General features: G+C 37.6%; 1 protein-coding gene across 4 annotated transcripts; it reads left to right on the top strand.

Annotated features, from left to right (window-relative positions):
- The first annotated feature begins 15,666 nt into the window (after window positions 1-15,666).
- RBBP6 (RB binding protein 6, ubiquitin ligase) lies at window positions 15,667-44,857 on the top strand. Of its 4 annotated transcripts, XM_004477074.5 has the most exons (18): window positions 15,667-16,956; window positions 21,039-21,138; window positions 23,752-23,788; window positions 28,135-28,179; window positions 30,216-30,304; window positions 30,416-30,512; window positions 30,912-31,051; window positions 33,904-34,076; window positions 34,860-34,963; window positions 35,072-35,409; window positions 36,432-36,528; window positions 36,644-36,722; window positions 36,835-36,889; window positions 37,940-38,008; window positions 39,365-39,727; window positions 40,030-40,131; window positions 40,971-42,716; window positions 43,283-44,857. In XM_004477074.5, the coding sequence occupies exons 1-18, from the start codon at window positions 16,791-16,793 to the stop codon at window positions 44,853-44,855; spliced, it is 5,373 nt and encodes a 1,790-aa protein (XP_004477131.1). In that variant the 5' UTR covers window positions 15,667-16,790; the 3' UTR covers window positions 44,856-44,857. The 4 variants fall into 4 exon arrangements, with proteins under 4 accessions (XP_004477131.1, XP_004477132.1, XP_023440008.1 ...); XM_004477075.5 differs by lacking the exon at window positions 40,030-40,131; XM_023584240.3 differs by lacking the exons at window positions 15,667-16,956; window positions 21,039-21,138; window positions 23,752-23,788; ... (2 more) ...; window positions 30,416-30,512; window positions 30,912-31,051 and adding an exon at window positions 32,889-32,997.
- The last annotated feature ends 27,232 nt before the right edge of the window (window positions 44,858-72,089 follow it).

The following is a 72,089-nucleotide window of genomic DNA, read 5'->3' as shown; positions in this document are numbered from 1 at the left end:
CCCTAATTTGCAGACTCCTGATCTAGGATAACAAAATCAATGTGAAATTCCAAAATTGGTACCTTTGGTAGAATTGTATGGGTTAGTTTTTGGCAAATTGATTTTCAGTGAATTGGCATGATTGCAAATGCAAAAATAATTGGCTAACTTTTTGGAGAAAAATTGTTATTGATCCATGAGAAAAACAGACTTTTCAAATGACAGGTGCTAGGACATTTGAGAATATATACGCAGAAAACAAAATGAAATAGGACCCATAACTGACACAATACACATAAATCATTCCCAGCTGTATAAATGAATTAAATGTGAAAGGCAAGCTATAAAGCTTTTAGAAGATAGCTGACTATCTTCATGGCATCTGTTGGGGGAAGAATTTTTAAACGTATTAGCTATAAAGGAAAGCCTGTTTCATTTGACAATGTTACATCTATAAGTTAGTATTTATCCAAGTATAGCTAGACTAACATCTAAAAAATTAGGAAGGGATGATGGACTTAAAAAAACACCATTTTGCAAATGGCAGAATAATACCTGATTTGGGTAAGAATGTCTAAAGGGTGCTAAACCTGGTGGGTGAAAATTTGATGAAAATTTGGGAAAAAAGAAACTTTATAGTGGATAACCAGCAAATACAACCTTACTAAGAAATTAAATGTAATGTCCCCAGTAATGGGTAAGCATCACATACTTCCTGCTAGGATGATGCCTTGAGATGGAAAGTTCATTTCTATGGTTCTCCTGCCAAAAATGCAAACCTGAATCTAGCCCCGAGGAAATATCAAACAAATCCAAACTGGGGAACACTCTATAAACAAATTGTCCCACATTCCTCAAAAAAATGTCAAAGATAAAAAAAAAAAGGCTAAAAATGTTTCAAATTAAAGTATACTAAAGAGACATAACTAGTTATAATGTGTGATACAGAATTGGATCATGGACCAGAAAAAAAGTAGAGATGAATGACATTATTGGATGGCCAAATTTGAATCTGAACTGTGGATTGAATGATAGTACTGCATCATGTTACACATCCTGATTTTGATAAACGTACTATGGTTTGGTAAGAGAAAGCCCTTGTTCTTTTATTTTTTAAGATTTTATTTTTCATTTATTTTCCTACCCCACCCTCCCTGCCGCCATTTGCCTGCTTTCTGTGTGCATTCACTGTGTGTTCTTCTGTGTCCGCTTGTATTCTTGTCAGTGGCATGGGGAATCTGTGTCTCTCTTTTTTGTGTCATCTTGCTATGTCAGCTCTTCATGTGTGTGGCGCCACTCCTGGGCAGGCTGCACTTTTTTCGTGCTGGGCAGCTCTCCTTATGGGGCTCACTCCTTGTATGTGGGGCTCCCCTATGTGGGGGACACGCCTGCATGGCATGGCACTCCTTGCACATATCAGCATTGCGTGTGGGCCAGCTCATCACATGGGTTAGGAGGCCCTGGGTTTGAACCCTGGACCTCCCATGTGGTAGGCAGACACTCCAGCAGTTGAACCAAATCCACTTCCCTAGAAAACCCTTGTTCTTAGGAAACATACATGGATGTTTTTAGGGATAATGGGACATGATGTCTGCAAAATCCTCTCATATGGTTCTGAAAAAATGTATGTATGTGTTTGTGTATATTTATACAGAGAAAGAGAGAGACAAAATAGATAAAGCAAATGATACAAGATATAAATAATTGGCAAATCTGGGTAAAAGTGTAGATGGTAGTTCCTTGTACTATTACAGCTTCTATAGTCTTGCAACTTATCTCTAAGTGTAAAAATTATATCAAAATAAAAACTTTGTTAAAAAGACAATATACTAAAAGAAGTTCCAGGGAACTAGGGAAGACATTTGCAACACATATATTGCCAAAGGACTAATAGCCAGAATATTTAAGATACTTTTCATAATTCAGATGTTAAAAAACCAGCATTTCAATAGAAAAATGGATAGTTAGGCATGAAAAAGGAAATCCAAATGACAAATAGATATATGAAAATATGTTCAACCTCATTAGTAACTAAGGAATTACAAATCAAAATAACGAGAAGCTACTATATACTCATTAGATTGGCAAAAACTAAAAAGTTTTACAACACCAAGTATTGGCAGGGATGTGAAGCAATCAGGAACTTACACATCTGGCAGAAGCATCAGCTGGTACAATCACTTTGGAGCATGGCTTGGCTTGCATTCCCAGGTAAATCCCCAGCAGAATGCATGTACTAATATTCAAGGAACATGTACTAAAACATGCATGAGAACATTACTCATAATAGCAAGATTTGAAGAGCCAAGAACCATAATTATAATGAACTCAAATTCTAAGTAAAATACTATTGATAAATATATTGTGATATATTCCCAAAATGAAAATAAGCAACAATGAAAATTAACAAACTACGATTACTCACAACATGGATGAATCACACAAACATAATGTAAAATGAAAGATATAAGACGTAAGGAAAGACATCCAATATGAATTCATTGATCCTTATAAAGTTTAAAAGCAGGCAAATGAAATGATGCTTTTAAGGATACATATGCACCTGGAAAAATTAAAAATAAAAACAAGGCAAGATTGTTACAAATATCAGGATGGTGGTTTTTTCTAAGGATGTGAGTGGTGGAAGGGTTCACAGGATTTTTGGGGGGATGTTTACAATAGTTTTCCTTTATAAAACATATGTATATTATTCATTAAACCATAATATATATTTTATGCTCTCTTCTTTATGCATATTATATTTCACAATGAAAAGGAGAGATAAAATTATCAAATTATCTTAGCTCTGGGTTACAAATGTGGCTCAAGCAGTTGATCACCTGCTTCCCATAAGAGAAGTCTGAGATTCAGTTCCCAGTGTCTCCTAAAAACAAAAACAAATAAGCAAACCAACAAACAACAAACAACTCAGGGGAGCCGATATGGCCCAGTGGCTGAGTGCTGGCTCCCCACATATGAGGTCCCGGGTTCAGTGCCCAGTCCCAGTACCTTAAAAAGAAAAATCATCTTAGCTCTATATTACATTCCATAAACACAAAAATTCCATTTTAATTTTAAATCATGAAATCATAAGATAAACTAGAAGGAAGTATAAGCAAATAAACATCAAAACTGGACTGAGTTGCTAGGAACTACTTTTCTAAGGATATAATTAAAGGCAGAAAACATAAAGCAAAAAAGATTGATGGATTTTATTACATAAAAATGTAAAAAATTTTGTGGTCCAAAATATAAATAAATAAAATATAAAGACAATCAACCATCTGAGGAAGATACATCAGTAATGTAAGGGCCTATCTCATTTTGTGAATTTGGGCAAAGAACTTGGAGGCCAGACTCAGAATTGATGACATTATCTACTGTTGGGGCACTTGGTCAGCTTAAGTAAGTATATACAATAGCTTTTCTAGGTATATCTAACTTCCTGAGCCTGGAGTTAATGTTAGTGACCTGCAGTGAATAGGCACAGCTTTTCAAGTCTCCCAATGCTGTTCTCTAGAACCGAAATTTGGCCCAAGGAAATAAGGTAGGGGATCTGCTTAGTGTCTGTGCTTGGTGGAGGCATGAGGGTGCAGTGGTTTGGAGAATGACAAAGATTGAAATCCTCGGACAGGGGAGCTCTAGAATTGCTACATTTGAGGAACTTGAGGGATGTGTCATTCATTAGTGACCTTAGGTAAAAACTGGGGGTGGATGGGGAGAAGAGGGAGAAAGAATAACTTCTCACAAAAAGAAATCTCAAACTTGAGATTAGTGAATAAATTCAATGAAATGGACCACATGTTTTATGTGAATTAGTCGAGCAATTCAACATAAATCTCATGAATATATTTAATGTGTATTGGGGGTTGTTGACATGTTTGATATGACAGAAATTGATGTCTCCATTAGTAAGAGTACCTAGGGTGTCCAAAGCTTTGTACAAGACCCTTGGCTGGGTAGAACAGTTGGATAAACTATAACATTGACTACATTCTTTCTAAGCACACATACCCGCACTCTGGCCACCTTCTGATCTGCCTTGGCCTAAGGGTTTGGCCCACTTTAGGAACCATCAGACTGATGAAATGAGGCAAAAGGGGGAAAGGGATTGTGGGATGATGGCAGAGTAGGGATCTCCAGGACTCAGTCCTTCTACTATAACAGCTATTAAACAAGCACGAACTCTCTGAAACAACTACTCTGAAACTCCAGAGGCCAAAAGAACTCTTACAGCATCCAGGGAAGCATGGGAAGGAAAGGCTGATAAATTATGGTAAAGAGCAGTAAATTGCTCCTTGTAGTAGTTCGATATGGTTATGAATTCCAAAAATAGATGTTGGATTGTGTTTGTAATCTGGTCTGTACCTGGGCATGATTACGTTATGATTAGGGTTTTGATTGGGCCATGTAATTAGGGCATTGAGTCCCTGCCCCTTGGTGGGTAGGGACTCACAGATAAAAGGCATGGCAAAGGACAGAGTTGAGGGTTTTTTGATGTTGGAGTTTTGATGTTAGAGTTTGATGCTAAAGCCTTAAGCTGGAGCTCCAGGAAGTAAGCTCACAGAAGAAAGAGAAGCCAGCCCCAGGAAGAGAGGAACCCTGAGCCCAGGAAGAAACAAGCCCTGGGAAGAAAGGAACCTTGAACCCAGAGAGAAGCAAGACCCTGGAAAGGAGGAACCCAGGAAGCCTGAACCCTCGCAGCTGTTAGCAACCATCTTGCTCCAACACATGAAAATAGACTTTAGTAAGAGAAATAACTTATGCTTTATAAGCTGGTATTTGTAAGCTTCTACCCCAAATAAATACCTTTTATAAAAAACAAACCATTTCTGGTATTTTACATCAGCATTCCTTTGACCGACTAATATACTCCTCCATGCATGACATGTCACTCATCCTCTAGCTCACTGGTGACAGAGAAGGACATAAAAATCCTTTCTCCCAGAACCAGGGAGGGTACAGCCAATAACTGATCATGGCTTTTTGATTAATGATTTCAGACCACTGGGAGCCCAGCTCTGAGGGCAGCCATTAATTCAAATCCCCAACCCCCTGGACAAAAGCCATGAAAGAGGATACTTAAAGATGCTACACTTCTTCAGGGCTGGCATGGTACAATTAATTGAAGGGATGCATTTCCTGGCCAGGCCAAGAATGCTTGGCTTTAGGGAGCCATGAAAGAAGCTATTGGTGTCATTCCTGATCCCCTCCACAAGGGAATTTGGAGCTGGTCTGTGTCACTTTCTTGGGGCACTGGCCCTGTTAAAGTTGGGAAAGACAGACTTTGGAAAGTCCGCTTTAGTGTGTCCCTCCACTCAGAATTTACCCTTCAGGCAAAAGCAGCTTGAGACAATGAAAGGAGTGTAAGAAACTATAGAGGGAGACAGTCTGAGGCAAAGGTTTGCCTGCTTCAAATACCTGGAGAGAGGTCTGTCTCTTTGGAAACAGGGGGGACAAGAAAACTTCTGAAAACAGAGAAACTGCAAGATAACTAACAAGCAAAAAAGCCCAGGATAAGACTTAGGCCCAGAAAGACAGGGAACTCCCCCCACAGACACACTGCATTAACCTTGGACAGACCTTCTTTTTTTTTAAAGATTTATTTATTTATTTATTTAATTTCGCCCCCCCTCCCCTGGTTGTCTGTTCTATGTGTCTTTTTGCTGCGTCTTGTTTCTTTGTCCGCTTCTGTTGCCAGCGGCACGGGAAGTGTGGGCGGCGCCATTCCTGGGCAGGCTGCACTTTCTTTTCACGCTGGGCGGCTTTTCCTCACGGGCGCACTCCTTGCGCGTGGGGCTCCCCCACGCGGGGGACACCCTTGCGTGGCACGGCACTCCTTGCGCGCATCAGCACTGCGCATGGCCAGCTCCACACGGGTCAAGGAGGCCCGGGGTTTGAACCGCGGACCTCCCATATGGTAGACGGACGCCCTAACCACTGGGCCAAAGTCCGTTTCCCCTGGACAGACCTTCTTAATAGGAGGGCTGAAACTCAAGAAAATCTGTCTTGTCAGCAGCTTGTTACAAAATCAAGAAAGAGACATCTAGGGAATAAATCCCAGAGTTAATATTCAAAAATACTAAAATGTACAGTGTGCAAAAAAAAGAGTGTAAAAGACAGACAAAGGTACAGGAAATGATACAAACAAAAGCATAAAAATCCAGAAAACACCAATAAAGAAGACCAAAATGTACACATACCAAACAAAGCCTTTAAATAAATGATGTTAAAAATGCTCCAGGAGATGAAGGAAAATACAGAGAAAGAACAATAGTATATCAGGAAAACAATTAATGAGCAATATGAGAATTTTAGTAAAGAGAAAGAAATTTTTAAAAAGAAATCAAACAGAAGTACTGGAATTGAAGACCATAACAACTGAAATGAAAAATTCCCAGGTCGGGTTTCAAGAGAAGATTGGAGCTGGCAAAAGAAAGAATCAATGAACCGTAGACAAGACACTTCAAATGAATCCTATTGAGGAACAGAAAGAAAAAAGAACTGTGCAAAGTGAAAATAGACACCTCTGGGACACAATCAAGTGCACCAATATGTGTGTTATGGGAGTCCCAGAAGGAGAAGAAAGAAAGAAAGGGGCAGAAGGAATATTCAAAGACATAATGGCACAGAACTTCCCAAACTTAGCAAAAGATGTGAATATGCACATCCAAGAAGCCTAGAGAACACCAAAAAAGATAAACATGAAGAAAAATATACCCCATCATATACTGATCACATTATAGAATGCAAAGTACAAGGAGAGAATTTTGAAAGCTGCAAGAGAAAAGCAACATGCTAGGTACAAAGGAGTCCCATTTAGACTGAGCGCTGATTTCTCATCAGAAATCATGGAGACAAGAAGGCAGTCATTGAAATACTTAAGATGCTGAAAGAAAATAATTGCCAACCAAGAATTTTATATCCGGTGAGACTTACAAAATGAGAGAGGGAAGCAGATGTGGCTCAAGCGATTGGGCTCCCATCTACTATATAGGATACCCCAGGTTCAATTCTTGGGGCCTCCTGGTGAAGGCAAACTGGCCCGTGCTGCAGAGAGCTGGTGCCCGTAAGATGACCCAACAAAGGGAGATGCAGAGAAGAAACAGTGAGAGATGCAGCAGACCAGGGAGATGAGATGGCTCAAGCAATTTAGTACCTCTCTCCCACACTAGAGGTCCCAGGATCAGATCCCTGTGCCTTCTAAAGAGAAAGATGAAAAGAAAAAGACAAGCAGACATGGAAAAGAACACACAGTGAATGGACATAAAGAGCAGAAAGTGAGCACAAACAATAGCAATTGGGGAGGATTAAAAAGAAGAGGGAGATGGGAGAAAATATGGCTTAAGCAGTTGAGTGCCTGCTTCCCACATGTTAGGTCCCAGGTTCAGTTCCCAGTGTCTCCTAAAAACAAAAACAAACAAGCAAACGAATGAAAGAAATAACTCAGGGAAGCTGATGTGGCTTATTGATTGAGCACTGCTTCTCACTTTATGAGGTCCCAGGTTCAATCCCGGTCCCAGTACCTCAAAAAAAAGAAAAGAAAAAAAAAATGAGGGAAAGATTAAGACATTCCCAGATAAACAAAAGCTGAGGAAGTTCATTACCACTAGTCATGCAATACAATCAACACTAAAGAGGATTCTTCAGACTAAAAGGAAAGGACATAAAGAAATAAAGACCTCCAGTAAAGGTAACCATTTGTGTAATTATAAATGCCAGTATTGTTTTAGTGTATTGTTTGATATGTAACTCCACTTCTTACTTCCTACAGGTGTTAAAATGCAAATGCATAAAAAGTAATGATAAATCTTGGTTTAAAAATGGTTTTAGACATACAATATACAAAGATATAAATGATAACAAGCATAAAAATAAGGTAGGTGGACAGAGAGGTATAGGAAAATTTTATGTGTATGCTATTGAAGTTAAGTTGGTATCAAACCAAATATGATATATACCTAGGATGTTAAATCTTAACCTCATGGTAATGACAAGGAAAATGAAAAAATGTATCCAGATTGAAAAGAGAAGGCACTCAATATGGTACAGCACAAAAAATCAAATAAATGTGAAACAAAAAGTAGGCACTAATGGAAGAATTGAGGGGCAAAAAATGTATAAGACATAAAAAGCTAAACAGCAAAATGGCAGAAGAAAGTTCTGCATTATTAATAGCAACTTTAAATGTAAATGAATTAAACTCTCCAATCAAAAGAAAGAGATTGACGGAATGGATTGTTTTTTAAAGCATGATCCAGCTATATGCTGTCAGCAAAAGACTTCCCTTAAATTCAAAGAAAGAATAGTAGATTAAAAGTGAAAGGATAAAAAAATATTTATATGTTGCAAGTAGTAACCAAAAGAGAGTTGAGGTAACTATACTAATATCAGATAAAATAGACTTTAAATAAAAAAGAGTTATGAGTAAAAAAAGATTATCATTATATACTGATAAATGGGACAATCCAATAATAAGTTGTAACAATTATAAGTATATATGTACCTAACAGCAGAGCCCCAAAATTTGAAGCAATTACTGACAGATTTGATGGGAGAAATTTCTATGGTAAGAGACTTTAATACACCACTTTCAATAAGATCAGTAAAGAAATACAAGACTTGAATGATAATCTAACTCAACTAGACCTAACAGACATAGAAAGAACATGTCACCCAACCAAAACAGAATGCACATTCTTCTAAGGTGCACATGGATCATTTTCCAGGATAGACTATATGTTAGGTCACATAACAAGTCTCAATAAATTAAAAATAAGCTGAAATCATGCAATGTGTCTTCTCCAACCACAATAGAATGACGATAGAAATCAGTAACAGAGGGAGAAATGCAAAATTCACAAATATGTGGATATTAAACAACATACTCTTAACAACCAATGAGTAAAAGAGGAAATCACAAAGGAAATTAGGAAATGTCTTGAGGCAAATAAAAATCAAAATGCAACATACCCATATTAGGGAATACAATGAAGGCAGTGCTGAGAGGGAAATTTACAGGTCTAAAAGCTTACATTAAAAAAAAGAAGAGGGCAGTGGACTTGGCCCAGTGGTTAGGGTGTCAGTCTACCACATGGGAGGTCTGCGGTTCAAACCCCGGGCCTCCTTGACCCATGTGGAGTTGGCCCATGTGCAGTGCTGATGTGCAGAAGGAGTGCTGTGCCACGCAGGGGTGTCCCCCATGTAGGGGATCCCCAAGCACAAGGAGTGTGCCCCGTAAGGAGAGCCACCCAGCATGAAAGAATGTGCAGCCTGCCCAGGAATGGTGCCACATACACAGAGAGCTGACACAACAAGATGATGCAACAAAAAGAAACACAGATTCCTGAGCCGCTGACAACAACAGAAGCGGACGAAGAAGACGCAGCAAACAGACACAGAGAACAGACAACCGGGGTGAGGGGGGAAGGGGAGAGAAATACATAAATAAAATAATAATAATAAAAGGAGAGAGAAAGAGAAGTACCTATCATTAAAAAAGAAGAAGAAGAAAGACTTCAAAGCAGAGACCTAACCTCAAAACTGGGAAAACGTAAAAAAAAAAAAGAACAAATTAAACCCAAAGTGAGCAGAAGGAAGGGAATAATAAAGATTAGAATGGAGACAAATAAAATAGAAAAAAATGATAGAATCAACAAAACCAAAAGCTGGTTCTTTGAAAAAATTAAAAATTGACAAACCTTTAGCTACAGTGATAAAGAAAAAAAGAAGACACAAATAATGAATCTGAGAAATGAAAATGGGGACATTACTACCAACTCAGCTGAAATAAAAAGGACTATAAGTGGATACCATGAACAAATGTAGCCAATAAATTAAATAGGGAAATTCTTAGAAACACACAAACCATCTATATTGATTCAAGAAGAAATAGAAGATCAAACAAATTACAAGCACAGAAATTGAATCAGTCATCAAAAAACTCCCAATAAAGGAAAGCCCAAGACCAAATGGTTTTACAGGGGAATTTTACCAAACATTCCAAAAAGAATTAACACCAATTCCGCTCAGATTCTTCCAAAAAATTGAAGAGTAGGAATGCTATCTAATTCATTCTACAAGGCCAACATCACCCTCATCCCAAAGTCAGATAAAGATACCATAAGAGGTGTGGGAAGGGTAGCCATGGTGGCTGCTGGGTTTGGGGAATGGGAGGAAGAGATGAGATGTGGAGGCGTTTTCGGGACGAGGAGATGTCCTGGGTGGTGCTTCACGGACAATTACGGGACATTGTAGATCCCCCCAGGGCCCACTGGATGGAACGTGGGAGAGTGTGGGCTATGATGTGGACCATTGACTATGGGGTGCAGTGATGCTCAGAGATGTACTTACCAGGTGCAATGGATGTGTCACCATGATGGGAGAGAATGTTGCTGTGGGGGGAGTGGGGGGTGGGGGCGGTGGGGTTGAATGGGACCTCATATTTTTTGAATGTAATTTTTAAAAATAAATAAATAATTTAAAAAAAGATACCATAAGAAAAGAAAATTTCAAACCAATATCTCTTATGAATATAGACATGAAAATCCTCAACAAAATACTAGAAAATTGAGTTCAATAGCATATTAAAAGGATTATACACCATGATAAAGTGGGATTTATCCCTCATATGCACAGTTAGTTTAACATAAGAAAATCATTTAATATTTACATCACATTAACACGATGAAGAGGGAAAAGAAAAACACCACATGATATACTCATGTGATGCAGATAAAGCATTTGACAAAATCCAGCATTGTTTCTTAATAAAAACTCTTAGAATGCTAGGAATAGAAGGAAAATTCTACAACATGATAAAGGGGATATACGAAAAGCCCACAGATAACATTCTACTTAATGGTGAAAGATTGAAAGACTTTCCCTCTAAGAACAGGAACAAGATAAGGATGCCAACTGTCAACACTTATTCAACATTGTACTGGAAGTTCTTGCCAGAGCAATTAGGCAAGAAAAAGAAACAAAAGGCATCTAAGTTGAAAAGGAAGCAATAAAACTTTCCCTATTTGCAGATGGCATGATCCTATAAACAGAAAAACCTGAAAAATCCACAACAAAGCTCCTAGAGTTAATAAATGAGTTCAGCAAAGTGATGGGGTACAAGATCAACACCCCCAAATCAGTAGTTTTTATGTGCATAACCAATGAACAATTGGAAGATGAAATCAAGAAAAAAATTTTCCATTCAAAACAGCTATTAAAAGAATCAAATATCTAGGAATAATTCAAACCAAGGATGTAAAGGATGTGTACATGGAAAACTACAAAACATTGCTAAAAGAAATGAAAGAAGACCTAAATAAATGGAAACACATTCTGTTTACATGGGTTGGAAGAGTAAATATCATTAAGATGTCAATCCTACTCAAAGCAATTTATAGATTCAATACCATCTCAATCAAAATTCCATGGAAGCAGATTTGGCCCAATGGATAGGGCATCCACCTACCACATGGGAGGTCCAAGGTTCAAACCTAGGGCCTCCTGACCCATGTGGCAAGCTGACCCACACACAGTGCTGATGCGCGCAAGGATTGCTGTGCCATGCAGGGGTGTCCCCTGTGTAGGGAAGCCCCATGCGCAAGGAGTGCGCCCCGTAAGGAGAGCCACCCAGCACAAAAAAAGTGCAGCCTGCCCAGGAATGGCGCCACACACACAGAGAGCTGATGCAGTAAGATCACGCAACAAAAAGAGACATGGGTTCCAGGTGCTGCTGAAAAGAATACTGGCAGACACAGAAGAACATGCAGTGAATGGACACAGAAAGCAGACAACTTGGGGGGCAGAGAAGGGGAGAGAAATAAATAAAAAATAAATCTTTAAAAATAAATAAAATTCCAACAACCTTCTTTGCGGAAGTGGAAAAGCCAATCATCAGATTTATTTGGTAGGGTAAGGGCCCCAAATAGCTAAAGCCATCTTTATAAAGAAAAATGAAGTTGGTGGGCTCACATGCCCCAATATTAAAACATATTATAAACCTGCAATAATCAAAACAGCATGGTACTAGAACAAGGACAGATATATAGACAGACCCATGGAATTGAATTAAGCATTCAGAAATCAACCCTTTCATTTGCACCCAATTGATTTTTTGACAAGGAGACAAAGACCACTCAATTGGCAAAGAATAGACTCATCAACAAATTGTGCAGAGAAAACTGGATCTCCATTTACAGAAAAATAAGGAGGACCTCTACCTCACATCTTAGACAAAATCAATTCAAAATGGATCAAAGACCTGAGTATAAGAATCAGAAGGAAACATAGGGAAGCATCTTCAGGATTTTGTGTTAGGCAGTGGTTTCTTAGACTTTCTGCCCCAAAGCATAAGCAACAAAAGAAAAAATAGATAAATGAGACCTCATCAAGTTAAAAACTTTTGTGCATCAAAGATCTTTATAATGAACATAAAATAACAACCTATATAATAGGATAAATTATTTGTAAAATATTAATACATATGATGAAAGTTTAATATCCAGAATACATAAGGAAAACCTTCAACTTAATGATAAAAAGACAAGCAACCCAATTTAAAAATGGGCAAAAGACTTGAGTAGACATCTCTCCAAAGAAAATATACAAATATACGAATGGCCAGAAAACACACGAAAAGTTGTTGAACATCATTAGCCATCAGGAAAATGCAAATCAAAACCACAATGAGATACAATCTCACAGCCATTAAATGACTTCTATTAACAAAATGGAAAATCACAAGTGCTGGAGAGGATGTGGAAGAATAGGAGCACTCATTCATTGCTGATAGGAATGTAAAATGGTGCAACTCCTGTGGAAAACAGTTTGGCAGTTCCTCAGAAAGCTAAGTCTATACTTAATTCCTATACATCCTATACATACTTCCATATGACATAGCAATCCCACTTCTAGATAAATACCCACAAGAATTGAAAGTAGGGACTCGAACTGATAATTGCACAACGATGGGCATAGTAGTATTATTCACAATTGCCTAAAGAGGGAAGCAACCCAAGTGTCCATCAACCAATGAATGGATGTAAAAATATGGTATATACATACATAGAAAGGAATGAAGTCCTGATATATGAGATGATATGGATGAACTTCAAAGACAACATGTTGAGTGAAATAAGGCAGACACAAAAGGACAAATAGTGTATGACCTCACTGATTTTTAATAATTAGAATAAGCAAACTCAGAAGTAGAATATAGAATAGGGAAAGGGTGGGGATAGGAAATGAGAATTTAAGGTTTAATCTATACAAGGTTGCTATTAGGAATGATGAAAATGTTTTAGTAATGGATGGTGGTGATAGTAACACAATATTGTGAGTATAATTAACAGGACTGGAATATACATTTGAATGTGATATAAAAGCAGAATGTTAACATCCTATCAATCGTAACAAATGTTCAACACCAATGTGAGGTGTTAGTAATAAGATGACATATGGGAATCCTGGATTTTATACATGATTGTTTTGTAAATGCACAACTTCTCTAATGAAGAAAAAAATATTAGGGTAAATGGGATTAGTCAAAAGCTAGTGAATAGATACAGATTCACCACTTTGAAGATGTGATTACCAAGGTTTATTCTTCTGTTTTTTTCAATTATTAGATGTAATTCCCCCACCCTCAAACCCACCCCACCTTTCATTCACATAGAGGTTTTTCAAGGAAATCTTCCATATTGAACTGAACTTATCAGCAAGAAAATTTGGGTATATTACCAAACAAGATGAGCAGAAGAAACTAGTATATCTTGTGATGGTTACACTAATGTGTCAACTCAGCCAGGTAATGGTGCCCAGCTGTTTGGAAAGCAAGCACTGGGCTAATTGTAATACACGGGCATTTCATGGACTTTAATCATCAGTGAGTTGATGGTACAGATAGCTGATTACATCTACAACTAAGAAAATTACAGTCAGCAATGAGAGAATTCAGATCTCAACTTCAGACAGCCTGCATCTCCTGGAGAACTAATCTGGGACCTTCATCAGGGTCGCTGGTTTGCAGCCTGCCCTGTGGAATTTGGACTTGTGCATCCTCACAGTCGCATGAGACAATTTTATAAAATCTCATACAACTTATGGATATCTCCTGTCAGTTCTGTTTCCTTACAGAACCCTGACTAATACATATGAAAAGCACTGATGTGTGTGGTTCAGTTAAATCACATTTGCATCTCTGTGGCTGCCCTCGACTATTGAGAAAAGCCATGGTATATCTATAGATCCCATAAAACTGTATTTAGTTATTTAACAAATATTTATTGAGTATCTGCTATGTCCAGGCACTGTTCCAAGAGCTGGGGATACAGCACAATCAAATGAGAAATTCCTGCTAGCAGATGAAGGTGGGGAGAAAGACAATTAAAAATAAACATATACCATGTCAGTTAGTAATGAGTGTTAGGAAGAGAATAAGAGGGGTATAAAGAGATAGTGAATGCTGACAATGCTATTTAAATAGATAAAGTGGCCAGGGGCTTTTCTGACAAGATGATGATTGTTTTAAATCGCGTTCAGTAAGAATTCGGAGTATGTATTCAGGAAGTCTCTGGCAAGCTCTGCCATTTCCTGACTGTGCGATCATATTCACAGTTGACTAACTTTTCTGAACTTGGCCTGTAAAATTCAGAGAGGATGGAGAACATCCATTGTAAATGACAGTTACTCTGGATTATTAATGTAGTTTTATTATATTATGAATTTTATGGACACAATAATAACCTCTCCATGCCCCTGGAAAAAATATTCCAACCCACTTATGTGGAGGGATCTGTTGGAATAGTTCTTGCCCTTCAGAAATGGGATTGGGTCCCTACCACACAGCAGGCATTGCTTGCTGCGAATTCAGAGAGTGAATCATTACTAGCTTCAGTTTTCTCATCTATAAATCAGAGATGATGGTAGTCCTGACTACTTAGGATTTTTGTTGTTTAACTGCCATTTATTGTGGCATATTGAACCATGTGCCAGGGATGGTTCTAAACAATGTAAATATATTCATTCGTTTAATCCATAACAACCCGGTAAGCCAAGTAGTATTTTTATTGGCATTTTACCGCCAAGGAAACTGAGGCACAGAGGAGTTAAATCTAGAGTCCCACAGCTATGGTTCCAATGCAGATAACTTCACTGCATTCCAAAATCTGGAAATATTATACAGTGCTTAGCCAGTGCTTAACTCATAGTATGAGCTCAATAAATCTTCATTATTTGTCTTGTTTTTATCAGTTCTAGGCAGCGGCTATTCGGGTATACCTCTTTAGGAAAGACTTAACGGGTAACCAGGTTGTTGGAAAAGAGAGGTAGGGAGGGTTTGCATAGCAACCATAGCTTATTTCACAGCAACCACATGCATATTTAAATTGAGGCGCTTGGGACAGTTGATGGGGACTGTGGGGAAGGGAGCGTTAGGTGGTCACCCCTTGGCAACCTACTGTGTAGCGGAAATTAATACAGCAGAAATTTGAGCTCTCCTCCCAGAACCGCACTATGAGTCGGTCCTCTTTCCTCTAAAGTCTCCCCCTCCCTTTTGAGGCGGATGGTTTCTTCCGTTCTTCTAACTAGTTCAGGTTCCGCGCTCCTGAGTCACAAAGCACCGTGGTCACATGGGAAGGCCGGTGCGCTTTGTGACGTAACCGACTCCGCCTCTCGGCCCGCCTATCCGCTCACGCCAGCCCCACCTCGCGCCCGCCGCCCGTGCAATCCCTGCCTAAGAGACCCCGGAGTCGGGCGCTCGCCCGAAGCCAGGCCGCGTCCGCCATAGTGCCTGGTTTGGACGTGTCGCCGACGCCTGGTGAGGGCCCGAGAGCGGCAGGGGGGCAAAAAAAAAAGGGAGCCAGCAAATCCTTGCCGTTGTCCAGCGGTTTCCCGACCTATTCTGGCGGTTCTGGGCCTAAAGGCGACGCGAGCGAAAGGCGAAAGAAGCTCGGAGCACACGTCGAGAGGAAGCGTCAGGGAGCCTCGGCGGCGTCTCCGGGGTCCGCCGAAGCCACCCGGCCGCTGGGCTGGGGCCGGGGGTGGTGTGGAAGTGCTTCGAGGCCTAGTTGAGGCCTAGTACCGGCTTTGTATTTGAGGCGGCAGCGGCAGCGGCAGCGGCGGCGGGGGAGAGGTGGAGCCGGGGGCGGCCTGCGGGAAGGCCTCTCCTCCGCCGACCGCGCTTTTCTGGCCTAGGCCGCGGGGCCGCTGGTGGCCTTCGGGAAGCAGGAGAAAGGGGTTTGTGTTGGGGGGGGGGCCTGGGCCTGGGGAAGCCGACGCCGGTCGTCCGGAAGCCAGGAGGAGGCGAGAAGCCGCCTGTGGACTCCGGGCCTAGGCCCTCTCCCCTCAACCTTCTCCCGGGGCCTGGGTCACCCCATTCCACGGAAAGAGATCAACCGGGAGGTGCGGCCACGCTATGGACCCCTGACCCCGCGGGGGTCACTCGAACTCTAACGTGTTGTGGACTGACCGCTACTGACTGCATCGCCTATCCCCGTCTCCTGCCGGTCCTTAGCATGAGCGAGGGGGACCCAGCTGGGTGACATTGCGCCCGTTGGCGGATTCTCGATTTCCCCTTTTCCCGGTTCTCGTCTCCCTCCTCCCACATGAAGTGCTTCTGAGTATCGGGGGTTCTGGATTATTGTTTTACGAACCCCTGCTTGTGGTTGGGGGGTATTTAATCCAAGGCCTTAGGGTCCTTCCGTGTCTTTTGAGTGTTTTGTGTGTGTACATTCTTGCTCTTAAGTTTATAAATATACATATATTGAGAGTGTCCACGTCTCCTCGCTGAACCTTAGGAATCCTTTGGCACCATGTCCTGTGTGCATTATAAATTTTCCTCTAAACTCAACTATGATACCGTCACTTTTGATGGGCTCCACATCTCCCTCTGCGATTTAAAGAAGCAGATTATGGGGAGAGAGAAGCTGAAAGCTGCTGACTGCGACCTGCAGATCACCAACGCGCAAACGAAAGAAGGTAAGAGGCACATGGCCTCCAGATATTTGCTGGTTGAAGATAGATACTAGTAGTAAGGTGTCTGGCAGAAGACTAACCGCCATTATGTTCTCTTGTGGGACTGTTCATTCTAATACTTTTTCATACAACTTAAATTGATAGCCAAGGGTTTCAACAGCCCGCCTTGGTGTTTAACTGGCTTATTTTGTTTGATTTCTGTATAATTGGGCCATCTCTTAACTGGCTAATCCAAAACTGATTTTTCTTGATGTTTCTTAGAATGAGGAGAGCGGGATCCAGATCTTTGGGTGTTTTCCTTGTGCGGTTTTACAACTTTTTTCCCCCATCAGAAAGAGGGGAAGAGAGCTTAGCGTATATAAAGCTTCTTATTTGTTAAAGCAGCAGTAAAGATAGTTCTCTAATTTGGGGGGTGGGGGGAGCGTGGAGGAGACAAATGGCAAATTTTATATCCTTTTCTCCCGCCCCCTCCATCCTTTTTTTTGAGTTACTTTGGAGGATTTAATCCAACAACTCTCTACTGTGGTCATTGTTTTTGGAACTTTGTTCTCATGTGACAGGTTTTGTATTGTGTATAAATTCCAGAATTAGTAATGCAGTAATTAGGTAGTTGAACTCTTAGTTCATCTTATTACTCTTAAAATTTAACAGTTGGATTAAAGATCAAAAATACTGGTTTTTCTTTTTTAAAGTAGTAATTGCTATACTTGTCCATGACTGTGTTGATACTAGGATATTGAAAAAAATAGTAGGCTGCTACAAACAAGACACTAGTTGGAATTTTTTAAGGTCTTTGTACTTTTTACAGTAATTTTACAGTATTGGGAATTTAAGGAGATGAAATAGTGTGCTAGTGGCCTTTTCAGAGTCTTGAATCTGAACTTGTTTTGGTTTTTTTTATCAGTACAGTTGTTTTCAGTAGGTCGGTCTTTTAAGTTTTATTGATAGGGTGAGAAGGAATGAAGTGAAGTTGTAATTAAATTAGGGTATTTTATTGATCACCAAACTTGGCATAAGGTGTGACATAAGTTCATTTAGTTGAAATGGGAGGGCCCCTACCATTAGCCTGTTGTATGGAGGTTAGAGTAAATCTTGTCATGTGGAAGAGCAGCTTCCAGACGTAAGTTTAAGGAACAGCAGTACTGGCATCATGACTCAAATATTCATTAAGGAAGAACTTTATTTACTTACATGATAGCGTCTCTTCCCCACCCAACCCCATTTTTTAAAAAATGGATGTCATTTCTAAAGGACAGTTTGTGTGAGGATTTGGTAATTGTAATTTTGCGTAGCATCCCTCTACTTAAGGAAAGGAAAGGAAAGATTGTGGTCATGAACAGTTCAGAGAGAGGTTTTTTTTGTTTTGTTTTTTTTTTCATGTTATTTGAGAAAATGCTCTTATAAGCCCACCAATGCTTTCCTTAAGTATTAATAGTTCATTTCATAAAACAGGTAGCTTTGTAAGAATTATAGGCCGTTGATATGTTAATGAGTACTTATGAATGAGGGAAAGAAAATATGAATAAAATTAAGACTAGAGGATATTAAGACAGTTTTAATGGCCATATACTATGCAGCTTTCATGTTTTACTGGAGCATTACACAATGGACTTGTTCTTTTCCACCTTACAATTGAATACAACTTTGATCAACTGTTTAGAGCAGCTTATGGGTGAAGGAATTCTTGTCCGTCAAATTTAAGAGTTTTGTGACTTTGTGTTTTCTTTTCTAGTCCAGGAAATATAAATATGTTATAAGTAATTCAAACCTTGAAAGCCAAGGAAGTGCTTTGCCCAGCAGCATATTTTCTTGTCTATATTGTGTAAACTGTCCTTTATTGGAGGCAGCTTTGGCAGTCAAGCTGGATGTTGTTTAGGAGAAGGAACTGAGTGAGAAAAATGTGCATTTTATACACTCCTCAAAATAGGGGAGAAAAAGATGTCATTAATAGTAGTACAGAGGATAGCCACTTAATGAGTTTTACAGGAAATCTTACCCAATGTCACAAGAGAATTCCATTTGGATTTAGTACCATCCAGTGAATTAGAAGGTGCAGAATAATATAGCATCATAATTAGGAGATTACTTTGGAGAGAATGCCGAATTTCTTTAGATCAATTTAGTTAGAAGTAATGCTTTAAATTACCTACCGTATTTCTCTAAACTATCCTTGTTTTTGGAATTTTGTCCATGTTTAGAACCTTTAAATCTTGATGAGACTAAAATGCTTCAAACAGAATTTCTTGTTTTAGAGTTAAAAGCTCTGTTTATTTGTAGACTGTATTTCAGTAATCTCAAATTTGTCTGACTCTTCATTTCTCAGATTCATCTTGTTATTCATTTCATCCTTGCCCTTCATGTTTTTGGATCAAAATTATACTGGTGAGGAGAAAGGGCCTTGAGAAACTAAAAGGCTGTTTGTTAAGGAGGTATTTTAAGTACAGGGATATTTTCAGGGAGAACAGATGTTTATGAAATTACTATTGTAATTCAGGTACATCATCTTTTGGGGGACATATTAGTTTGACACAGTGCTGTGTTGATCAAACTAATAAATTGTCTTGGACAATGAGAAGACATTTGAAAGTTATTTGATACTCAGACTTCCTGGTCAGGTGTTTGACACCAAGTTTTTGTTTCTAGAAATAGCTTTTTAAAAAGTTCTTCCCTGCTTCCAAGTTTTCTTAAAGTTTGCTTGCAATTTGGGACTATCATGGACTATCAAAGATACAAAGTCTTATTTTCACATGCCTTAATCTAAGAAATTAAATCTCTAGTTGGATACATATTGCTTGAAGTGTACTGTAAAAAATCCTTGTCTGAACAAGCATATTTAATTTATAAGCTTGAAATAATTGGAAGAACAGAGGTAGTGAGCCACTTTGTATTGAGTAACTTATGTAGTAACAGTAACAGTAAAAGAATGTACCTTAACCTCTGTAGTGCGTTTTTTTCTTTTTTGGTAATTTTGTAAATTCCTTCCTTAGGAAATCTTTCTACCATAGTTTTAATTCCTCAGTCAGATTCCTCAATTCCATTTTTAAAGAAGTATTGCATATAGATAGTCCAAGGTATAGAATAGGATCCATTCATTCATCTTCCCTCTTGTCGTCTGAGAAAGTGACATCTCTATTCATCCAGTTTCTTAAGCTAGGAATCCAGGAATTTATGACTGATTCCTCTCTTTCTTCATTCTTCCCAACCTCCCCCAAATATTCAGACCATCATCAAACCTTGTTTATTCTCTCTCCCTCAAAACATTCTCTGCCATGTCCTAGCATAGGCCATCATCCTTACCTGGACAGTGTAGCAGGCTCCTTATTAATCACAACCTTGTGATTATATTCTTGTTCCCCTACAGTTCATTCTCCACCTAGATACCAACCAGAGTTACCTTTTTTTTAAAAAAACCATTTTTAAAAATCACTTTGTTTAAAATCCTTCAATATCTTCCTGTGGTATTTGGAAACAAACATCATCACTGTATTATCTATACTTTAACAGCTGTATTTTATGCTATTCTGACCTTTTTATATATGTATTTTTCCACATGCTTTTTTTCCCCTCTGCCTGAAACATTCTTTCCCTAACTTTTGCACATCTGGCTGGCCTCTCAGTATTGAAGTCTCAAATGTTAGTACCTCAGAGAGACCACCCGTGAATCAAAATGCTACCTAAAAATGCACTCCATAAAACTCCATAAAGGCAAGGATTATAATAATTCATGTTTAGGGGCGAGGAAAGACAGGATTTCTTCATTCAAAATAACAGCATTTTCTCATAGTTCAGATGTGCAGCATTTCTGGCCTAGAGAATGACTTTGTCTTAACTGTGATTTGGGATTCTGCAAAAGCGGAGGTGCTAGAACCAAGAACCTGCTGGCACTACTTAGTGTCCTTTGAAGAGAAACACTTATGGCTTTGACTGTTCTGATAATTAGCAATCTAGATAGGAGAAACATGTAGTTATTAATGCTCTTTTATATATTATATAAAATTTATATTTGGTTCAAGTTTTCTGATTCCTAGGAACTATAACTTACTCAAATCCCTAAATATAAATGACTTTTTTCTTTTTATTTATAGAATATACTGATGATAATGCTCTAATCCCTAAGAATTCATCTGTGATTGTTAGAAGAATTCCCATTGGAGGTGTTAAATCTACAAGCAAGACCTATGTAATGTAAGTATTGATCAAATCTGGTGTATTTTAAGTTTTTCAAAGTTAGATTTATTTTGTAAAAAAGAACAAGTGTATTTTAGAACCAAACTTATTAATTTACCCTTAATGAGTGTATTTTCTCTGCTATGAGGATGTGTTGGTTTTTTTCCATGATTTCTTCCCCTATTAAATTAACTTAGCCTATAGTCAGGAGTAAGAGCTATTATTAGAAAGAAGTTTTGTTCTATATAAGCAGTATTTACAAAGACAAGGAAGTTATGTTTAGATGAGTAAGTTTTTCTGTATCCTTCTTTGCGTTTTTTTGGTTGTTTGTTTTGAGGTGCCAGTGAATGAACCCAGGACCTCTTACATGAAAAGCAGGTGTTCAACCACTTGAGCTACATCTATTCCTCCTTCTTTGGTTTTAATGTGCATGCACATTTGTATTTGTTGTCCTAATATTTTCTTCACCACAAAAATGTATATAGGTATTTTAAGAGATCTGTCCTACTGAATATTTTGACAGTATCAAGAATATTCAGGGATATTAACTTTTGTTCCATATCAATAAGAGGCTTTGGTTGGGAGGCCATAGAATAATAGTTTATGAGTACAGACTCTGGAATCAGGCTTATGTTTGACTCCCTTTACTGCTTCATACCAACTGTGTGACATTGGGTAATCTTTCTAAAGTCTCTGTGCCACAGAGTAAAATGGAGGATATTAGTACTTAAATCATCGGAGGTTATAAGGATTAAATGAACATTGCCTGGCACTTGGTAAATGCCCAGTGTATTATTGGAGTGAGAACACAGCAATATCTCAGGACTACTCTAGAACTTAAAAATTTACTAAAGGTACTGGATTTAAACTTTATATTCTTAATTTTCTCAACTTTCTTGCAATTTTAATAGTAATATTGTAACTGTAATATGTGAGAAGGGCAGCAACTGGGCTGTTTAAAGGATAGTGATTTCCCCATATTAGTTGGGTGCTTTGTTTGAAATTTTGAAACTTCTGGTTTTGGTCAATGAAAACTTTTGGAACTTGCCAGTCATAGGAAATGGAATATGTTCCTGGAATTGAGTAAAATAAAGTTACCTCTTGGAGCTTTACCTGATGTGGCAAGTATTCATTCTAAGACTGTTATTAGTTTGTTGTATGGTTACTACATTTCTCAATATTTGGAGGTTCTTTTGTGTCATAACAATTTCAAAAGCTGAATTTTTTTTTTCCTGTAATCATCAGGTTCACTTAGTGGTATATGCTTTTAGGCTTATATAGTTTTAAGAAATTATAGAGAGAATTTTTACAGTCTAGTATGGAACTACCCTTTACCAAATGCTTATTTTAATAGCAAATAATTTAAGTAGCTATCATGATATTCAAAAACTCTTGGGAAAAGAATTAGTTTAAGTACTTGGCAAAATAAGTTGCCTCTTACACCTAATTGTGTAGCTAGTTCACTATACTTAGGATTTCGTTTGTAATAAATTGCCTCATAAAATGCCGAGATTTGTTACCCAAATACTAGAAAATGAAAATTTGATTTTTATCTTAGGACTTCCAAATCACACAAACCTAAGAATTCCTTTCAGATGCGGACACTGCTTTGTAGTCAGGATAGCATTAACCCATACTAAACTTTTAAAGACTGTATTTAGCAATCCATTCGCCTCTTCTTTCCTATAGATTTTTAAGTAATTTCTTCTCGGGCTTTTTTATATGTACTTTTAAGCATCAAATTTTCTGTCCATTTCTCCAAAGCAACCATTTAACTCATTCTTTTAACTAATTACCAGACTATATGTTGAATTTTTTGTACATTAGAATTCTTGTTTAGTCCCTAGTTATTATCTGCAAACACTCCCTGCCCTCCCCCCCCCATGCTCCCTTATCTCTTTGCTTATTGTTTGCATTTGTTGTCTGCCCATTTTTTGTGTGTTTTTTTGCTGAGTTTTTCTTTTTCTTTCTTTCTTTTTATTTTTTGACTCCTTGTCTGCTCCTTATCTGTCTGTCTGTTCTCTAGGAAGGAACAGAACCAAACCCAGGACCTCCCATGTGTGAGGCAGGTGCTTAACTGCTTGAGCCATATCCACTCCCCATGGTTGTTATTTTGACAAGTTGTAAAAGTACGGTCAGCCTGTCCTTCTGGATTTGAAAGTTAGTTTTTGGAAAACAGCAGTTTCTCAGAGATCCAAATCCTAAACATTAACAGTGGTGGTCTTGCTTTTAAGAAAATTTAATGTATGAAAATTTATATTTGGACATATTAAACTGCGTAGTAATATATATTATTTGGTGTATTACAGATTAACCACAAAGTTTCTTAACATAGCAAAATCTCTAGACCACCTCTCAAAATATGTTTATTGTTAAGTGGCAGGGTGCACCTAAAATTCCCCAGGATGGATTTTTCCCCCCACAAATGCATTTTAAACTCTTGAAAGGTGGTAATGATCAAAGTAGTTGTATTCATTATTTTTAAAACCAGCTGTTTTTAAAACTTTGTACCAAAGGAAAATTGTGTTACTAAAAATGTGATTGGAGGTATAAATATTTTTTAGCACAAAAAGTTTCTAAGTACCTGCTTGTATCTGATGATATTTTTTGTTGTTTTCCTTTGTTTTTTAGAAGTCGAACTGAACCAGTGATGGGAACTTCAAAAGCAGTATGTAAAAACACAATCTCACACTTTTTCTACACATTGCTTTACCTTTTTAATGTAGCAGTGAAGTAAATCATTTTAGAACTTAATATCCTACCGATCGTAGTGCATATTGTAAATAAAATGTATTTTGGTGACAGCTCAGTTGAATATGGATATATGTGGCATGACTTGCACACTTATTTTGTAGAAATGGGTAATTTGTGCCCAGAAAACACTGTTTCATATTAAATATGATAGAGTTCTCCTTTTTGACACTGTGTTGTACAGTTAATGTATGATCCTTTTTAGATCATGTAGGTTTTACACTAATGAACATGATAACATGTTCTGCATTTGTCTGTCTGTAGTTAGTATTTTGTATGTATGTACAGGCTGTTGTGTGCTTTTTGTTTCTTGCAATAAAAAAAAATGTTTGGAGTGTATATTTTGCCATTTTCACGTTGTATCACTTAGTTTTTGTTAGTTTTTTTTTTCCCTTGCCTGATTGGTGGCTTCGAAAATGTGTTGGCAACATTAAAAGTTTCTCTTAAAGTTTGATGCTTTCTCCAAGTTCAAACACACCATAGTAAAGATATTTCCAGAGGAGACCCATCAATACATCTTTATCGTTAACTCTTGCTGTGTTTGGCAATTTTGATCTATTTGTTTACAACCTGAAGTTGGGCCCTGCATACTGCCCACGAGTATATAAATGATTCCGTGATTTGAAGATTTTATTGGGTACATTGTTTTCAAAATTTAATAGAGGTACTCCACTTCTATCTAGTTTGCTCAGATGTCCAAATTAAAATATTTCCCTCTTAGAAGACAATTGTAGGCTATAAAACCTGTAGCTTCAGCGGTCACTCCCCTTAACTGGGTAGCATCTTAACTTCTGTTATCATAGATTAACCTTTTGTATGATACCATTTTGACATTAAGCTCTTATGTAGAAGGCAACAGCATTCCTATTTTGTATGGAACACAGGTCTCTATAGTAATTGGGGTTCTGTAAATTTGATGATTCTCTAAGCATTTACTGCCCAGGCTTGATAATGTATACAATGCAAGATGTCTGAAATCTTCATTTAGAATTCAAGGTTATTACTTGCTGTTTCACTTTATACTTTTTAAATACTACTGATCTTCAATTGTGTATGAGGCATTTCACTAACTTTGGATCATTGGATCTTAAACATGATAATATAGAATATCTGAACTTTGGACTTGTTCTCTAAAGTATGTGGCTTTTAGTTCTCATGGAACTAAATGTAGTGATTCAAAGATCAAAACTCTTAGTGTTTGGGTTTTTGTTTTTTGGTTTTGTTTTTGTTTTTTTTCCTCTTTTGGGGAAATGGAGGGGTTTTCTTTGTTTTTTGGGGGTCTTGGTTTTGTTTTTGTTTTTTTAAGCATAATGCTGTAAAAACTGTCCAAGTTTCTGTTTTGCTGGTGATTGATTTAAAATTGATTTTTATGTATCCAAATGCTAGTACAAATTAGATCGACTATCCTGGTGACTGTAGTAGTTCATGTACCACATTTTGTATATAAAGTACACTTTATATAGTATTTAAACTAATTCAGATGAAGTTTTATTTCTTGAAAAAGTTATTTCCTTTTTGTTTATTAGCATGTGTATAAACACAAATCACATGTTCATAAATAAAGTTAACATTCTTTAGCCTCGTGTGTTCCCTGGCATGTCTGTATTACATATGTAAGACTTTTTATTTTTTATTTAAGATTTATTTAGGTTTCTTTCTTTTCTCTCTCTTTTTTTTTAATATTTTAAGAATGGCTTTAATTTTTAAGTAGATTTAACTGAAATGGAGACATTAGATAATTATCTCCATCATTTATTTGCTTGGGGTATATTTGCTGACATTTAATAAGAGAATATATTCATCAAGTCTACCTAGTGCCCCATTTTAGGAAACCTAAGAATCACGTGGCTTGTACACATTCACGAAGACAAAATTATAGGCACTAAACCAAACTTTAAAATTCTGATTAGTAAAAGTAAATGTATACATTTTTTGATAACTTAAGCCAACTTTTATCCAAAATTTCTGTTTCTAAATTGCTCAGCCTTGTTTTATTTAGTCATCCTTCCATGTTGGTACTCCAAAATTGGATGTTCTTCCTGCTGTTGAACATCAGAGTTACATTTTGTAGGACCCTTTAATTTCAAGCCAGTATGATAGGCATAAAAGATTTCAGATCCTTGCTCCCAGACACAAAACCACTAATTCAATTTTGGGAGGTAGATTAATTTTAATGATGTCTGCAATGTGGATAGATCAGTTTTTTTAAAAGGCAGTTTTTTTAATATGAATTTTTTTTCTCACTTTCTTAACCACTGATCACTATTTTTATTGATAATAGTACATACAAATTTTCTAATTATTTTTAAACATTTTTGTCAACATTTCCATTTTGCTATATGTAGAAAAGAAAATTGGATTCTTTTCTAAAATTATGGTTCATTTAACTTGTGGATTATAAGATATTTAGATGCTGTGGTGATTATTTGGTGGAAAAAGGTGATTTTAGATGTCATTGTATATCCGAAATCACTTTCAACTCAATAAATAATGATACTAATAGCAAGTTGGCAGAAAGCTAAAAAGAACGGGCAAGAAAGCACAGTGTAATTACCAAAAAGAAACACCACCATATTTTAAGCATTAGGAGTGAGAAGATTTTTTTTAAATGTTAGCAGTTTTTCAAGTTCCAGTGCTAAGAAAGTTAATATATAACTGTTTGCCTTCTAAGGAAATCATCAGTATTCATATTCTAGATAGAATAGTCTTAAATGCTATTAATTTGTTTCATTGATTAGGAACATAGTATAGATGGCTGATGACAATTTTGTTCAATCTTGTTTACTTAAATTCAAATAATCCCTGGCTCATGAAAAATGTAATCCTCCTTAAAGTAGATTAAATAGGTCAAAATTTATTCTGGATGAAAATAAGGTATTTATGGAGTTTTTTCCCTCCTTATCCATAACTTGAGAGATTAGTTTTCTAAGGAAAGAATACTTGATCAAAAGCTGGGCAGGAGTGAAACCACATTGGTGGCTTTTATGTGGTTGTGCATTAGGAATATGGGATTAGTGCATTACAGATTCTTTATAGGTCCTCAATATGGAACAAATACCTTTTTTATCGAAATAAGCATACTAGTAATAATATCCATCAAACTAACTTAAACCCTAAGATTTGTTAGATACATCTTAAATTTAGTCATAGTTATTTTGATTTACATTTTTGAGTTCCTGTTCTGTCAGGCATTGTGCTGAGAACTTCCTATTGAAATTGGTTACATATTTGGGGCTTCAAGTCATGCTGTTTTTATTTTAGTATTCTTTGTTGCTGGAATATTTGAAAAATACTTGACGACTCACTCGAGTTTTGTTTTTTTTTAATCCACACATCTTGTTACATTCTCCCCATTGTAAACAAAAGTTCTAATCAATAATGCATGAGAAATTTCTAACACGATAGACAAGCTTACTTGCTACACTTAGTACACAAACTTAGTTAGGTTTTCGTTTTGGTACACTTGTGGGGAAATCATTTTTAGCATAACACTTTTTTGCTGATGTTAAAATCATTTGAAGGACTTAATGAAAAATTTTAAATCACATTTTTAAATGCATATTTAACTACAAGTACAAAACTTTCTCCATTTGATTACATTAAATTTTTTTTCCTCCAAATCATAATATGTGGCAACTGTTTGCCTTTGGAGAGAGAACCTAGGGTACCATTTGTTTCCCTTTTTGTGGTTTAATATCTTTTCCCTGAAAAAAGCAGTCATTGACAAGAAGCTATTGCTATTCTTTGTATGGGAGAAAAAACAAACTTATTCTAACTGAGCAGTACATACTCAAAAAAAGAAATAAGGCAGCATTTACAAGAGAACTGTTATTTAGTAAAGCAATTTACCTGGGCCTTTAAAGAGCTTGTTTTAAAATGTTATAAATGGCATTGTAGAAACATTTAAAATTTTTCTAATGTACATTGTCTTGAGCATTATCAAACTTAGAGACCAATGAAAGGCATGGGACTCAGATAGTCATTTAGTCACCTTTCTGAACAAATTTCCTTTTCTTTACCCAATTTTTTTCATTGTAATTGAGTCCCCCTCAACTCATAGCCTTTTACTGTATAGGAGATACATAGAAAAGGATAAAATGGGATGAGCTACGCTTTCTGGTTTAAAACAGAAAATAACATTGTTTAGAAAACTTCTAAGAAAATGCCCAATAATTGAACATTAAATGGCAATAGGGGCTAAATGATCACTTTCAGATGTTTTCAGTGTGGAACTTGAATGTGTGTTTAATTTTTTGTGAACAGATTGATGACTCTTCTGCATCTATTTCTCTGGCCCAGCTTACAAAGGTATATATATATATATATATATATTCTTGAAAATCTAAGTATTTTTCTAACATTGTATTTTTTTGTGTGAAACAATTTTTTAAGGGTGGGGGTGGGTGTGGGTGTATTTGCAAAAATATTGTATATACTGTTACTATCCTGTAAAGAGTAGTTGCTGTTTGGGGAAGATAGGGGAGTACTTTATCAGCCTCAGGATAATGTCGGAGTATTGTTCATCTACAAGACCGAAGAAACACATGAAGCTATACTTACTCATTTTTTTCCCTCATACATTTTGATTAATTATACATTGGAAACTAACAAAGTTCTGGAGGAATTCCCTGGTTTTGGCTGTAAATTATGTGGACTTTGTTTAAGCAGCCAAAATGGAAGCTTTCCTTAACATGGACGATTGTGTGGTTATTCTTGAGTATTTTAATTGATCCCGTGATGGTCATTATAGATGTGATACAGTTGTTTCTTTACACCATATAGACTTGTAGTCTGTCTGCATTAGAAAAAAATTTTAAACAACCTAATTTGTTTGAACACAGACTATGTGAATTGTGTAAGTGTATAAAGCTGTTTGCAGGAATATACCAGTGTGTATGTTTGGCAGAGGGGCAAACTGTTACTTCCTGAAATTACTGTATATGCCATGTTTTGCGATAAGTTTGCTTGCATTTTCTCCTCAAAATGTGTACCTTTGTTTGGAGAAGCACTGGTGATGGATTACTTTTCAAAACATTAGCTCTAGCTTGTGAATCATGCCTTTTTAAAAAAAGCAAATATTGGAGAATAGGCAGACTCTTGAGAGCCAAGAAGAAAGTTTTCCAGTTTTCCAAAAATCCTTTTTTCCCTACTGTCAGAAATATGAAACCAAATTTTAGCAACCAAGATTAATGAAAAGATGTGTTTTCCATGAGTGCTGTTCCTCTCTTGTTATGTAAGTTGTGCCCTTTTCCCCTAGAATGTATCCCCCCAAAATGTCCTAGTAATCAATACTGCTTTATAAGCTCCTGTTCTGGGAAAATTGAATATTAAAATTGATGATTCTAAAAGTGAGCTAAAACTGTCCTCTCTCTTAATTTTCTAATGCATAGTGGTTTAGCATAGAGCTAACATCTTTAGCAGTTTATAGTTTACTGTTTTTATTCTAATGCACTGTAAGGGCCATATTTGAATTTTGGTCTCTTCCTACTATTGTTCCTTTGTGGGGAGGAATTGGTGAGTTTTGAAGGTTTGGGGAATTTTTTTTCCTTTTTTAAAAATTTGTAAATTAATGTTTGGGTTCAAACAAATTAGTTGTTAAACATCTGTAATCCAGTTTTCTGTAAATGTTGCTGTTGTTTTAAGCTCTGTTAATGTTAAGCATTCTTTGTATATAAAATTAAAATAAAATGTTAAAACTGGTTGCTTGTTTTGTGGATGAATGTAAAGATAAACCTAGTGAATGGCTGATACGAGTGCTACATGCTTGAAGATACAAGTTATTAGGAATCACTCCCTTAGACCCTGCTTATATCTAGACTGGTGTATAACACCTGAAAGATGAAGTTCATAAAACTTACTTGGAGAGTTGAATTTTAAATTATGAAAGCCCAATGCACATCCTTTACACCTAATTTGAAACTGACAGTACTACCTAAAGAGTCTTCTGACTTATAATACCTCCTGCATAATATGTTCAGTTATTCTACCCCACCTCCAAGCTGTGAGTATGCATTATAGTACACTTGAATTATTTTTAAGTGTCTTTTCTTCTAACAATCTCAGCCTTTAACTATTAGTAGAGTAGTATGCAAAGTACAAAATGTAAGGTACAAACAGGGTCTAAGGTTTGAGTGTCCCCAGAAAGACACTTCAGCCCTACAGACACCCAAACATGTAATGACATAAGGAACTCGCAGCGCCTTTTCTAGGTCATACATGTAAATAGCTGTTTTTATGCAATATTAGTTAGATACTGCTCTTTACAGGATGAGTGGTGTTGTCTTTGGCTGTGTGGTCTTAAATGTGTTTCTAATGTGTGTGTCAAATAATTACCTGTTAAACAGACTGCCAATCTGGCTGAAGCCAATGCTTCTGAAGAAGATAAAATTAAAGCAATGATGTCGCAATCTGGCCATGAATACGACCCAATCAAGTAAGTCTAAATTCTTTATACTAATAGGAACTATTGGGGTGGCTTTTCCCCCCAGTCAAAGCATTATTTTTTAAAGTCTTTTTGTACATGTAATTTTCTTTTACTTTTCAGTTACATGAAGAAACCCCTAGGTCCACCACCTCCATCTTATACCTGTTTCCGTTGTGGTAAACCTGGCCATTATATTAAGAATTGCCCGACAAATGGGGTAAGTAGAATATTGAAACTATGATACAATCACTGTTTATTGGAATTATTTCTCAGTCATCTGAACTTTTCTTGGTAATATTCCCTTATGGCCTCTGGAGCCAAATTGCCAGGCTTCAAATCCTAGCTCTGCCACTTAGTAGCTAAGTGAACTTGGGCAAGTTTCCTCATTTCTGTTGCAAGTTATATAACTTCTTCTGTTTTCCTTTACTGTAGAGTAGGGATAATAATAGTATCTTATATGGCTGTTGTGAGGATTATATGAGATCATAAATGTGTAAAGTACTACTAATGATATAAGCAGTTAGTATGCACTGCACTCCATAATGTTAGCTAATATTGCTAAATAAAGGTACTATTTTTTCTCTCCCTCTTTTCTTCCCCTTTTCCCTCGGAATAGGATAAGAACTTTGAATCTGGTCCCAGGATTAAAAAAAGCACTGGAATTCCCAGAAGTTTCATGATGGAAGTGAAAGATCCTAACATGAAAGGTGCGATGCTTACCAACACTGGAAAATATGCAATACCAACTATTGATGCGTAAGTATTCAGGCTAGATATGACCTGTAGAGACTACAGTCATTTTCAGTGTATAGTGTTTTAATCTTGATTTTATAATTTGGCTACTTGTGTTCTCTGGGAACATTTATACCAAGATCGTTAGTATCCACATGTTGGGTTTCTTTGTTAAGAATGAGAGGCTGCAGTCTGCTCCATTTGAAACAAATTTAAAATGGATTTTGGGAATTTGGGTTATTAGTGAGTGCCACTTCCCTTGTAGATTTCTGGTTTTTTTTTTCCTTTTTCTGTCATTCCCCATTTTCTTCCTCATTCACATACATATTCTCACATAATCTTATATGTGCTATTTGTGTAGGTGAGCAAGACTATCTTAATTGATCATTTTGCAAAATGGGCTTAAGAATAAAAATTCTGTGAAGTGTTGAGGCAAATTTAAGCACCAAGAAAGAATGATATACAGGGATATTTTGAATAAATTTGATTAAACTATGTGAGTCTTAAGATTCTAAAGTATTGGTTTATTTTACAAGCCATTAGTTCATGTTAGCGATATCTCTAAAAACACCTTAATGCTTATTTTTACTGTTTTGGTTTTTTTTTTCAGCTTTAAAATGAAGTAGATAATGGAGGGTTGGGGGTATATGGGTACCTCATATTTTTTTAATGTAACATTAAAAAAAAATAAAGACAAAAAAAAAAGTCCAGTAGTTCTGGGCAAGGAAGAAAAACCAAAATCAAAACAAAACAAAACAAAAAACAAAAAAATAAAATGAAGTAGCTACGAAAACCTATTGCCATGGTTTAACTAGGTAAACTTCTCATTTTATCAATTGATATTAATATATTATCTTTTTTATTGCCTTTAGCAGTTACAAACTCATAAAATATACAACACAATATTAAGCATTCCTTTGGGCTGTGGTTCTCTTTATTGTGAATAGGAATCTACTGCAAAAGGTATTAAAAGATTCTGAGGGCCCTGCCTCATTTTTTTAATAGCACCCTGACTCTACAAGTCCTCCAGGAGATTATTTCATTTAGGGCGTCCACAGGACATATTCCTTAGAAACATTCAATTTTAAAAATAGTTGTTCATGTTCTCAAATTGCATATGAGAACACAAATTTCCTCTGTTGCATGCTGAACTTCAAGTGAAGTTTCAAGTGAACTTCAAGTGAAGTTTCAAACACTTCAAATATTCTTGAAGTGTAATAGAGTGAGCAGGTGGGGATGGTGAAAATGGCTATGCTGTTGAATAATATTGAACAGATTCCGTTTTTTTTTTTTCTCAAATCTTTAGTAATACAGTGTTTGAGTTCATTGTTAAGAATTAATATGTAACTAAACTCCCAACCCTGCTCACTCCCTCAGCTTCACCCCATCTATTTTTTATCAGTCACTGTTCTGTGTTTTTGTGGTTCATCTTAATGCAGTCTGTTGTTATGCTGTTTCTAATTGAGAGAAACTTCATAGATGCTTCCAAACAACTTTGCCTTGAAATTGATGATTTTTGCAAGCAGTTTAAGAGGAAACCGCTTCATCTTTATTTTGTAAACATTTTAGAATATTAAAAAGAATAGAAATTTCTTGGAAATTTGTTGGAAAAGTACATCACTTGTGAACCCTAACTAATAATTAACGTCAGTGCTTTTGAATGCTGAAATATAAAAGCCCATTGTGCCAAACACACAGCAAATACTGGGGAAAGATGGGAGCCCAAATAATGTAAATGAAACTTTCACCCTCTCCACTAACACCACTGATAAACAACTCAGACTCTTCTGTTTCTTTTTCTATCCTCTTTTCTCCTCTTTTTTTTTTTTTTTTCTCCTTTTCTCTCTTTTGGGCAGTGGGAGACTCCTCTTTCACAAATTGGGAACAATGGGGCATAAGCAAATTGATACTTATTTCTGGAATCGTGGTGATGTCTATGGAGCAACTGCAACACAAATAACACACCTAAGGTACCCTACTCCGTATAGCTGAGATTCTTTCGTTTTCAGCATTTAGATAAACACACTCTGTTCCTAAATGAAATAGAAAGGATTTCTCTAGGAATTCCTATGTTATACCTATTTGCCTATTTACAGAGAAGGTAGGGATGTGGAAGCAGTGCAAATGAGTCTGAGAATAGTATTTTTTTGTATTGCTTTTTAAATTTACTTAACGGCAAACATTTCTGCAAAACACATTTCCTACAAAAGACTGGATCCAGAATGTCTAATGAGTTGTTATTACATATTCTAATCATTTATTAAGTCATTCATATTGCTTAATTGATCATAAATAGATTAGTCTGTCTTTTAAAATATTAATTATAAATAGAGCGCTAGTTTTTAAGTTTCATTCTGGCAATTTGGTGGTGGTATAATATTTTTCCTTAACTATCTCCCCTTATTTGTGAAATGTCAGTACAAATTGTAGTTTTCCATCTTGTGACATTCACTTAAATACCTTCACATATTTGGGGAACTACTAGGACATGGAGGAGAAAACTTTTCCCCTCAGGAAACATAGTAGAGAGAAAACTGTGATAAGGATGGTGTGTCTAAGTTCAAATCCTGTCTCTGCCACTTAAATGCAACTTTGTGGCATTGAGAATATCACTATCTCTTTGGCCCTCATTTCTTAGCATTACAGATAGATGATGATCTTAAAGATTTTGTTTTGTGGCTTTTTGTTGTGGGTTTTCTTTCTTTTTGCGGGGGAGGTTCATGACTGTTCCCTTATTTTGGAAGGTATTATTTTGTGAAACTAATTTGACATTGTTCTGAATTATATGTTCCCATTGTGATATAGTAGGACATGTGGCATGTCTTAGGAATACTTTGCCTTTATAACAATGTTAAAAATACTAAAACCTTTTACAGAGAAGCATATGCAATTGGGAAGAAAGAAAAACCACCTTTCTTACCAGAAGAACCGTCATCTTCTTCAGAAGAAGATGATCCTATCCCAGATGAATTGTTGTGTCTCATCTGCAAAGATATTATGACTGATGCAGTTGTCATTCCCTGCTGTGGAAACAGTTATTGTGATGAATGTAAGAACATTAAACCTTCAGAGACATATATTTTAGAATATTTATATTTACTTGGAAGTGCTCTTAGCAACAGTGTGAATTTTAATAAAATATGAAATCTTGATGATAAATGTGTTGATCAATGAACCCTAGTAGTGGGAAGTCTGTTTTTGTTGCTACACTTATTTTTAACTACTGCCCCTTTGTCCTTTTAAATGCTAGAATTGACAACCTCCCACACTTTAATCAGGGTGACTATACTGAGGTTTTCTGTAGATTTTTGGGGTTTCTTTCTATGCATTTTAAATGGTGTGCAGAATTTTTTTAAAAAAACTTTTTGGACCTTAGATATTCTAGAAATGTTTTTGAATGGTGCATCTATCCTTTTTCTGGATTGTGGTTAGTAATTTATTCTAAAATGCCTAAGTACAATTAAGACCTGCTTCCTATAATCATATTGTTCTGGAATATAAATCTCCTTTATTTCTGGGCCTCTTTAGTGAAGACCAAAGTCAAGAGGTCACTTAAGGCATGTTTCAGAGTGTGTCTTCATTTTAACTCATCACTTATTACTGGACTTTTACAACACGGAAGCATAATCAGTGAATCTACAATTTAGTATTGCTCTTTTCTACTGTGCTATAGGTGTCTCTGATTGCCTTGCCTGAATATTAAGTTTCTTATAAGAATAGAAATAATTAGTGATGTGTGCTTAGAAAGCAGTAAGGTAACAGAACAAATGTAGGCTAATTCATTGTATAAATATTGAATTCCTACTATTGTCTAAAATTTTATCATACATAGGTATAAGAACAGCACTCCTGGAATCAGATGAACATACATGTCCAACATGCCATCAGAATGATGTCTCACCTGATGCTTTAATTGCCAACAAATTTTTACGACAGGTGAGTTACTTTGTATCCCTTTTATGAAAAATTATTTTTAAAAATCTTTGAACTGTACTTAAGTGAATGCACTACATTTTTCTGTATTTTTGTGTTTGGTTTTGATAGGCTGTTAATAACTTCAAAAATGAAACTGGTTATACGAAAAGACTGCGAAAGCAGTTGCCTCCACCACCACCCCCAATACCACCTCCAAGACCACTTATTCAGCGGAACCTACAACCTCTAATGAGATCTCCTATATCAAGACAGCAAGATCCTTTAATGATTCCAGTCACGTCTTCATCAGCTCACCCACCTCCCTCTATGTCATCATTGACTTCTAATCAGTCTTCCTTGGCCCCTCCTATACCTGGAAATCCATCTTCTACCCCAGCTCCTGTTCCTGATATAACTGCAACAGTATCAATATCAGTCCATTCAGAAAAATCAGATGGACCTTTCCGGTGAGTATTTCTCACTATTAATAAACAAACGAGATATTAATGATGTGGTTTTTTGTTGTATATTACTTTTAGCAATATTTCATTCCTATGGACCACTGTGCTTTAGTAAGGTGAGGTGGCTTGTAAGAAATTACTTTACGTCTTATTGGGGAAAGAGACAAAATGGAGGAGATTGACTTGGCAAATGATGATTGAGCATCCCAAGGCCAAACACTATAAAAGCTGCTGGCATTCCCCATTAAATGTTGCCTAAAATACCGTAAAAGCTTTGCTGTTAAGAGGAAGAATTCACTTGTCATAATTATGGTCTTAGAAAAGAGTAAATTTGAGTAGAATTAAGAAAAATTGGATAGATGAAAAGTACTGTTGGATGTAGAAAAGTTAGGAGTTTGCTTATTTAGGAGAGTAGTGAAAACTCATTTAAATCCTACTACTTGAGAAATTAAAGGGACTTTTGGCCATGTAGTCCAGTCTTTCATAATTCTTAGAAAAGCAATCAGCTTTTTAAAAATAGATGTTAGGCCCCTGTTCTAGACACACTGAAGTAAAATCTTTGGGGGTTGGGGGGATCTTTCCACATATATTTAAGAAATCCTACTGTTCTAGTTCACCCTTTAATATGATTGATAGTGGGAATACAACCCAGAGAATTCAATGACTTACCCAAGATTACCCCTTTGATTTTTTGACAGAGCTGGAAGTAGAATTTAGTCATAATCCTATATTCTTTTTGTCTTCATATATTCTACACTTTTATTTTCTTCTGTTTTTAAACTGTTGTTAAAATTGGTTTCTATAATACCTATCCTATGTAATACTTCTTAGGGAGGTTCCTTCTTTTTACTGTTCACTTATTTATGTTTTCAAAGGTTCAATTCTCTCTCAAAAAACTTTCTTCTTTGACTTAACTCATCTTAATGCAGTTGATGCAGAAACAGAATTAGCAGTAAGATGCTATTTTTACTCTTAATCCTCCATTTCTGATGACTTTGTAATATATTATAAATTATATTGTTTTCCAGGGATTCTGATAGTAAAATTTTGCCAGCCGCTGCCCTGGCATCAGAACATTCAAAAGGAACCTCTTCAATTGCAATTACTGCCCTTATGGAAGAGAAGGTAGACATTACTGGCTTTTAAGTTTGAGGGTTTTTTTACAATAGGGTTTTTGTTTTGTGAATTTTGCTTTTAATATATATTTTTTTAACCCTTTTATTTGTGATATTTTCTAAAGGGTTACCAGGTGCCTGTGCTTGGAACTCCGTCTTTGCTTGGACAGTCTTTATTGCATGGACAGTTGATCCCTACAACTGGTGGGTAAAATCATTTTGGTTTGAACCATTGTTTTCCTTTAAATTATTTTAGCTTCATTTAACAGCCAGTTTAACATTTCCTTATTGTTTTTGTTTATCTTTTGTTTCCAAGGTCCAGTAAGAATAAATACTGCTCGTCCAGGTGGTGGTCGGCCAGGTTGGGAACAGTAAGTATATGTGTAAAATAATCTTCATGTGGTTAATTTCTAACTAGATAATGGAAACTGTAAACTAGGCAGTGTGTTGTTGAATGCTTTTATTATAAATTCTTGCATAGTTTCATGTCTAATAAATGATGATCTTGACTGACAGTGTCTCACTTAATGAAGATAAGAATTACTTGAGTAATTACTTATTTTAAATACTGAATCATATATTTTCCTAATAGGTTAAACTTTTTCCTATCGTAATTGTATGATCAAAATTTGATTTGAGTAAATACATATTAAAATTTAAGTCAACCAAGCACAAACTTACTCATTTTGAATTCTCTTAATGAAATCCACATACTAAAATCTTTAGGATGCAATTTTCTGACCTGAAACACGAAGAATTTTATTTTCTCGTACAGCATTAAAAGTCAAAAGATTTATTTATTATCTTTTTATTTGTATAATTTTTCCTGTTTCTATAGCCCAGTTTAGGGCTGGTTTAATAGCTTAGACTTTTATCTTTTTGTTTGAAAAGTAAATCCATTTGTCATTGAGAAAGTGTGTTAAAGGAGAGACTAGCAGAATACATCAGTGGAAAGAACATGGGATATGGAGAAGGTTAGACCTGGTTTTGAATCCCAGATCCTCAGTTTATTAGCCACATGACAGTTGGGCATGGATTTTCACTTCACCTCCATTTCCTCATCTGTAGTATTTAAATGGTGCCTTAATATGAAAAATGCTTGCATAGGCCCCAATAGATAAAAGACACCTTCCCTTTCCTATAACAATATGTTCACAGAGTACCTTAAAGAATACTAATTAAAATAGGATATTACAGAAAGTGTTCTATATTTTTAAGTTTAATTATTGTTATAATGTAGTCACTTTATTAGAAGAATAGTTAAGTAGATGTGATACTTGCCCAAATCTCTTCTAGAACAGATTTAAGAATCAGTAAGAAAAGTTTTCTGAAGAGTTGAAATGGGTATCTTATAGCCTACACGCTAAAAAGTCATGTGTGTTATACTCATGGAGCCTGTTTTATCTTTTTTTTCCACACAGTTCCAACAAGCTTGGATATCTGGTTTCTCCACCACAGCAAATTAGAAGAGGGGAGAGGAGTTGCTACAGGTAGGCATGCTGAAAATCTTGAAAAACAATTATCTGAAAAATATAACACAAAACTTGAAGCAGAGCGGTGGGGTGGGGAGAGAAGGATGTTCATTCAGTTTATATTTATTTCTCTTAAATCCTTTGTCTTTAGGAGGTCTAGAAAAGAACAAATTATAATTAGCATTTTAAACAATTGTATCTAATGCTATATCTTTTATACTCCTTCCCAAGACTAACTTCTCCCTATCTGCCCACAGTAGAATATTTTGCCTTCAGTTTTATTTATTTGCAAATGGAAGGAAGTCAATAAGAACCAGACAGTATTAAAGGTATCAGATTAATCATGAAAATTGACCAGCTCAACTTCTAAGTGTGAGGAAGAATTGCATTTACTTCTTTCCTAGATTCAACTTTCCCAGCCTTCTCCCAGCTTCTCTTCTCCAAAAGAAGAGACCAGGAGATTGTTAGGGGCTCTTGCCCTGGACAGGCACAAGCAATGTTAATCTAAGAAGTATGCCATAGAGGTCCATGGGGAACTTGGGGGAGGGTTAGACATATTGAACTGCCTGGGTCACAGTTACTACCAGGGTTAAAGGGACCTCCAAATTAACTTCATAACAAGGATATTAGAATATCTTTTAACACTTAAGAATTGCTAAACTTATGAAAGTTTACTACTTTATTACTAGATCACATGTTAATAAAAGATAATATTTAGTAATTTATGGCTCTCTGATGAAAGAGGCTTAAAGTTTAAACCCCTGCTGCTGCTGTTACTTATAATTTGAAGAAACCTTTAACTCAAAAGAAGTAAGCCTACTCTGTGACAAGACACAATTCAAAAACTTTACCAGCAGTGTTGTTTTTACTTTGGGAGAAAATACAGAGTTTTTAGAAGTTAGTTAAAATTATTAAAACTAATATTTATATTCTACTTTGAAGGGACTTCACTTCCTCCCTTATAAAGGAGACTAAAGAAAGTGGTTTTTTTTCTTCTTCTTCTTTCATTAAAGTTTAGTCTTGAAAGGCATTTTGGATAGAACCAAGTCCCAGAGGCATTAACTTGTCAGCTTCTTCAAAAGATGGGAAGTAACAGTTCCCAGTTGTGGAGTGATAATAAATCTGAACTTCGTAAAAGAGAACTTTTAAATAAATCTCCATATAGTGAAGGCCCTGTAAACTTACATCATCTCAGTCCCTTAAAGTTATGGATTTTGTTACTTTTTCTAATGAATGGTATCATTGTTTCTATACTTTTTTGAATACATAATTCTACTCTTTTGTAAGTTTGAAAGTAATTATGTATAGATAAAACGAGTTTGTCTCAGATGGTTTTAGTTTGAAGGCATAATAACTTGGTATTTATTTTTTCAGAAGTATAAACCGTGGACGACACCACAGTGAGAGATCACAGAGAACTCAAGGCCCATCACTACCAGCAACTCCAGTTTTTGTGCCTGTTCCACCTCCTCCTCTGTATCCACCTCCTCCCCATACACTTCCTCTCCCTCCAGGTGTTCCTCCACCACAGTTTTCTCCTCAGTTTCCTCCTGGCCAGCCACCACCTGCTGGTTATAGTGTCCCCCCTCCAGGGTTTCCACCAGCTCCTGCCAATTTATCAACACCTTGGGTATCATCAGGAGTGCAGACAGCTCATTCGAATACCATCCCAACAACACAAGCACCACCTTTGTCCAGAGAAGAATTCTATAGAGAACAACGACGATTAAAAGAAGAGTAAGTATTTTAATTTCATCTTATTATACACTTTTTCATTTTCTAATGTAACATTAAATAGGTATCTTTGGAAACATTTTCTAGTGTTTCCTGTTAGTACAAGAAAAAGAAAAAAAAGAAACACCTAAAAATTAAACCAAAGCCATACAAGCAACTTCCTCAGGGATTCCTAGTTATTATAGTTTTACAATGGAAAACTAATGGCAATTTCATTCATTTCATTCATGATCTAATTACATTTGTCTTGTTAGTTTTCTTAAATGGTTTTTGTTAACTTTCACTCTTTAACTTTATTTTACTAGGGAAAAGAAAAAGTCCAAGCTAGATGAGTTTACAAATGATTTTGCTAAGGAATTGATGGAATACAAAAAGATTCAAAAGGAGCGTAGGCGCTCATTTTCCAGGTTAGTGTTTTGCAAGCCTTCACAACAGAATTACAAATGGGACTTTGAATATCCAGGGATTAGCTATGGATATAAATAGCATGGCACTTATGGAATTTTTCTGATTCGGTCTAGGTTTATAGAAATGAAGATAAAGCTTATTTCCCAATATCTGTTTATTGAAGTAATGTCTCAGTGTAAACTAGCAGTTATGGGAACTAAATTACCCTTGTCCCTCAAAGTTTATAATGTGAAATAATTGGGAAATGTTTGTGGAAGGAAAGAAATAGGGGAATAGCTAAAGAACATTGCTGAGGACCCTTTTACCACTAAGGCTACAGCTCTTGCTGGAACATTAACCTGTGTAATTATGAAGTAGTGGTAGAATACAAATAGCTATAATGATAGCAAAACTGAATTATATAAATTCCCTGGAAGTTTGTTTTTTAAAGACTTTATTTTTTTTAAACTTACATTTGAATTGTGGTTCCTTTTAAGGCTAGACTATTGGTTTAATATAAGACCAAAAATTCACTCATTAAATATCACATAGGAAGTGAAATTTAAATTTAATTGGCATTTTGTTTAATGTTAATTAGCTCATATTACTATCACAGTACATTAATGCACTCCACTTTTTAATTGTTAAGATTTCACTTTTCTTTTGTAACAAGTAATTGCTCTGATCTTTGTGTACTTTATTTCATTCCAATAGAGGTCACTGTGCCTCTTTAATCACCTAAGGTGAAATTAATAGAAAGAAAGATGAAATTGCAAGCAGAGCGTGCTAGAATCTGAGAATGTGTTTTATGTTATATACATTTCTCAACTATCAACTATTGTTTTGTTTTTGTTTTTAGGTCCAAATCTCCTTATAGTGGTTCATCATATTCAAGAAGTTCATATACTTATTCTAAGTCAAGATCTGGTTCAACGCGTTCACGCTCATATTCTCGATCATTTAGCCGCTCGCACTCTCGTTCTTATTCACGATCGCCTCCATACCCCCGAAGAGGCAGAGGCAAGAGTCGAAATTATCGTTCACGGTCTAGATCTCATGGATATCATCGATCTAGGTCAAGGTCGCCCCCGTACAGACGATACCATTCACGATCAAGATCTCCTCAAGCATTTAGGGGACAGTCTCCCAATAAACGTAATGTACCTCAAGGAGAAACAGAACGTGATTATTTTAATAGATTCAGAGAAGTTCCACCACCTTATGACATGAAAGCTTATTATGGGAGGAGTGTTGACTTTAGAGACCCATTTGAAAAAGAGCGTTACCGAGAATGGGAGAGAAAATATAGAGAATGGTATGAAAAATACTATAAAGGGTATGCTGCTGGAGCACAGCCTAGACCCTCAGCAAATAGAGAGAACTTTTCTCCAGAGAGATTTTTACCACTTAATATCAGGAATTCTCCTTTCACAAGAGGCCGCAGAGAAGATTATTCTGGTGGACAAAGTCATAGAAGTCGAAACATAGGTGGCAACTATCCAGAAAAGCTTTCAACAAGAGACAGTCACAATCAGAAGGATAATACAAAGTCAAAAGAAAAGGAGAGTGAAAATGCTCCAGGAGATAGTAAAGGAAATAAGCATAAGAAACATAGAAAAAGAAGAAAAGGAGAAGAAAGTGAAGGTTTTCTGAACCCAGAGTTATTAGAGACATCTAGGAAATCAAGAGAACCTACAGGTAGTGAAGAAAATAAAACAGATTCATTGTTTGTTCCCCCAAGTAGAGATGATGCTACACCTGTTAGAGATGAACCAATGGATGCTGAATCCATCACTTTCAAGTCAGTGTCTGAAAAAGACAAGAGAGAAAAAGATAAACCAAAAGTAAAAGGTGATAAGACCAAACGGAAAAATGATGGATCTGCTTTATCCAAAAAAGAAAATGTTGTAAAACCTGTTAAAGGACCCCAAGAAAAACTAGATGTAGAGCATGAAAAATCTCCTCGATCTGAACCTCCTCTTAAAAAAGCTAAAGAGGAGACTCCAAAGACTGACAATGCTAAATCTTCATCTTCTTCTCAGAAAGATGAAAAGATAATTGGTACCCCCAGAAAAGCTCACTCCAAGTCAACAAAAGAGCACCAGGAGACAAAACTAGTCAAAGAAGAAAAAGTAAAGAAGGACTATTCCAAAGATGTGAAATCAGAAAAACTAACTAATAAGGAAGAAAAGACCAAGAAGCCTAATGAGAAAAGTAAACCACTTGATAGCAAGGGAGAAAAAAGAAAAAGAAAAACTGAAGAAAAAAGCATAGATTTTGAGTCATCATCAATGAAAATCTCTAAACTGGAAGTAACTGAAATAGTGAAACCATCACCAAAGCATAAGATGGAACCTGATAATGAAAAGATGGATAGGACCCCTGAAAAGGACAAAATAGCAACTGCCCCAGCCAAAAAAATCAAGCTGAACAGAGAAACAGGGAAAAAAATTGGAAGTGCAGAAAGTATATCTAATACAAAAGAACCATCTGAAAAATTGGACTCAACATCTAGCAAAGTTAAACAAGAAAAAGTGAAGGGAAAGGTCAGAAGAAAAGTAACTGGAACTGAAGGATCAAGCTCAACTCTTGTGGATTATACCAGGTATTTGATTATGGGTGGATGGATGTGGATGTTTCTTTTAGGAGAGGATTCTTTATCTGTGCTTGCACTTTTCATCCAAAAGTGAAATATGTCAATTAAGAATGGGCTGTAGGAGTGGATGTGGCTCAAGTGATTGAGCACTTGCTTACCACGTGGGAGGTTTGATTCCCAGTGCCTCCTAATAAAAAATAAATTAAAAAAAAAAACTAAAAAACAACTGGGGAGCCAGTGTGGCTCAGTGGTTGAGTACCAGCTTCCTACCTACAAAATCCCAGGTTTAATCCCCAGCCCCAGTTCCTCAAAAAAAAAAGGGGGGGGGGGGGGGAGGGGAGGCTCTGATGGTGGGAGTTTGGCTGGTTTATTCTTGTCTTTAAAGTAAGGAATTGTTATATATCTGGTGTTTTAATGTAGTTATATTCTTTTTTTAATCTATTATAGCAGAATAGTTGGCTTTTTAAAGTTAAAAGGACATTTAACGTCTTAAAGTGAAATCTTAATATATTTACTAATTTTTATAATCAATAGTAATTTTTCTCATTCATTAAAAATATTTTAATTCTTTTTAGTACAAGCTCAACTGGAGGCAGTCCAGTGCGGAAATCTGAAGAAAAAACAGATACAAAGCGGACTGTCATTAAAACTATGGAAGAGTATAATAATGACAATACAGCTCCTGCTGAAGATGTTATTATTATGATTCAGGTTCCACAATCGAAATGGGATAAAGATGACTTTGAATCTGAGGAAGAAGATGCTAAATCCACACAGCCTCCTTTATCAAGTGTAGGGAAGCCTGCTAGCATTATTAAAAATGTTAGCACCAAGCCATCAAATACAATCAAATATATTGAAAAAGAAAGTGAGCCATCAGAGAAAACGCAGAAACTCACCAAGGAAGTGAGCCATGAAATTACACAGCATGAAATCAAAAGTTCAAAAAACTCTGCATCAAATGAAAAGGGGAAAACCAAAGATCGAGACCATTCAGGATTGGAAAAGGAAAACCCTGAAAAGAGGAAGAGCAGCACTCAGCCAGAGAAAGATAGTAATTTGGACCGTTTGAATGAACAAGGAAGTTTTAAAAGTCTGTCTCAATCTTCCAAAGAGACTAGAACTTCAGATAAGCATGATTCTGTTCGTGCTTCTTCAAATAAAGACTTTACTCCCAATAGAGACAAAAAGCCCGACTATGAGAGTAGAGATTATTCAAGTTCCAAACGTAGAGATGAAAGGAATGAGTTAACAAGAAGAAAAGACTCTCCTTCTCGGAATAAAGATTCTGCATCTGGACAGAAAAACAAACCAAGGGAGGAGAGAGATATGCCTAAAAAAGGAACAGGAGATTCCAAAAAAGGTAATTCTAGCCCTTCAAGAGACAGAAAACCTCATGACCACAAAGCCACTTATGATACTAAACGCGCAAGTGAAGAAGCAAAATCTGTAGATAAAATTCCTTGTAAAGATCGTGAGAAGCATGTATCAGAAGCAAGGAACAATAAAGAGTCAAGTGGCAATAAATTACTTTATATACTTAACACACCAGACCCACAAATTGAAAAAGAGCAAGTAACTGGGCAAATGGACAAGAATGCTATCAAGCCTAAACCCCAGTTAAGCCATTCCTCTCGACTTTCCTCTGACTTAACTAGAGAAACTGATGAAGCTGCTTTTGAACCAGACTACAATGAAAGTGACAGTGAAAGTAATGTATCTGTAAAGGAAGAGGAAACTTCAGGAAAAATCTCTAAGGAACTGAAAGATAAAGTGATGGAGAAAGCTAAAGAGGGCGTGGACACAGCAGTAGTAGGCCAGATGGGCATAACCAGGAGCCAGAGTCAAAGCAGTCCTAGTGTTAGTCCAAGTAGAAGTCATAGCCCTTCTGGAAGCCAAACCCGAAGCCACAGTAGCAGTGCCAGCTCTGCAGAAAGTCAGGACAGCAAAAAGAAGAAGAAAAAGAAGGAAAAGAAAAAGCACAAGAAACATAAAAAACATAAGAAGCATAAGAAACATGCAGGCACTGAAGTGGAATTGGAAAAAAGTCAAAAACACAAACACAAGAAAAAGAAGTCAAAGAAGAGCAAAGATAAAGAAAAGGAGAAGGAGAAAGATGACCAAAAAGTGAAATCTGTCACTGTGTAAAAGGACATATTTTTAAAATTGACTTAATTACTAAGTCATCTGTATTAAATTTTGTTATAATGTAAAGAGATTCAAGTCTTGTAAATAATGACATGGAAGATCCTGTGCTGCACTTAAAATATTGCTGCTTGATTATTTGATTTTTACATCAGAGCTTTATAACACGAACTTTTGTACAGAATTGTGAGTTGTGACCATGTAACATGAGAGGTTTTGCTAGGGCCTATTATTTTTAACCACCATTAATTAGTTGGGGTGGAGTTTACTGTACTGTGAAATTTTCACATTTGAATTTTTTTAATTGCCTGGCGGAAGCTGATATCAGTTCTAAAATATCAGCTCGATGATTTGCTGAATTCATTACAACCCCGTTATGTCACTTTTTGATTACAATAAACGTTTTCAGTAAACTTTTCAAATGTTGAATATTTGCGTTATTTGAAAAAAAAGTAGTATTCCCCCCCTTCCATTTCCCTGTTTAAAAATCCACTGAACCTTTAATATGAGTTGAATATACAAAATTCTGATCTAAACATGAAAAATACATTTCATTGATGGGCTGGTTGTGAGTGACCAGAAGTAAGAAATCGGGATTAGTTGGAGATACAGTTGAATAGCTCTAGAAGGATCTTAAATACAGGAATTAGAAGTTTGAATTTGAATCTGAGAGACAAGGAATTGTGACCTGTTTATGGCTATGTACTTAATGTTCTTATCAGAGTTTAATAACTATTAAATTCCCTGATAAAGTGGCCAGCCAGCTAAAGAGATATTAGCCAGTGAGCATTTGTATCTTAGCCCCAGTTCACAAAGTCAAGCAGCAATAGGTCCAGAAGCACTAGATAAGACTATAATGGGTGTCCTTCATTGCTGTGGTTCAGGAAGTATATTGCAACAAAGAAAAGTCACTGAAGGAATTTGGGGAGTGAGGTAAAAATGGTACATTGAAACGTGGCAATGTAAATAAGGATTATGAAGGTAATAACTGGAGGAAAAAAGACCAGTTCCTGCGTGGGGTGGTGACCTAGAATACTGTGGCAGAGGACATGGACTGTGGTGGAAGAGGAAAGGACAAGATTTGCACAAGAAGCAACTTCCTTTTAATTACATTCTGCCTCATCTTGATTCTGTATTGCTAGAGTATGCCATATATATAGTACTGCATACCATTGTTCAGTATACAATTCTAGGTGTACAAACATTCCTCAGTGTGTGTGTAGGTAGAGCATTTAATATTTAAAACTAGTAAGTAGTAAATATTAAAGGAATATAGATGATGCACAAAATCTATAAACAACATGAAAGCCATGCAGAAATAAGAAATGTTGCTTTAAATGAAACTGATTTTCCCCTTCAGGGCTCCTCTTGTGATTTTTACATCTATCACTAGGAATGGTATGTCTGTTTGAACCTCTCTGTTCCACCCACGCACACAGCATACAAGTATTGCCACTTGGGATAATCTAACCAGACTACACTATTTAATCCTTGTTAATTTGGACCAAAATTCCAGGTTCATCTCACATTTTTTGAAGACTTTGACACCCACAACAGTTTTCCATAAATTCCATCATCTGAGGTCAGCATCATTGCCTAGGCTCCTTGGTCTTTTAACGTCATTCTCAACTGACGTTCACTTAAAACTGTACACCACACCTATGACAGTTCCCTAGAGGGACCTGGAGTCATCTGTGATCATTACCCACTGACATTTTAACCCCCAACATTCCAGCCACAGCCTGATCTTCCAGTTTTACTCTGTTGGCCTTATTTAGGCCTCCCGTATTTGAACTCCTCCCATAGTTCTTTCCGCTGTTTCCCTTCCCTCTGTTGCTTATATGCTGCCATTTCAGACACATACTAATACCCCCGGTCCTGCTCGCCCTTAACCATCTTGTCGCATCTAAACAGCTAATCCTCAAACCTAGATCAGGATGCAAATCATAGCTTAAAGACTTGAAGAAAATTTAAGTTAATTACCAGGTAATGTACCTGGTTTGTGTACTTATTTAATACATTAAAATTCCGGTGGCTCTTGATGTCTCAAGATTCATTCCAAACTTAGTCAAGATAGTGCCTACTCAGTCTAAGTCACCCCTATCATGTGAAGGAGGTAGTCATGTAAGATACTTAATGATCTTGCCTCCACCTAATTTTGATGGTTTCCAAAATGCCATGTTTTGTCATATCTCCACATCTTTTACACTTGGCTGTTACATCTGGTTGTAATTTCCTTATTCCTTTACCTTCCTGGCAATTTCCTACTCATTGTTTGCAAGTTAGGTTGCCTTCTCGACTTACTGCCTCACCATGCCTGCCTGTCCATCCACCCACCACCTAGCCCCACACAGGAGTTGCATAGCATCACAAAGTATGCTGCAGTAATACTTTCTGAATTTTAGTTCTATGGACTATGTGGTTGTCTCCCTTACTGGACTGTGAGTGTGAGTTGCTCAAAAGGAATGTCTGGTTTAATCTACATTCCAGAAGCCATGTAATGACATGCACATAACAGGTAATAAATGTTTGAATTAATAAAGCAATTTTGCTTTAGTTTCAAGAGTATGTTAATTCTTGCCTACAGGGCCAAAAAAAAAATGTTTACAGGCCAGTATGAAAACTTCATGGGCAACCAGCGGTAGGTCAACTCTTAAAAGTGAATTACATTTTTTGAGCTAATATAGATATGAGAGATAGTATCCTTCCAATAACTAGCTGCCTTAGTGTGCCAAGAATATTCTAGTGTTAAAACCAGGGCCTTAAAAATAACTGCTAGTCTCAGCATGCCAAGAGCTAAACCTCCATAATGTGAAAACCTGGGATTTTAGAGAGGTGGAAGCTAGTTAAAGGTTTATCCTGATTTATGCAAGTGTCTCCATCTGTGTCTTGTCCACTGATTCCAGTCGAGTGCCTTCATTGTATGCTGTTGTGTAGAACTATTGTATAGAACAAAACGTCTGATTAGAAACATGCTCTTTTTTTCTCTGAGCCTCTTTGTACTATTGTCCATATAACAGCTTCAGCAAGTCTTGTTATTTTAATAACAAAAAAGCCTCATATATATATTCATGAAAGAATACTGAATAAAATAAGTTACTTCAATCCTTAATGAAAAGTAACATGGATCTGCTTCATGTGAATATCAAGTCATCACACTACTGTTAAAGGGTTAACAGGAATGTTAAAGGAATTCAAGTGATAATGTCAGAAAAGTATAAACAGCTTATCAAGGCTCCTCTATCACCTTTGAGTATAGTTAATTTTTTATGCAGTTTGCCATTTATTAAACTTAACACCAGAATGAATTTTGCATTTCCACTTTAAAATGTGGCTATTTAGTAATTTGGTGATATTCTTGACCAAAATGAATCTTTTCCATTTAGTTTTCAATTTTTAAAGTCTTCATTGGTGCGAGATAATACAAGAATACATTTAGTATTCAAAATGAAAAAACATTGGCAACCTAATAAAATTTTGACAATTGTTGAAAATGTTTTAACCTAGACATAATGTTATAAAAAGTTAGTAGACTCATTGTTTTTCATGTCCTTAAAAATAAAATTAATAAAAACAGGTGTGGGAAGTGGACTTGGCCCAGTAGTTAGGGCGTCTGTCTACCACATGGGAGGTCCGCGGTTCAAACCCCGGGCCTCCTTGACCTGTGTGGAGCTGGCCCACGCACCGTGCTGATGCGCGCAAGGAATGCCATGCCACACAGGGGTGTCCCCGAGCAAGGGAGCCCCATGCGCAAGGGTGCGCCCCGTAAGAAGAGCTGCCCAGCGCGAAAGAAAGTTCGGCCTGCCCAGGAATGGCGCCGCACACACGGAGAGCTGACACAAGACTGCAACAGAAAGAAACACAGGTTCCCGTGCAGCTGACAACAGAAACGGACAAAGACGACGCAGCAAATAGACACAGAACAGACAACTGGGGTGGGGAGGGGGGAGGGGAAGGGGAGAGAAATAAATCTTTAAAAAAAACAGGTGTGATGGAGAATGAATAGAAGGGGGAAACTCTTACCAGTGCTACAAACCAGAAAAGGGGATGGAAGAGGTAGACCTAGCCAGAAATGAGGAATTTCTGCCACATGATACCTTATTTTTGAAGTTAAGGAAAAGGGAAAGTGGAGGAAAGGAATATATGATACATAGATATGGAGTGTTTGCAAATGAACTTAATTTAAAAGTAGTGTTAGGTGTTTGAAGTGACATATTTCATTTCTGGAAGCCTAGTAAAATGTGATTTACAACATTATGTAAAAAAAAAATTGAAATAAATACGGATACCTAGGGCAGACTGACAACTCTCTTCCTTGAGAAAGCAGATGGACTCTTGGAAAGTATTAAGATGACTACAAGACCTTTGGCATTATAGATCCCATATCTGGGAGGGACAAGGGTGGGTTATGAAACAAATATTTTCTTTGAAGTCACTTTAACCTCTGTAAAGGGCATGGATGGAAATTGCACAAATGAAATCTGTGCAGTTCAGTACTGATAGGGGTAGGGAAAGATTTTATCCAAAATGACTTAAAAAACCCACAAAACAATACCCTCAAGTATACACAATTTTCAAAGCATGGTATTGGTGCTAGAATAGTCAAATAGTGGAAAATGCATAAAACTCCAGAAAGTGACTCGAATTTAAAAGTAATACATAGTTTTAGCATAAATGTGAAAAGCACAGATTTTTCAATAAGCAGTTCTGTGAAAGAACTGGATAACCATTTAGACAAAGATTTTATTCACATTAAAAAATTCTAGATTGCTTAAATATTTTTTATCCAAAGTAAGTTTTATTTAGTATATACCAGAAGTGTCAGGCAGTTTTCTTCCAGTCTTTAAGGATCATTCTCCAATTTATTAGTTTAACTTGTTACCAGGCAGCAGACTTGTTGCCTGATGCACAAAAGTCAATGTTTGTTTGTTTGTTTGTTTGTTTTTGAAGTACTGCGGCCAGGGACTGAACTCAGGACCTCCTGTGTGGGAAGCTGGTGCTCAACCACTGAGCCATATCAGCACCCCTGAGTTGGATTTTTTGTTTGTTTGCTTGTTTGTATTTAGGAGGCCCCAGGAACCGAACCCAGGACCTTCCCATGTGGGAAGCAGGTCTCAATCACTCGAGCCACATTTGCTCCCCAAAAGAATTTTATTGAAAGTCAGTCAAGCAAGGAGACAGGAGGAAAGCACAAATTTGTCTCCCTGAGTCTAAAGAGCTTAGGGTTTTTATGGAATTCAAAGGAAGGTAGAGATACTTATTTAAGTTGACATATATTAATTGGTTATATATATTTTGGTTACAGTTAATGGGGAGTTTGCATGTGCATGCCCGAGAAGCCCTTGAAAATCGATAAAAGCTAACTGGGGTAAACACAAACTGACTGTAAATGAAGGGCTATAAAGATGCACAAGAATCTGGTTTTAACAGTGTTACAAATCACTCTGTTAAAATAACTACAATAACAAAGGAATGAAGATGGGCTGCAAATGAGGGCAAGAAAAGTACCTGGTTACAGCAGTATAACCTCTATTAACACAACTACAGTAACAGGTAAAAGCAATAAGCTAAAATACAATTATAAGTAAAACACTAGTCAGTGATTACAATCCCACCTTATTTTTGTTCATTCCTCAATCTTGAACGTTTGGGGATGATGACTCGTCTGGCTGAGGAGGAATATAGTTATTATGGGCAGAGGAATGGAATTGTTTTGCTTGCAGTTGAAGATACTCCCTGCTTTCGGGATGGGGCCAGTTCATTTTCATTCTCGTAGTTGCCTTATTTTGACAGAGTTGGAATAAAACAGAGAGACAAAGCTTAGAGAATAGGGTGCTAATAATCATTAAACTGAGGCTATATAATCCTGTTCGTAATATAGTTCTGAACCAAGATCCTATTCCTGAAAGGAGCCAACTAAATAAATGAGGGAGAATTTGTGTCTATGGCATTAATTTGATTTTTCATAAGAGTATTGTTTTAATATTAGCAGATTCATCATGTATAAAGGTACAACGTTCAGTTTTTATTATACACAGGTTCCTCCCTGAGAAATGGTGGGATGTCTAAAGCTACTCAGTTTTGGAGAACTGCTTTACACATAAGGGTGACCTCTGTGTTTAATAGAGAAATACTATAGAGGCTATCATTTAGGGATTGCCGAGTAAATTTATTAAAGGCTTCATTGTGAATAATGCAATCTTCAATGATTAGTGATGGAACAAATAGGGTTGCAAGATGATCATACCAGTGGAATATTGATTGTGTCCATCAGCTTGTTTGAGGGGTAAACTGGCAGCGGGGTTAAACTATTAACAATGATTCCTTGGATCCATGTACATTAGGTTTTTGGTGCAGCATACCCATTGAGTTCCATTTGGAGCTACCCAATAAATGCCAGATTGTCTTAACCAATCAGTCCCAAACCAATTGTTTTCTTGCAATATGACTTGGCAAGCGGACTTGGCCCAGTGGATAGGGTGTCCATCTACCGCATAGGAGGTCCGTGGTTCAAACCCTGGGCCTCTTTGACCCGTGTGGAGCTGGCCCATGCACAGTGCTGATGCACTCAAGGAGTGCCCTGCCACGCAGTGGTGCCCCCCGCGTAGGGGAGCCCCACACGCAAGGAGAGTGCCCCGTAAAGAGAGCCACCCAGAGCGAAAGAAAGTGCAGCCTGCCCAGGAATGGCGCCACACACACGGAGAGCTGACACAACAAGATGACACAACAAAAAGAAACACAGATTCCCATGCCACTGACAACAGAAGCAGACAAAGAAGAACACGCAGCAAATGGACATAGAGAACAGACAACTGGGGCAGGGTAGGGAAGAGAAATTTTTTTAAAAAATGACTTGCTGGCAAGGTTCAGAGGGTATCCCACCTGTTTTTCTGGTATTACATAGATTAAGCTATTGGGCTCCCAACAAAGAGGGACCTTCTATTTAAATGACCATACCTAGAGGTTAACCATACCATGTCATCCCATATTTGCAACTGTCCTCTTTCCCTGACGGTTTTTAAACTTAAATAATTGCTCTGCTCACTGAATGACCACTTGTCCAGTCATTTCATATAACAAGTTAATCATATGTCCCGGGCATTAATATTGATGGGCCAATTATCTGGGTTAGCATTAGTTATACATGCAACATTGAGGGTTAAGCTATGTTTTTGTTATTCCTTAATTAAAGTTTTTAAAGATATCCAGTCTGTTCCCTGGAGAGGAGAAACCCACCAGGGTAGGCCAGAAGAACTGATGAATGGAAGTTGGCCAGCAGTTAGATCTGTTCATGGAGGAAACTTAGGAATATGTCCACTGGAGAAAGACATTTCTTTCTAGGGCTTCTTGAGGGAAATGAAGACTGAAACATGTATACATAAAAATAGTAAAAAAAAACCACACACACAAAAATAGTGAAAATATTTTAAAATTTTGTTCCTAAAACAAAGCGGTTCCAATACTTGGGAAGAGGGCAAAGATCAGATGGGGTATGTAAGATAATAAGTATAATCCACTGCATACTATATTATACATAATATATGGCTAAGCAGAACAATCTATTTCATATACCTTTCATTTATTTTTGTTTTTCTTAAAAAGTAATTTTATTTCAGTTGTTGATTCTTGAGAGTAACCTGGTGATGAGAAATCTTCTATGCGGGTATAGCTATGTTCAGAGTTGTCTTTCAGATCCACTTCTAAGTATCTATGAAAGTGGTTACCTGTTAAATTTCTAAGAATTGGTCAAGGTGTAATAAACAAGAACCATTTTCACCCAAGAATTACGTATCCATGACTTTATGCCCTGTAATTTAATAGAAGAGTAGGTGACAAGCAAAACAAATAAGGTCCATCCCATTTAGTTGGCTATGTGTGTCCTTTTTTTTTTTTTTTTCCAATTTTTGAGAAGCACTCAGGCCGCTGGATGAATATGATGCAAGGGGACCTCAGTAGGAAATAAAAGACGCTTAGAGGTATACTGGTGTATGAGCGAGTGTGTTGTCCCTAAGCGACTACACATTTTATAGTTTCTAAATCTTTTACTCTATGATTATCTGCAAGATTACAAACTCAAGGATGTTTAAAGAAGGGTCTCCTGTACACCATTTCATATGGGCTAAAACGGAGCTTGCTTCTGGGCGATATTCTTACCCTTAGCAAAGTAATTGCCAATATCTTGTCCCAGGTAAGATTGGTTCCTTGGCAGATTTTTGCTATAGTCCTTTTCAAAGTGTGGAACATCTTTCCTGTTTTTCCTGTAGACTGAAATCTCCATGAGGCATGCAGTTTCCAATTTATACCTAAGGCTCCTGATAAATCTTGTGAGACTTTTGCTATAAAGGCTCTTCCATTATCACTTTGAATAGAAATTGTAAATCCAAATCTAGGAATAATTTATTTGAGCAAGGTTTTTTTCCATTCTACAAGGAAATGCCTCTACCCAGCCTGAAAAATATGTCTACAAAAACTAGTAAGGGAAATGGATGTGCCTCAACCAATTGGGCTCCCATCTACCACAGAGGAGGTCCAGGGTTCAATGCCCAGACAAGTTGGCCCATGCAGTGAGCTGGCCCACATGGCGTGCTGGCCCATGCTGGAATGCTGCCCCAAGCAGCAGTGCCTCCCTGCGTGGGAATGCCATCCAGCATGGGAAAACCGCCCCATGCAGGAGTGATGGCCGATGCAGAGAGCTAGCACAGCAAGATGATGCAACAAGAGACACAGAGGAGAGAAAATAAGAAGACAAAGCAGAACAGGGAGTTGAGGTGGCACAAGAGAGTAATCGTCTGTCTCCCACTATGGAAGGTCCCACAATCGGTTCCCGGAGCCACCTAATGAGAATACAAGCAGACACAGAAGAACACACAGCAAATGGACACAGAGAGCAGACAATGGGGGAATGGGGGGGAGGGGGAAAGAGAAATAAAAATAAACCTTAAAAAAATAGTAAGAATATGAAGTTTCCTGCTCCTTTGACATCAAGGTAAAGTTTACTTGCCAGTATTCTGCTGGCATTAGAACTCTAAGTTGTACAGCTTTAACTGATGGTAGTGGTCTAGTTTTGGTGGAGTTTTTGACATATAATCAGCAGCTTTGAATAATCTTTTGTATGATTATTTTAGCATGTTTGGTCCAATAATATAATCTTTTAGACATTGGTGCTTGACATCTCTTCCATAATGAATACTTTGATGTAAATGGGTGAGAACACTTTCCATTAGAGGTTCAGGGATTTTCCTTCTCTATCCTAGATCCATTCTCTTTGGTAGCTTTAAAGGGATAATCTTGACTGACATTTCAGATATGCTTTCCCACTTGGGAATCCTCATTCCTCAGCTTGAGTTAAGTCCACTGAGGAATAGTTGGAGTTAAATTCCTATAAGTCTATGTGTGGTATTAAAGTCATTATTAGGGAAGTGGATGTGGCTCAAGCGATTGGGTTCCTGTCTACTATGTGGTAGGTCCAGCATTCGATTCCTGGGACCTCCTGGTGAAGGAAAGCTGATCCATGTGGTGAGCTGGCCTGAGCAGCAAGCTGGCTCACAAAGAGTGCTAGCCCGTGATGGTGTGCTGGCCCACGCAGGAGTGCTGGCCTGCACGGAGTGCATACAGAGCTGGTGCAGCAAGATGATGAAGCAAAAGGAGACACAGAGGAGAGACAATTAGAGACGCAGCAGACCAGGGAGCTGAGGTGGCACAAAAGATTGAGCGCCTCTCTTGCACACCAGAAGGTCCCAGGATCGGTTTCCAGTGCTGCCTAAAGAGAAGACAAGCAGACGCAGAAGAACACAACACAGCAAATGGACACAGAGTAGACAGACAGTGCAAAACAATGGGGGAGGGGGCAGCAGAAGGGAGAGAATAAATTAATAAATCTTTAAACCATTATTAGATGAGGCATTTTAGATTTAGCAGCAATTTTTGCTTTCTTAGCTTTTTTATTTCCGTTTATTGTATGTGCATTACCTTTCTTATGCCCAAAACAGTGAATTATTGGTAGCCTTTCTGGTAACATGACTGCTTCTAATAAGCTAGGATTATATCTGCATGTTTTATTTCTTTTCTCCCTGAGGTGAGCAAACCTCTCTTTTTCCTTATAGCTCCATGTTTTTTCAGTCAGTGTGTATATTTATTCATAAATCTTTTCCTAAGCGTAAAGCCCGAACGAGGGCTATGAGTTCTGTCCATTGTACAGATGTACCTGGTGCAAGGGATTCACGAAACAGAACTTTTCGAAAAATCCTTATAACATATCTAGCTTTTCGGATTCCCTATTCCATGAAGCTGCTTCCATCAGTGTATATTTCCAGATCTGGGTTTTCTAAAGGCTGATCAGTGAGATCTGTATGACTGGACTTATCAATTATTTGAATACAGTCATGTATTGGTTCTCCTCCATTTGTGAGTAAGGTGGCAGGATTTAGACAGGAGGAAACTTTTAATGTTATATTTGGATTGTCTAATAAGATGGCTTGATAGTTTGCTAGCCGACCAGCTGTGAGCCAACACCCACCTTTCTGTGGACAGTGGTAGGCTGACCTAGTAGAATTTTTCAACTTAATTAAGGAGGTTACATGTAGCTGCAACTGCCTTTAGACACATGGGCCATCCTTGGGTGGTTATGTCTAGTTGTTTATATAATTGCTTATATAAGTTATAGGCTCTTTATTTTTTCAAACTGTCTAATCAATTGGAAACCAAGAATCTTCCCTCAATATTTCTGATGATTCTTGGGGGATCTGGTTTCTCTCAATTTGCTCTTTTTGATTTACTGGTATCTATTCTTGGTGTTGATTTTTCTCTTCTAATACTGACTTACCACTATATCATTTCTATCTTCATAAATTTCATGATATTTCTCCCCTATTTTACCAAAGCACATCACATCCTCTCATTTTCCTATGCACAACAGCATCCTATACAATAGACTGTCCTATACAATAGACTCTTAAACTTTTAAACTGAAATTAGTCATTAAGGTATTTTCTGAATAAAGAAACAATTCCCCTGACATTGCCACCCCCCGCCCAGTGGGGGGACAGGCATTTAGTTCTTTAAAATAGCATTTTTACCCTTTATGATTTTTTAAATTACAAACTCAACTATTACACAGAAATACAACTGGCCAATAAACATTTGAAAAAGTTAAAAGTCACCGGTAATAAAACAAAAATTTCAGTAAAACAAACACAAAATTTCACTGCCTATGGGCATTTAGTTATCTGTAAGTCCAAAACCATCTTGATTTTCCATCCTCCCACCACCTTAGTATTTCCACTAGGATATGGAGGTTAATTTTTTCATTAATCTCACCCAGATCATGATACACATTCTCAATTTGCATTCTTTTTTTAAAAAGTTTTTATTTCTAACAAAGTTGCACATAGTTTAAAAAGTTATAACATTTTTTCAAGACAAAAAAAACACTTTAGCCTCCTGCCCTAATCCATTGCACCCTGATTCCAATTCTTCAGAGGCAATTTCAACTCTGCCAGTTCTTTCTTAAAACAAATATTAGGTTCCAAAGCTGGGCCTTTGGGGATAATCAGAGTTGTAGAGAAAAAAACTTTGACATGAGAGTTAGGCAGAACTTAGATTTATTATATCTGCAAAGGTAAGGAGCCAAGGCCAGTCTTCCCATGCTGCGGTTTCACTTTTGCTTAAATACCTAAGTTTCTACTCAGTATATGTTTAGATTATGCATTAGCTTTTATGCATATAGATGAACATACATAGTTATAATATAATTGTATGATTAGTGTGTTCGGGAACTCACACTTGCGCATACATTGCATGATCAAAAAAGGGGCAGATAACTCCACCCTCAGGTGGGAATTTTACTATGTTAATTAAGCAAGTTAAAGTGAGAGCAGCCAGGGGCTTCCTCTGTGCAGGTCCGGCCAACCAGTTGAAGCTGGTTTTCATACTTCATTGCTTCAACAGGATGTTCTTGACCGCAAGAAATGGAATCTAGCACCAAAGGAGGGTTGCATCTCATTGCCTTCTAATTTACATATAATGCTTTCCTTTATGTCCTAGCAACAGTGAACAAACAAGTTACTTTCAGGTATTCAGTCACCCTACATCACAAACAACAACAAAAATATCACCTTGTTATATATAAATAACATACTCCTATTTGTTGATTTTTTCAGTTTCAGGTTATTAATTATTACTGATTTCTAGAATGAAGAATAGGATTTAATTCCCTCCTTCACTGCCAACCCCAAGCATATCTACCCTTTTCCATCCTTCAAATAAAAGTTTTAGCATTTTGGGAAACGGACTTGGCCCAGTGGTTAGGGCGTCCGTCTACCACATGGGAGGTCCGCGGTTCAAACCCCGGGCCTCCTTCACCGTGTGGAGCTGGCCCATGCACAGTGCTGATGCGCACAAGGAGTGCCGTGCCTCGCAAGGGTGTCCCTGGCGTAGGGGAGCCCCACGCGCAAGGAGTGCACCCGTGAGAAGAGCTGCCCAGCGCGAAAGAAAGAGCAGCCTGCCCAGGAATGGTGCCGCCCACACTTCCCATGCCGCTGACAACAACAGAAGCGGACAAAGAAACAAGACGCAGCAAATAGACACAGAGAACAGACAACCGGGAGAGGGGGAAATTAAATAAATCTTAAAAAAAAAAAGTTTTAGCATTTTGGCTAAATCAAAATGTTGTGGACATTATTATGTCTCTATACATCTTGCATCTGTATTATGAGAATCAATGTATTCAGTAATAATCCTAATAAAGGATTCCTTTCTTGTAAAATTTTCTTTGTTTTTCCTGGAATTAGTAACTGCCTCATTTTTAAAGCATTTCATTTTCTATAGACCTCCAACAGAAATGTAAACCTCCATTCAGTGTATTTAAATATATCAAATGTTCCATTAGTTTTATCTTTTTCTTGGGATATCCCTCCTAGAACCTTCTTTCTACTTATTCCAATAAAAATTGCTCTCTAGGCCTGCCACACAGCTTCCTGCAAGCTCCATTTACTACAATCCTTGGAATTCTCCTCATCCTCTCTCCTGCATTGAATCTCTGTGTCTCCCATCCCTTGTCTTCTTCTTTCTAGTAGATTCTTGAGAAAGGGTGCATGGGAGGTAAATTTTTAGAGTGCTTACAATGTCAAAAACTGTACTTACACCACCCTCACACTTGATTAAAGGTTCAGAGGCATTTTTCTATCATGCTCCAGTTTCCAATGTTGATGGTAAAGAGTTCATACCTGAAAGAAATGAACACAGGGACCCTAAAAGATATTTGTATACCAATATTCATAGCAGCATTATTTACAATGGCCAAAAGATGGAAGCAACCCAAGTATCCATCAATTAATGAATGGATAAACAAAATGTGGCATATACATGCAATGGAATATTATTCAGCCATAAAAGGGAATAAAGTTCTGATACATGCTACAACATGAATGAGTCTTAAAGACATTGTGTTGAATGAAATAAGAAAGACACAAAGGACAAATATTGGATGATTTCACTTACATGAAATAATAAGCAAATACATAGAGACCGAAGGTAGATTAGAGGTTACATGGTTCTGGGGTTTGAGAATGGAAATTTATTGCTTAATGGACACAAAGTTTCTGTTTAGGATGGTGAAAATGTTTTGGTAATGGATGGTAGTGTTGGTAGCATAATACTGTGAATATAATTAATATCACTGAATTGTACACATGAAATTTATTAAAATGAGAAATTTTGTTTGTATATATGTTACCACAATACCAATTAAAATGTTATTGTATTAGTCTGGCAAACGGGTGCCGGTAGAAAGTACCAGAAATCTGTTGGCTTTTGTAAAGGGTATTTATTTTGGGGTAAAAACTTACAGACCCACAGCCATGGAAAGTCCAATTCAAGGCACCATAAGAGGTGCTTTCTCACCAAAGTCAGCTGCCATGTGTTGAAGCTAATGGCAGGCGATTTCTGCCTGGTCTCTCCTTACCCTTCCAGCTTCCTCTTCAGCTCAGTGTGCCCAGCCTCTTGAGGCTTCGTGCTTAAACTGCCCTGTAGCCCTCTCTCTCCTGGCATATGGCTCGTTTCTTTCCATGCCTTCTATAGCAGTCTTGGCTGTTCTTTCTTCCCAATTTTAGCTGTAAACTATCAGGCAAAATGGCTCATCTCTCTCTGGGGCCTCAGCTGTTTGAGCTCTCTCCTTTCGGTCACACGGCAGGATAAAAAATGACAGCGCTCTCTCTTCCTGTGCTTCTCTCCCATGTGAGTCTGTTTTTATCAGATCCAGCAAGAGGGCAGGGACTCTAATCAAAGACACCTCAGCTGGTTTATGCAATCAAAGGGTATCACACCCAGAGGAACAGATTAGTTTACAAACATAATCTCTTTTCTTGGGATTCATAAAAAGTTTCAAACTGCCACAGTTATGGATGTATGTATACATGTGTGTATGCTTATGAAGATGTTTCATTTCAACATCTGTTCATACAGTTTCCATCAAACCCACCCTCAGTCCCAACACAGGAACCATTTTTATTAGGTTCTTGTATATCATTGCAAAGTTTATATATGTACTAGCACATACACACATATACACATTCTTTTTACCTTCCCTTTTTAAATGATCAATATAGTTCTAGGCCTTTTGCTTTCTTTACTTATCAATATACTTGGACATCTTTCATAATCACTACAAAGAATATTTCCCTATTTTATAAAATTGGGATGTAAAACAATTTATTTAATATCACCTGTTGATACTTTAGATTGTTTTCAACTTTTGCTATTACATACAGTGCTAAATACACTAATACTAAAGTCAATAGTGCTTTTTATCTTAGTCTGACTAATTGTTTCAAACAATCAAACAGACATCACAGAATATTTTTAATTCTTTCTATTTTACTTTTTTAAAAAAATTTTTTGGTCTTTATTTTTTAATGTTACATTTAAAAAATATGAGGTCCCCATATACCCCCCCACTCTCACCCCACTCCTCCCACAACAACAACCTCCTCCAACATCATGGGACACTCACTACACTCAGTGAACACATCTCTGAGCACTTGCTGCACCACATGGTCAATGGTCCACATTATAGTTTACACTTTCCCCCAGTCCACCCAGTGGGCCATGGGAGGACACACAATGTCCAGTAACTGTCCCCGCAGTACCACCCAGGACAACTCCAAGTCCTGAAAATGCCCTCACATCACATCTCTTCTTCCCACTCCCCACCCCCAGCAGCCATCACGGCCACTTTCTCCACCTCAACGCCACATTTACTTCCATCACTAATCACAACAATTCCAGAATAGAGCATCAGCAAGTCCACTCCAATCCATACTCCACTCCTCCATTCTGTGGACCTTGGGATGGCTATGTCCACTCCACCTCTGTATCAAGAGGATGCTTAGATTCCACTTGGATGATGGATGCAGTTCTCGGCACTCTTTATTTTACTTTTAACACTTGCATTGAGGTATATAATAAACTGACATTTAAACTGAACAATATGAAACATTTCGCCACATGTATATACACCCGTGAAATCAACAATCACCACAACCAAGATAATGAATATATGCATCATCCTAAGTTTTCCTGTGCTCCTTTGTATGTCCTCCCTTCTACCCATTCCCACTTCCCAATATCTAGGCAACCACTGGTATACTTTCCGAGACTATAAATTAATTTGAATTTTTCTAGAGCTTTGTATGAATGGACTCATGCACTGTGCACTCTTTCTTGTCTGGCTTCATCCATGCTCTGCTATGCTTCATTCCTTTTTGTTGCTGAGTACTGTTTTTTGTTTATTTTTGTTAGTTTATCCATTCACTTGTTGTTAGACATTTGGGATATTTCCAATGTTGAGATATCACAAATGAAGCTGCTATAAACATTTATTTACAAGGCCTTTAATGGATATATGCTTTGATTTCTCATGGGTAAATAGTTAGAATAAAATTTCTGGATTACATGGTAGGTGTCTAACATTTTAAGAAACTGTCAAACTGTCCTTCAGCAATGTATGAGAGTAAGTTGCACCACATCCTTGCCAACACTTGGTATGGTCAGTCATTTTTTATTTTAGCCATTCTAATATACATAAATCATATCTCATTGTGGTTTTAATATGCATTTCCCATTGAGCACTTTTACATATGCTATTTGTCATTCATATATCTTCTTTAGTGATGAGTCTGTTTTAATCTTTTGCCAGTTTTTAATTGCATTGCTTCCTTATTATTGTATTTTGAGAGCTTTTGGTATGTTCTAGGTCCAAGTCCCTTGTCAAATATAAGATGTTTTCTCCTAATTTGTGGCTTGTTTTTCATTCACTTGACAGTGACTTTTGAAGGCCAGAAGTTTTAAATTTTGATGAAATCCTGCCTTTTCTATCACTTTATTGAACCTGTGATTGATGCTGGGATTCGTGTATACTCAGACTTGAATCTCTGGACTGGCCATGTGCCAACTGGACCCTGAGCCTCAGCAGAGTTGCAACTCCTACTCTCCAGTTCCTTGGACTTACCCAGATCAGCTAACAGGGAGGTGAAGATGTTCAATCACCACACCAGGTACCCAAGAGTGCCTATAACTGCAATCGGGAGAATCGCATCCATCAGCCATGTGGGATCTAAGTGATTTAGAGGTGGAGTGGACATCACCATCCCAGGGTCCACAGGAGGAATAAAAATATGGATTAGAGTGGCCTTACTGGTATTCTACTAAAGAACTATTGTGACTCTAGCAATGGAAGAAATTGTATCATTGATGTGGAGACAGTGGCCACGGTAGCAGCTGAGGACAGGAAGAGGGAGGAAGAGATCTGACATGGGGGTAATTTTGGAACTTGGTGTTGTCCTAAATGATATTGCAGGGACAGATGCTGGACATTCTATATCCTGCCATAACCCAGTGAATGGACTTGGGGAGAGTGTAAACCACAATGTAAACTATAATCCACGCACTGCAGCAGTGCTCCAAAGTGTATTCACCAAATGCAATGAATGTGCCACAATGATGAAAGAGGTTGTTGATGTGGGAGGACTGAGGGTGGGGTGGGGTATGGGGTATATGGGAACCTCTTATATTTTTTAATGTAACTTTTTTTGTGATCTATATATCTTTTTTTTTAAAAACAATTAAAATTTTTTATGAAATCCAATTTATAAATTTATAAATATTTGCCTAGTCCAAGTTCATAAAGATTACTCCTATATTTTCTTCTAAAAATGTTATATATTTAGACTTTACACTTGGGTCTATGCTTCATTTTTTAATACCAGCTCTATTGAGATATATTTCACATACCTAAAGTTCACCATTTTAAATTATACAATATGATATTTTTAAGTACAGTATATTCACTTTCATGACCCAAAAGAAGTTCTGCTCCATTGGTAGCACTTGTTACTCCTTCTTCACTCCAGCCACTGGCAGCCACTAACCTACCTTCCGATTATATGGATTTGCCTATTCTAGGCATTTAAATGGAATCATACAATATGTGAGCTTTTATTCAGAACTTCTTTCATGTAATATAATCCATGTGGTAGCATGTGTCAGTACTTCATTCCTTTCTATGACTAATAATAATTCATTGTATATACTATATTTTGTTTATCCATCTATCAGTTGACCGTCATTAGAGTTGTTTCCACTTTTTGGCTATTTTGAGTAATGCTGCAATGAACATTCACATACAAGTTTTTGTATGGACATATATTTTCAGTTCTCAATCCTAGAAATGGAATTGCTGGGTATTATGCCAAAATGTTTTCCAAAGTGATAGCAACATTTTACATTCCCACTAACAATGTATAAGAATTACATTTCTCCACATCCCCTTGAAAATTTGTTATTGTCTGTTTTTTTCTGTTTGTTTCTGTTTTTGTTTTTGTTTTTGTTTTGTTTTGTTTTGTTTTGTTTTGTTTTAAAGATTTATTTATTTAATTTCCCCCCCTCCCCTGGTTGTCTGTTCTCGGTGTCTATTTGCTGCGTCTTGTTTCTTTGTCCGCTTCTGTTGTCGTCAGCGGCACGGGAAGTGTGGGCGGCACCATTCCTGGGCAGGCTGCTCTTTCTTTTCACGCTGGGCGGCTTTCCTCACGGGTGCACTCCTTGCGCGTGGGGCTCCCCCACGCGGGGGACACCCTTGCGTGGCAGGGCACTCCTTGCGCGCATCAGCGCTGCGCATGGCCAGCTCCTGTTTTGTTTTTTTTTAACAGCCATCCTAATGGATGTGAAGTGGTATCTCTTTGTGGGTTTTTGGGTTTTTTTAGGTTTATTTTTAAAATTTATTTATTTCCCCCTACCCCTTGTTGTTGGAGGTCACTGTCTGCTCTCTGTGTCCATTCGCTGTGTGTTCTCTGTGTCTGCTCATCTTCTCTCCAGGAGGCACTGGGAACTGAACCCAGGACCTCCTATGTGGGAGAGAAGTGCTCAACCACTTGAGCCTCCTCAGCTCCCTGGTTTGCTGCCTCTTTCATTGTCTTTCCTCTTTGTGTCTCTTTGTTGCATCATCCCATTGCATCAGCTCACCTTCTCCAGGATTTCCTGGGAACTAAACCCAGGATCTCCCGTGTGGTAGGTGGAAGCCCAATTATTTGAGCCACATCTGCTTCCCTCTTTGTGGTTTTGATTTGCCTTTCCCTAATGGCTAATGATGTTGAGCATATTTTCATGTGCTTTTTGGCCATTTGCATATCTTCTTTGAGAAAAGTCTATTCAAATCTTTTGCCCATTTAAAAATATTCAGTCAGGGAAGCGGACATGGCTCAACTGATAGAGCATCCACCTACCATATGGAGGGTCCAGGGTTCTGCACCCAGAGCCTCCTGACCCATGTGGTGAGCTGGCCCATGTACAGTGCTGTCGAGCACAAGGAGTGCCCTGCCACACAGGGGCGCCCATGCATGAAAAAAGTGCAACCTACCCAGGAGTGGTGCCATGCACACACAGAGAGCTGACATAGCAAGATGACACAACAAAAAAGAGATGCAGTTTTCCAGTGCCGCCTGATAATGCAAGCGGAAGCAGAAGAACACACAACAAATAGACACAAAGAGCAGACAATGGGGGAAACGGGAGAGAAATAAAATAAATCTTTTTTAAAAATTCAGTTATTTCTCTTTATTGTTGAGTTGTAAGAGTTCTTTTTTTTTTTATTATTCCACCCCACCCCCCTGTTCCCCCTGTTTTCTGCTTTCTGTGTCCATTTGCTGTGTGTTCTTCTGCATCCGGTTGTATTTTCATTAGGTGGTTAAGGGACCTGATCCTGGGACTTTCCAGAGTGGAAGAGAGGTGATTACTCTCTTGCACCACCTCAACTCCCTGTTCTGCTGTGGCTTCTTATTTTCTCTCCTCTGTGTCTCTTGTTGTGTCTTCTTGCTGTGCCAGCTCTCAGTGCCAGCCAGCACTCCTGTGTGGGGTGACTTTCCTGTGTTGGGTGGCATTCCCATGCAGGGAGGCACTCCTGTGTGGGGTGGAATTTAGCGCAGCCTGGCACTCTGCATGGGCCAGCACCATATGGGCCAGCTTACCCTCACCAGGAGGGCCTGGGCATCAAACCCTGGACCTCCTATATGGTAGACGAGAGCCCAATTGTTTGAGCCACATCCATTTCCCTATAAGAGTTCTTTATATTGTCTAAACACAAGTCCCTTATCAGATTTATGCTTTGCAAATATTTTCTTCTATTCTACATGTTGTCTTTTCACTTCTTTGATGAGGTCCTTTGAAGTACAAAAGGTTTTACTTTTGATGATGCTGAATTTATCTATTTTTCTTTTGTTGCTTGTGCTTTGTGTTATATCTAAAAAGCCATTGCCTAATCCAAGGTTAAAAAGATATCTATGCTTTCTTCCAAGAATTGTGTAGTTTTAGCTCTTACATGTAAATCTGTGATCCATTTTCAGTTAATTTTTATATATGGTGTGAGTTAAGGATCCAATTTCATTCTTTTGCATCTGGATATCAGTTATTCCAGCCCCATTTTTCAAAGACTTTTTTCCCGGGAAGCAGACTTGGCTCAATGGATAGAGCATCCACGTACCACATGGGAGGTCCATGGTTCAAACGCAGGGCCTCCTGACCCATGTGATGAGCTGGCCCACACACAATGCTAATGTGCACAAGAAGTGCCGTGCCATGCAGGGGTGTTGCCTGCGTAGGGGAGACCCACACGCAAGGAGTGCGCCCCATAAGGAGAGCTGCCCAGTGGGAAAGAAAGTTCAGCCTGCCCAGGAGTGGCGCCACACACACAGAGAACTGACACAGCAAGATGATGCAACAAAGAGAGACAGATTCCCAGTGCCACTGACAAGAATAGAAGTGGACACAGAAGAACACACAGCAAAATGAACATAGAGAGCAGACAACTCGGTGGGGGGGGGGGGGGGGGCAGGGAGGGCGGAGAAGTGGAGAGAAATAAAAATTTTTTAAAAAAAGATTGTCAACATTTTTAAAAAAAAAGCTTTTGTTGCCACTGAATGTTAACACCTTCTCCAAAGTAAATTGACCATAAATGTAAGGGTTTATATCTAGATTCTTAATTCTATTCCATTGATAGCTATGATTCTTCTATGCCAGTACCACACTGTAGTTTTGAAATAAAATTTGAAATTGGGAATTGAGTCTTCCCACTTTGTTCTTCTTTCAGGATTGTTTTGCATTTTCATATAAATTTTAGGATCAGCTTATCAATTTCTGCAAAAAAGCCACTTGGGATTTTGAGAGGGTTCATTGAATCTATTCATCAATTGGTGTGTATTACCACTAAGTCTTCCAATCTGTGAAAATGAGATGTCTTTTAGTTTATTTAGGTCTTCTTTCATTTCTTTCAAAGATGTTTTGTAGTATTCTTGAGACAGAATTTCTTCTTTCTCTGGAAACTTCATTTCTTTCATATAAGTCTTTCAACAGGGATGTGGCTCAAACAATTGGGCTCCCACCTACCATATAGGAGGTACAGGTTTCGATTCCCGGGGCCTCCTGGTGAAGGCAAGTTGGCCCATATGGCAAGCTGGCCTGAGCAGAGAGCTGGCCCACACAGAGGGCTGGCCTGTGTGGAGTGCTGGCCCACCCTCACAGAGAGCTGGCACAGCAAGATAAGACAACAAAAAGAGACAGAGAGGAGAGACAATAAGAGATGCAGCAGACCAGGGAGCTGAGGTGGTGCAAGAGATTGAGCACCTCTCTCCCACTCCAGAGGGATCCAGGATCAATTCCCAGTGCCACTTAAAGAGAAGACAAGCAGACACAGAAGAATACACAATGAATGAACACAGAGAGCAGGCAGCAAGTGTGAAACAATGGGGGGGTGGGGAATAAATAAACAGATAAATAAATATTTTTTAGAAAGAACTTTACAACAGGGAAGTAGATATGGCTCAAGTGATGGAGCTGCTGCCAGCCACATGGAAGGTCACAGGTTTGGTTCCTGATGCCTCCTGGAGAAGACGAGCAAGATAGAGAGCTGGTGCAATGGGCAGGTGTGGTGAGCTGACATAATGAGATGATGCAACAAGGAGACACAAAGAGAAAAGACAATGAGAGACACAATAAAGCAAGGAACTGAGGTGGCTCAAGCAATTGAGCACCTCTCTCCCACATGGGAGGTTCTAGGTTCAGTTCTTGGTGCCTCCTAAAGAGAAGACAGCAAGCACAACCAAGGGGAGGGGGGAATAATAAATAAAATAAATCATTAAAAAAACCCAACTTTACAACAGTATACTTTCATTTCTCCATTCCTGGCAGTTCTGCTTTTTTTGTCATATGTTTTACTTTTACTTACAGTATAACTCTATAATACATTGTTATTATTTTTACTTTAACATTATTTTTAGAGATTTAAATAAGAAGAAGTAAAATCTTTATATTTACCCACAAAGTTACCATTTCTTGTATTCTTCATTCCTTTGTGTAGATCCTAATTGCGCTCTGGTAAAATGTTTCACTTCCTGAAGGACTTCCTTTAACTTTTCTTATAGTGTGGGTCTGCTCGTGATGATTTCTTTCAGGTCTTGTATGACTAAAAAAGTAATTTCACCTATTTTTGAAAGATATTTTTGCTACTTATAGAATTCTAGGTTGAATTATTTTTCTTTCAGGACTCTAACGATGTTGCTTCCCTGTATTCTCACTTGCACTGCTTCCAACAAAAAAGTCTATTGTCATCCTTATCTTTGTTCATCTGTATGTAATGTCTTTTCCCTGCCTTGGTAACAGATTTATTGACATATAATATACTAGCTTACAGTGCATCCATTTAAAGTGTAAAATTCAATGTTTTTTTTTTTTTTACTGTATTCACAGTGTTGTATAACCACAATTTTAGAACTTTTTCATCACCCCTAAAAGAAATCCCAACCTGTTAGCTATTACCTCCTTGTATTAGTCAGGGTACTCCAAAAAAAGAGAACCAACAGGATAGATATATTTACAGTATATATAAAGAGATTCATTATAAGATGTTGGCTCACATGATTGTAGGGGCTGGAATATCCAAATTCTGTATGACAGGTTAGAGCTGGAAATTCTGGGAGGAGTGATATCTGTAGTACGAATCTCTAGGGGAAAGCAGGGAGGGAGGTAAGGTATAGTTTTGAGCAGAATTCCTTCTAAATCTTGAAATCCTCAGTTCTCACTTTTTTTTTTAAGATTTTTATTTTTATTTATTTAATTCCCCTCCCCTCCCCCGGTTGTCTGTTTTCTGTGTCTTTTTGCTGCAAGTCTTGTTTCTTTGTCAGCTTCTGTTGTCGTCAGCAGCACGGGAAGTGTGGGCGGCGCCATTCCTCGGCAGGCTGCTCCCTCCTTCGCGCTGGGCGACTCTCCTTATGGGTGCACTCCTTGCACGTGGGGCTCCCCTACGCGGGGGACACCCCTGTGTGGCAGGGCACTCCTTGCGCGCATCAGCACTGCGCATGGGCCAGCTCCACACGGGTCAAGGAGGCCCGGGGCTTGAACCGTGGGCCTCCCATGTGGTAGATGGACGCCCTAACCACTGGGCCAAAGTCTGTTTCCCAGTTCTCACTTTTAAGATCTCCTACTCATTGGATGAGTTCTACCCACATTGCTAAGGTAATTTCCTTTACTTAAAGTCAACTGCTTGTAGATGCTAATCCCATCTACAAAATACCTCTACAGTAACCATCAGGCCTGTATTTGAATCAAACAATTGGACACCATAATCAAGATAAGTTGGCATGTAAAAATTAAGCATCATCCCCCAAAGAAATTCATACCCTTTAGCTATTGTCACCTCCCCCCAAATCTTCCTAGGCAATCACTAATCTACTTTTTGTCTCTAAAGATTTGCTTATTCTGGATATTTCATATAAAGTAACTTGTATAATTTGTGTTTTTTGTGTGTGCGTGTGACTGGTTTCTTTAACTTACTACAACCTTTTCAAGGTTCATCCATGTTGTAGCATGTATCAATACTTCATTTCTTTGTGTGGCCAAATAATATTCACTTTTGTTTATCCATTCATCAATTAGTGTTGTTTCTACCTTTTAGCTATTATGAACAATGCTGCTGTTGAACACATATAATTTTTTGTGTGGAAATAGGTTTTCATTTCCCTTCAATATATACGTAGGAGTAAAATTATTGGGTCAAATGATAACTCTATGTTTAACTTTCTGAGGAACTTCCAGACTGTTTTCCAAAGCCAAAGTCACTGTACCATTTTACATTCTCATCAGAAGTGCATGAGAGTTCTGATTTCTCCACATACTTCCTAACACTTGTCATGATCTGTCCTTTTTTATTATAGTCATCCTAATGAGCATTAAGTGATCTCTGATTGCTTTTAAGATTTTAATTCATCGCTGGTTTTAAACAATTTGATTATTATATTATTTGATGTAGTTATGGTGCTCATGCTTGGTATTTATTAAGCTTCTTAGATCTGTGTGTTTATATTGGATCTGTGTGATTTTTAAAAATATTTTCCCATACCTCTTGTTTCAGGGACTCCAATTACATGCATTAAAATAAAATATTGGGTAAGCAGATGTGGCTCAAGTGATTGAGCTCCCACCTACCACACGGGAGGTCTGTGGTTCAGTTCCCAGTGCCTCCTAAAAAAGAAAGAGAGCTGGCACAACAGGCAGGTGTGGCAAGCTGACAAAACAATATGACACAAGAGACACAAGAAGAAAAACATAATGAGAGATACAACAAAAGCAGAGAATGGAGGTTCCTGGAAAGATGAGCAACATGGTGAGCTGACATGACGGGCAGGTGCAGCAAGCTGATGCAACAGGATGATGCAACAAGAGACACAAGAAGAAAAAAGAAGATAATGAAAGACACAACAAACAGGGAACTGAGGTGGCTCAAGTGATTAGGTGCCTCCTTCCCACATCAGAGGTCCTGGGTTCAAAAGAAACAAGAAAGGCAAACAGACACAGCAAATGCAAACAATGAGGGGGTAGAGAGAAATAAATAAATCTTTTTTTAAAAGTCTAAAAAAATAAAATAGTACACAAGCTATCATTTATGGGAATTTATCTGAGCAGTTCACATTTCATTAAATGGACAGCATCCAAATGGAAGGAGCTCCACAGATGGAGCAGAAAAGGGGAGCAAAGGCAGAAGCAAGTGAGGAAATGTTCTGATAGGTGACATTTCCATTTTACAAAGAAGAGGGTCTTACAAAGTGAGGAGCAGATATATGTTGACTAAGATGGTAAGCTTGTCCATTCTGATGAACTAGTTCTACTGCACCAAAACTGGTTGGTCACCAGTTGTTGCTTTTCTGCAGTTATGTAGAGTACATCCCATTATTCTATTTTCTCGGAAAGAACCTGCAGGTAAATTATTTTTGTCTTCTGGAAAATCCTGTTTGGAAAGGGGTCCTTCCTGGCAATGCCCATTTCAGGTATCCATTTTATTTTACTGAACACATGTATATTAGGCCTCTTGAATTTGTCCCACAGCATATTGATGCTCTGCTCACTTCTTTTCAGTCTTTCTCTTTTTAAGATTTATTTTATTTATCACTCCCCTTGCCGCTTGCTTGCTGTCTGCTCTCTGTGTCCATTTGCTGCACATTCCTCATCTGCTTGTCTCCCTTTTTATTGTGTCATCTTGCTGCATCAGCTCTCTACGAACGCGGGCCATCAGCTCTCCGTGGGTACGGGCCAGCTTGCCTTCACAAGGAGGCCCCTGGAAGTGAACCCAGTGCCTCCCATATGGTAAATGGGAGCCCGATCAGTTGAGCCACATCCACTTCCCCTCTTTTCAGTCTTTTTTAATCTGTTTTTTTCTTTTAGGATAGGTATTAGTCAGCAAAAGGGGTGCTGATGCAAAGTACCAGAATTCTTTGACTTTTATAAAGGGTATTTATTTGGGGTAGAAGGTTACAGTTACAAGGCCCTAAAGAATCCAACTTATGGTACCATGAGAGGTACTTTCTTACCCAAAGTGATTTGCCATGTATTGAAGCAAGTTGGCGGGCGATGTCTACAAAGTTCAGCCTTCCTCTTCCTCTTAAGACTCCATGGGCCCAGCCTCTTCCAATCTCAGCAGTAGGCTGGAGGGCTCATCTCTTGTCCAGGGTCAGATCTTCATGGCTCTGAGAAGCTGCAAACTATCATGCAAATGGCTCGGCATTCTCCCTGGGGCTCCAGTGTCCAAAAATTCAGTTCTCTTCTCTGCTGTGTCCTTTTTTTTGCCTGAGTGTCTGCCCACAAAAGGGGTGGGGACTCACCATTCTACTGATAGGGCCGAATCAAAGTCTCTATCTTAATAAAGTAAAAGATAAAACCTCTGAATCTAATACAATCCAATATACCCAGAAGAACAGACCAGTTTATAAACATAATCCAATATCTATTTTTGGAATTCATAAATAATATCAAACTGCCACAGGATAATTTTTGGAATTCATGAATAATATCAAACTGCCAACAGATAGTTTCTGTTTCTATATCTTCAAGTGCAATAGTATTCTCTTCTGCAAATTTTATCTGCTTTTAATCCTGTGCAGTGTAATTTTCAGTCATTATATTTTTCATATCTAGAAGCTGATTTTGGTTTTTGTTATGTCTTCTGTGTTTCTACTTAATGCATTTCATCTTTCCTCTAACCTCTTGCATATAGGAATATAGTTATCATAATTACTTTAATTTCCTTGTCTACTAATTCTATCATGTGTCATTTCTGTCAGTTTTTACTTTTTCCCTCATTATAAGTAATATTTTTCTGCTTCTTTACATATCTGACAATATTTGAGATTACATGTCAAACATTGTGAATTTTATTTTGATGGATGCTGGATATTTTGTACTTTTTAAATATTGTTGAGCTTTGATATGGGATACAGTTAAGTTACTTGGAAACACTTTGATCCTTTTAAATCTTGCTTTAAAGTTTGTTTGGCTGGTTTCAGCAAAATATACAAAGAAATAGGAAAAAGAAATCTTTTCCAGGCAAGGTAGAAGATTAAAGTATAGAAACCATCAACGAGGAGGATAAGATCAGGGACATTCCAGACAAAGACTTTTAAAAAATGGTCCAAAATATGCTCAAAGACCTAAGAAAACTATGGCCAAGAACTAAAGGAAATTAGAAAAATGATAGATGAACAGAAACAGAACATCAATATAGAGATGGAAATTATGTAGAAGAAACAAACAGAGCTGAAGACCACAGTAAGAGAAATTTAAAATTCACTAGAAGGGTTCAATAGCAAATTTGAGCTGGCAGAAAGGAATTAGTGAACTGGAAGATAAGATGACTGAAATCATCCAGTCTGAAGATCAAGGGAAGAAAGAATGAAGAAAAATGAACAAAGCTTGAGGAACCTATGGGACACCATCAGGTGTATCAATACATTCATTGTAGGAATCCCAGAAGAGAAAAGGGGCAGAGAGAATATTCAAAGGAATAATGGCTGAAAATGTCCCAACTTTGATGAAAAACATGAATATACATATCCAACATGGTCCTGGATGCTCAATGAATTCTAAACAGAATAAATCCAAATAGACCCTACACCTTGTTATAATCCAACTGTCAAAGGCCAAAGATTAAGAAAGAATACTGAAAGCCACAAGAGAGAAGCAACTTATCACATGCAGGGGAGCCCCATTAAGATTAAGTGCTGGGAAGCAGACTTGGCCCAATGGATAGGGTGTCTGCCTACCACATGGGAGGTCTGTGGTTCAAACCCCAGGCCTCCTTGACTGGTGTGGAGCTGGCCCATGCACAGTGCTGATATGCGCAAAGAGTGCTGTGCCACGCAGGCGTGCCCC

Source organism: Dasypus novemcinctus, chromosome 23, assembly GCF_030445035.2.
Source record: "Dasypus novemcinctus isolate mDasNov1 chromosome 23, mDasNov1.1.hap2, whole genome shotgun sequence".
Taxonomy (NCBI): Eukaryota; Metazoa; Chordata; class Mammalia; order Cingulata; family Dasypodidae; genus Dasypus; species Dasypus novemcinctus.
The sequence above is the reverse complement of the archived record's forward strand: the minus strand, read 5'-3'. Positions and strand labels throughout refer to the sequence as shown.

Bases quoted from the DNA above. Each gene is read 5' to 3' on its own strand.
- RBBP6 (XM_004477074.5), top strand. From the start codon at position 16,791: ATGTCCTGTGTGCATTATAAATTTTCCTCTAAACTCAACTATGATACC. The intron at 21,139-23,751 runs GTAAGTATTGAT...TTTGTTTTTTAG, and splicing joins ACAAGCAAGACCTATGTAAT to AAGTCGAACTGAACCAGTGA. The intron at 36,890-37,939 runs GTAAGTATATGT...TTTTCCACACAG, and splicing joins GGTCGGCCAGGTTGGGAACA to TTCCAACAAGCTTGGATATC.